A 72,089-nucleotide genomic window follows, 5' to 3' on the forward strand; every position below is an offset into this window, starting at 1 on the left:
CATACTAGTTCATAGTGCTATTACCTCAGAGATCACCTCATCTAGCCCCCTTTACAGATGAGGAAAGAGAGGCCTGATGAATTTAAATGACTTGCCCAAGATCACATAACTAGTAAGCATCTGAGGCAAGATTTGAACAATGACTTTCTAACTTCAGACCAGATCTCCATTGCCCTGCTTTCTCCTAGAGTCTTTGCCAGGCTTCTATTTCTATGGTTCTATCTATTGTCATCACAGAATTTCAAAGTTGGCCTGGTCTTCATGGGCCATCCAGGACAAACTATTAGAAGAATCTCCTGCCTGACATAACAGAAAGTGTTTAGCGAGCCTTTGTTTGAAGATCTCCATTGATACTTACTCCCTTCTACTCCCATCACCAGATAGCTTATTTCACTTTTGAGCAGTTTTCTTAGGCAGTTGTGTTTGATATCAAGCCTAAATTTCCTCCTTTGCTACTTTTATCCCTGTTACTCCTAGTTCTTTCAGAGTCCAAGCAAAACAAATCCAATGTCTTGCATTTGACAGTCCTTCAAATACTCAAGGTGTCTCCTCTGAGTCATCTGTTCTCTAGTCTAAACATCTCTAGTTCCTTCAACTGATAGTTCACACACTAAAAAAACAGTTTGATAGAAGCCAGTCAATACCAAACAGAAAGGAATCATGAGGAAATGTCCTAATAAAACATTTTCATTGGCTTCAGTTGAAAAGATTTCCGGTTACGAAGTGTCCTTCTTGGTCCGGTATGGGAATTCACAACTTTGCCTGCCCTTATCTATTTCAAAGAGCATTAAGCGCTAAATTGGAAAAGCAAACAAACAAACCAACCACATCAGAGTTTGGTTGTATGGCATTTTTAATAGTAACAGGAAATTTAAAAAACGCACAGCAAATTGCAGCACAGCAAGTGTCGATTGCCTACAAAAATATTGTTGACAATGCATCCAATACTTTTTCTAGTCAACAAAATGTTTGTCATATGTATCAGGATACCTTTAAGAGGCCTTCCTCCTGATAAGAAATAACAAACCAAAAATTCTTACTAAAGCCCAAGGGGAAGGGAAAATTGAGGCATTGAGTTTGGGAGTTCGTTCTGATCATTAAAACAATACGGTAAGTTAACTGAATCTGACATGGATTGAACTTGTTGAATCAGTGACGGTGTTGGAATTGACAATCTCAGTTTTTCTTTTCACTGAATAGTTTCCTGCTACCAGTGTGTAAGTCAGCGGCCTCTAAAAAGTCAGCCCCTCCAGGAAGAATTCTATCCTACATTATGCTTCTATTTTCATGATCCAGTTGTCAGCTCTTTCCAGTGATCTTCATACTTAATGTGTTTTTTTTTAGCAGCCAATCCAGGAACTAGCTTTTGTCACATTAACCACGTCCTCCTTCTCTACATCATATTTATAAGCTTTTGGTCCCGAAAAGAAGTAAATGTAACCTGAAAGAGACAAATTGAAAGTTTGGTAACAACAAAAAAATGGTTTAAGAATATGCAAATAAGAGAATTAGTAATGTTTCTAAAAGTGGTGCTGCTTTATTGGGCAATTGAAAATTTATCAGGGGGCACGCTGAGTAAACTTTTTTGGCTGGCTTTTAATGCTTATCTGGGCTCATCCTTTTACTCTCCCAGGTGACCCTTCTGATGCAGTATGGCTGCTCTATCCAATGTCCCCTTCCCATGCCATAGTAGAAGTAATATTACAGCCTTTATTCACTTCAATTCTATAAGCATTTATTAAATGCCTACTACATACCAGTAGCTAGGTGGCATAGTATAGAGCACTGGGCTTGGAATCAGGAAGAATCATCTTCCTGAGTTCAGATCTGGACTCAGACCCTTACTATCTGTCTGGACAAGTCACTTAACCCTGTTCAGTTGCTCATGTACAAAGTGAGCCGGAAAAGGAAATGGCAAGCCATTCCAATATCTTTGCTAAGAAAACCCCAAATGGGGTCATTTAGAATCAGATACACTGAAAAATGGCTGAATCGAACTACATGCCAGATGTTATGCTGAGTACTGGGGATATAAGTAAAAAAAAAAATCAAACAGTCCTAGAATTACAGAATCATGAAATTTAAGAGTTGGAAAGAATCCAGTGGCCAAAAAACTCCAACCTGTAGATGAAAGGAAGTACTGCTATAAAATGCCTGATGAGTGGTCAACCAGCCTCTGCTTGAAGACCTCTGACTAGGAGAAACCCACTACCTCTCCAGGCAGGTTATTCCATTTTTAGGCAGCATTAATTGTTAGGAAAATTTCCCAACATCAAGCCTCAGTTCACCTCTTTGCAACTTCCATGCAAGAATCTTGATTCAGCCTTCTGGGGCCAAACAGAACAAATTTTTAGACTTGTTAGAACTTTAGAACAAGTCTTTTCCCTTTTGATTGATCCTTTTGATCTAATATATACATGTAGATTTATATATGAAGATAACAAATACATATATATGTGTGTATATGTATGTATGTGTATGTATATATGTATATGTAGATATTATATTATGTATATTATATTATATGATAGCTTATACTGCATTCTACTCTGTGCCTTTGCTCATATGATTGCCCCTGTATATGACTCCAATAAAATCTATTCCACTTATACATTCCCTAATCATATCCTAACTATTCTTCAGGGCCCAGTTCAAATCTTACCCTCTAAATGAAGTCTTCTGCTGTTCCAACATACATTGATTTCTCCAAATGGGAGGTTATTAACCCTGCCATTTGGGAAAGGAAGGAACTGAGGGGAGTGACTTGCCCAGGGAAAGGAAATGACCTGCCTAAAGTGACTTGTATAATAAATAACAAGCCTAGGATTTGAAACCAGGTTTACAGATCCAAATCCAATGGCTCTTTGCTGCTGTACCATATTGGAGTCACAGTTTTTCATCAATGCTTCCTGGCTTCCCAGTCTTCCTTCATGTCTCAGCTGAAGTCTTCCCTTTTCCATCCCCCTTAATATTAGTGCCCTCCCTTTGTTGATTATCCCCTGTTTATTCTGTGTGCATATTCTTTGTATGTAGCTGTTTACATGCTTTCTTGCCCAGTAGACTGTGTGTTCCTCTTTGTATGTAGTTGTTTACATGTTTTCTTCCCTATTAGACTGTGTGTTCTTTGGGAGCAGAGAGTGTCTTTTGCCTTTCTTTATATCCCTAATGCTTAGCACAGTACCTGACACATAGTAGGTGGTTCATAAATGCTAGTTGACTGACTATATGCTGTTTTGTGCTGTATTTTTCTTTAATTGTTACATTTATGCTAGTTTTTTCTCTGATAGGCATTTAATTTAAACATATCTTCATTTTTGAGTAATCTCTCTCCTTCCTACCAAATAAATGATCCTTTATAATAATTTTTTTAAAGAGGGGAAATCAATGCAGTTCTGATGAATATTTCTAATTAAGGATAGGGCCTGTGAAAAATAATAATAACTCGAATTTATATAATGGGAGGTTTGTAGAGCAGTTTTCTGAAAATGACTCCTTGAGGTAAGTAGTTCAAGTAATATTATGTTAATGTTACATATGAGGAAACTGAGACTTGGAGAAATTAAGTAAATTAGTCAGGGACACATAGCTATTTAAAGTCTGAGGCAGGGTTCAAATGCAAGGCTCCTGATTCCCTACGTCCATTACTCAGCTGTCAACTCTGCCATATTTTCTTATACTTTGGTACTATTGTTCCCATCAAATTAAATATTGGTTGACTTATTGAATGAATATGGCCTTCTTGAGGTTTTCCAGAAGTAAAGACAGAGCAGGAGTGCCAAACGATCCCCTGATTCAGTGTTGAAGAGTCTAGCAACCTAGGGGTCTGGCCAGCTGTCTAAGAACCAGTCTTGTATTGTGCTAAGCAGAGCCTAGAGCCTTAACCTTTTTTGTTATTAACTATTTTGGCAGTCTGGTGAAACCTATGGACTCTTTTTCCAAGTAGTGTTTTTAAATGTGTAAAATAAAATACATATGATTGCAAAGGAACCCAATTACGTTGAAATACATATGTAATTTTTCAATCCATTTTCATTGAATGAATGTCTGAAATTCTACTCTAAAAATATCTTTTTCTGAAATGGTATCTAGCTCAGGTTTGATAAGGTACTCACCATTCACTTCAACAGCAGCATCTATTTTGCCAATTATTCCTGGAAATTCTTCTTCAATGTTCTTTGGGTAATCTTTTTCCATTTTCCTTTTTACTTCATCATAGCTAGAAGAATGAAATATTTCACAAATAAAACATATTTATGGAGCCAATAAAATCAATCCCAAAGCAAGACCACTTTGGTCATTTATAAATAGCTCCTGATACAAGACTTCTATGTATTTAATTAAAGACATCCCTTGTTTTCACATCTGTCATTTAAATATAAGGCTAAAATTTGCAAAGGTCTTTGAAACAATACTTCCTTTGATTCCCACAATGCACTGAGAATGAATAGAGTGTACATTACTTTACTTATTTTACAAATAATAAAACTCAAATTCCTAGAGGTTAAATAATCTTTCCAAAGCCATCAGTGAAGAATTAACCACAGGTATTCTCATTCCAAATTCATTATCTTTTTTTTTTAAATACCATTGTTTCCTGCAAGTCTTGTAACAGTAACAAAGAATGGGAGATGAAGATAATCCACCAGGGCTTATTCTTAATGAACTCATGATAGATAGTTTGTGGTAATCAATTTCTTTTCCAAATGCTTACCAACTACGTCCTTAATAATGTGTTGTAGAATTTTGCTGGGAATCTTCAAGAGGCTAGCAGGCTTTTATAGTTTGTGGTATTACTTGGATTGGACAACAGGACACGAAGATTCTTATGATACTCCGTGTAATTTTCATTACTTTGTTAAGGATTTAATTAATTAATTTTTATCTTTATATCATAGTTCCCAGTTCAGACTGAACTCTCCCTTGTGACAAAGAAAACCAACTAAGCAAAATCATCTGACTGTATCTGTGATCATATCTGACAATATATATACCATATTCTATACTTTTTTTAAAGACAGAATAAATCTATTTTATTATCCATTCCTTGGGATCTCATTGGCTTTTCAGTTATTCAGAGTTCAGCTTTCTTTTAGTGGTCTTTTCTTTTGCTTTGTTGTAGTCATTGTTCACATTGTTCCTACGGTATTGCTTATTTTGCTCTATATTAGTTCTGATAAATCTTCCTATATTTCTCTAAATTCTTCATATCCGCAACTTTAACTGCACAATAATATTTTATAGCATTCATCTATTCTAGGTTTTTAAGCCATTCCCTAATTAACAGGCAACTACTTTGTTTCTAGTTCTTTACTAATACAAAAAATGTTGCTATGAATATTTTTGGCATCTATTAGATTTTGTTTTTATTTTTTACTTTTTTGAGAGCATTTGCCCAGGAATAGAATCATTGGGTGGAAGAATATGGACTGCTCATAGTTTTCTAGCTATAAGCTGGCCATTGTAGTTCTAATAACCTTGATTTATTTTTCTTTTCTTTTTAACCATGGTTTTCTGATTACCCTAAAAACCACTGGGCAGGAACTTAGCTAACTTTAGAAATAGGCAAGTTCTGTGCATTTTCATGGCAGAAATGGGAGACATGTTAGCAAACATTGCCCCTATTATTCATCTATCCCCAAAGGGTTGCTTTCCTTGCTACTGCCTGAAGCTATTACATTACTTCATTGGACTGAAGTTCATGAAAATCTCCCCCAGAATATCCAGGGTTTTCATGATGGGTTGGGTTTTGTGATAAGATGTATGGGGGAGAGGTATATTTGAAACTACATGAGGAAATTAATTTCCAACAACTTGATGTTCTGAGAAAAAATGAGCTAAATAGTGAAAAGCATAAATGAAAAAATATATATCTTCACCAAATTCAGTGTAGGGAGACAGTGAGGTTTTTTCATTGGCTAAAATATAACACCAAAGCAATGAAGCTTCGTTGCTGACAGATAAGATTGGTGGAGGTAGGATTAGGGGATTAGGTGACCAGAGAAAAATGACTTTGCCTCTTGAGTTTAACTTTTGTTGAAAATTTACTTTCATCCTAATCCAGAAGAGATTTTGGGATTATCTAAACTTGTCAGATAGCTATCTGTGACAGAAGGCTGCCAATACCTAGACATAGGGGTCCAAAAGAAAACACAATCTTATCCTGGGGGCATTCTACATTTTGTTAGCTTGGTGTGGTGGATACGATTGAAGAACTGTCAGTCTGTCCTTAGGGGAAGAGGATCATCTCTTTGGAGTCACTAAATGCTAGTGGGTGGCCCCAAAGAGATGAACCCAGAAACTGGTAGTAGTGAGTCATGACCAACAGGGACTAGGTACTCAGTAACGAACAGCAACTAAGGGACCATCTGAAACCAAGAGAGCAGCTCTCCCATTAGCTAATCTGAGGTCAGGGCAGCAACACCCAATAGAGACAAAATGCCTAGTAGTTACCAGTAGACAATTTGAGACTCTTAGGGACGAGTAGAGTAACTCACCCAGCATAGATATCACACCCAACAGGGAGGGGTCCCAGTGAGAGAAGCTTGATGACACAGCCAGTACACATCAGTAGTCTGGTAGCACTGGAGACCTGACTTGCATGATCCCTTTGTGTAACCTAAGCCCATTGTTGATGAAGAAGTTTATATTTTGTGGTATAATGTGGCCCAGGATCATGGAGAGAATGTTTTGTTTCTTCTTGCTATGTTATTTCATCAAGTACCTTTGTTTTGTATTGACTATGAGGAGTAACAGAGATAGCGAGTTGATCCATAGGGGTATCAATTGGGATGCCTTTTTGAGAAACAATAGTAATATGGTACTATTGATTTGATTGCAGAGCCCACAGAAAAGTAGAAAGGTGTGTGTGTGGGGGTAGCTTTTGTTGTTGTTGTTTGCCCTTTCTCCAAGAGGACCATGACTTCGGGAAGATGATGCCGCAACTTGTAAATGATTTGGTTTTATGTGAGGGAGGGCTGTGCAAGGTTACCAGCCTCACTCTCTCCTCTGGAACCACCTGGGTCCAGTGGCAAGATATAGCTCAGGACTACTGGAGATGGCTGTGCATGCGTGGGGTAGGTTGGGGGAGGATAGGTACAGCCACAGGGCAGATAGTCAGATCAATGATATGAATTGTGGAATAGGATGTGAAATATAGTCTGATATAGTGATTTGGGACCAGTAAAATATACTGTACTAGTTAAGTTTTCATTCACTTACTGATCAGTCCACACAGCTTGATCCAGGTCAGGAATTTCAAAGCTAAGTAGATTAACTCCCTCAAGAGACCTTTTTCTGATGGTCTGGAGATTCTATATCAGTTGTGGAGAAGTTGCAAGGAAGATGGTAAAATGACTGGGATAGACAGATGGATGGGATATGAAGCATGATCTGGGCTTGTTTTCTGGGGCCACTTAAGTATAGAGGGCTAATTTAATTAAATTAGATGGTAAGCTCCTTGAAGGCAGGTAAGATATAGAGGTTTTTTTTCAATTTTCTTTCTCTAGCCTAGAAGATTGCCTTGCTAATAATATCTGTTTCATGAATGATTGTTGAATCAAATTGTAGAGAGCACTAGTAGATGACAAACAAGTACAGAAAGAAAGGGGAAGGATGCCAGAGACAAAAACTTCACCTATTCCCTGATTTCATCTGCAGAATTCATTCGGGATACAGCAACGATCCTAAGAGGAAGAACTTAAGTTTATGCATTTAGTACTATAATTCAGGTACATTATAAGTGAAATGGGATTTTATAGTTTCTCCTGGGAACCTAACTACCACATATCAATTTATTTCTAGGAGAAAAAGGTCTCATGATGGCTGGTGACTATTGCGTACACAGTCTCTGTTGGACATTACTCCATTATGTGTACTAGCTTCCAGGTCCATATCTTTAGGACCATCTGCTGGTCTTCTTAGCACGTATTGGCTAGATCAGAGTGGCTAGAACATCTCTCAGGAAGGGCAGGATAATAATTTTTCAGTTATAGAGAGCATGAAGCAAAAGCTATGCACAATATTACCAGAATAAATGTAACTTTTCTTTTAGACCCTTGTGTAATGACATTACAGCCCTATATGACCAGCCCTAGATAATATGGTCATGTGTGAATTACTTGGGACAATTTTTTTCAACAGCAATGGTCATGCATGTGTACTTGCACATGCATTTGATCTTGACCTTCAAGAAGAAAGCAGAATGAGCTGGTTTCCTATATTTTGGTTCTGTTGGTCAAGAGCTAGATTTTGTGCTATGCATTGGTGTTTCATTGCTGTCTTTTGTCATGTTTTTAATTCTGTTATTTCAAAGAATGGATATTATTCCAAGGAAATGTACTTGAAGCTCTTAAGGAGCATACTTCAGTGACTACTACAGGCATCATAGCAGTGGTTGGTGTAATGAAGGCAAGTGTTTCAAGCTTCAATCAAAGAAACAAAAAGCACTTGCCATGGGCAAGAAAGATAAAGATGGAAATACACAAGACTGGAAACAGAGAATTTTTACTGATAAACTCACTTTCATCTAAGACTATGCCCCAAAATTCATCAGAAGAGATTCAGATTAGCCTGTAAAAACTGGGAATCTTCATTTAACTGCAAATCACCTACCCTCAAAAGTTACTTGGGGATTTTTTTACTTCCAGTGGACCTGGAAGTCGTGTCCCCACTGGGGAAATGATGAACTCTGATAAATAGGTTGATATACTGAGAGGCAGAATTGTTGCTGAATTCTGGAAATTTTCAAATGGAAATGAAATAATGGAATATTACAACACATCCTTGCACTATGCTACATGTCATAAAAGGTTAAGAATGTATCTAAGAGATGGAGATAAATCTACTTTAGTGGCCTGGGAATTAACTTGGCTTAAATCTCACTGAAATTCTATGGGCCATAATAAAAAGTTAGATGTGGGAAAATGAAATCTTTGTCAAATGTATGCTTAATGTCCAATGTGTTATGTATAGTTTCATGATGAAGAATTTAAGATTATATGGCAAAAATTTGAAAACTCAATTAAACAATACATGAAAGAAGTTAATGTAAGAAGAGGAAGTCATAGTCCATATTAACAATTTTTTAAAGATGCCAAAAAAGTGTACAGTTCATTACATAAGTAAAAACATTTAATTATTTTACTTTGTCTGAAATAATTTGTCTACCACTACAGTGGAGTTGAATATTCACAAGATCCTCTCTGGCTTAGGTTGAAGATGAATTTTCCACAAAACATAAGCTCAGGAAGCAATCATTCATTGTTCTCTGGCTACCTAGCTGGCATTCCTTCCTCTTCCATGAATATATGTCAATCCAAAACCCTATCACATTGACACTGTTTTATGGCCAATGGGGAGGAAAAAACCCTACTATTTTCTTGTACTTCATTTGATGAAATTCAAACATACATTTTCCTAATTATTCATTTCATAATTATTTAGTCAGTTCAGTTTTCCTCTTTGCATCTAGGAAGTTGCTGAAACTCAGTTTCTCAAGTGGCTTCAAAGTTAATCTAAAATATCTTTGTGAAATTATTCAAAGTGGATCCAGCATAGAAGACATGGGACTAGTCACTATATGAAAGACAAGGTCAATGAGAAGGAATGAGAAAACAATGACTTGAATGGGGAATTAGAGAGGGACAGAAAAACTCTTAGGGTATTTTGTGCATTGAAATACATTAATTTAAATTTAAATTGTTACTAAGCAAGTTTAGTTGGTCATATTGATGTTCAGTAACAGGCTCTTAATAAAGCATTACATGATTATAAAAAAGGAAAATGTCCTTCCATTTCCAAATAGCTCATTCGTACACTAGGACTTGAGGAACAGAGACTACATGTATTGAAGTTGGATGGGCACCTCAAAAACCCACAATGGGATGGAACAAAAGGAACTGAAGTGACAAAGAAAGCTTCATCAGCAATTCAAAATGCATAGAAACCAGATGAACAAATAGATGTATGATCACAGTTTATGTGCATATGATACAAGGTTTTGCAAGTGAAGGGAAGGAAATATTCAGAAAAGAGAAGAAAAAGGCTTGACCTCAGAAAATAGCAGCTTGATGCCAAGAAGTGAATTGTCCAATTCTGATAAAGAAAGGAATTATTGCTTTGAAAGCAGCGGCAATTTTCTGGACCTAACATATGGTCATTCAGATATATTCATTCCTATTTTATAGGAATGAGTTTCAGATGAAATTTTGAAGAAGCAAAATCTCACTGACTGAGAAATTGTAATTCATTGGTCAGAACCGGATATAGAGATTTCATCCTGTGATTTGAGGTCTTAAAAATACAATTTTGATTCATTTTTTTTCAGTTCTTGGTTCCCGGGGTATAAGACTTTAGGCAAAAGTGGAAAGTAGGTATAGTCTGCATTGAGAATCCTCCAAGGTCCCCTGTTAGTGTCCCTTCCTCAATCCTGCCTTCCTACTCTCTCCATCATGAATTCTGGAATTGCCTTGCCTACTGTGAAGGGTGGCTGGTCTGTTTTGTAGCTTAATGTGGTATTTTACCCTGAGGCATTCGCATTCTATTGGAAGGTATCAAGATCTCAAAGAGTAAATCAATGAAGGGTTTGAGACCTTTACAATCAGCCAAGGAGATATTTCTGGTCAAGAAAAGGATTTGGATTCTTCTCAGCACCTTCAGCTTGCATTCCATAAATTTCTTAAGGCATTTCTTCAGGTATTTAAAAATTTTTAATCATAAGTCCAGCTACTTTTTTTTTTTAAAGCTATAGTCCTCTAGTTCCTTACCATCATAATTCTTGGATGTTCAATGTAGGACAAATGGTGGCTCTGGAGAGTCAAATCTAGCCTTCATTGACTACTACCTGTGTGACTTTGGGCAAATCATTTAGCCATCCTGGGCCTCATTTTTCCTGACTGTAAAAATGAGGGAACTGTATGAAATGGCCTCTGAGATCCTTCTAACTTTAGAGTCTATGATCCTATGCTTTTGTTGTTAGTTCATGGCATTTTTTTTTAGGCAATTGGGGGTAAGTGACTTGCCCAGGGTCACACAGCTAGTAAGTGTCAAGTGTTTGGTCTGAGGCAAGATTTGAACTCAGGTTCTCCTGACTTCAGGGCCAGTGCTCTATCCACTGCACCACCTAGCTGCCCCTACACCACCTAGCTGCCCCCATTCATGGCATTTTTAAAACCTGTTTTTCAAAGCATGAACAAAAGGATTTTGGTAACTTCAAAACAGCAGATTAGTAGCTAAATAAATGATGGGCGAATTGGAGAAGATGAAACTTAAGGTTCAAATCCTAAGTCCTTTGCAGTTCACAATTCCTTTCCAAAGTAGGATAGGCTGTTTGTGAACATGGTAGGTTCTTCTTCTTCAGATAGAGACTGGAGCACTACTACTCCATGATATTATAAAAAGGATTCCTTTTTTAGGAACATATGGATTAGATGGCTCTGAAAACATCACCAATGATTTTATGAGTTCATGATCTCAGCTCTAATAATTGTCACCTCAGTCTTTCAATAATTGAATTGAATGTGTGAGTTGTTCCAGGCCCCATGACTACTGAGCAGTATGACATTTCTCTCTTCTCAGGAAACTATTTGTTTGAATAATGTAAAATGTGTAACATAGCAGGGCATGGTCAACGAGGGGGAGAGATATGGAAGAAATGGGACCAACATAAGAAAAGTATTGTAAGAAGGCTATTAGAATATATTCAGAGCAGCAACATTTTTGGCCAAGTCAGATAGAGGAGGAAGTTGGAAAAGAGGGAGCAAAATATAGGAATAATATAGGGAGGCAAGATGATGTGATGTAAAGAGAACCATGGCTCTAGAGTCAGAAGAACTAGGTTAACATTTCACTAATGTTACATTTGTAACATTGCAAAGAACAATACTACATTTGGGGTAGTAGGCAGATTATCCATCCTCTTTGAGCATTGTTTTCTTCATCAGAAAAATGAAGGGGTTGGACTACATAGTCTCTGTGGCCCCTTATAGCTCTAAATCAATGATATCATGAATTTACATTTATTCAGGGTGTCCTGAAAGTCTCAGTGCAATTTTAAGCTTTAATAGCTTTTAGCTATTAGCTGTTTTCAGCTATTAGTATTTTTAGGTTTACAATCTATCTTCTTTGTAAGGAAGATTTTTTTGTCCTATTTAAAAGATGAGTAAGCAGAATGTTTGAGTGACTGCCCACTGACTAGCAGTTAGTATCAGAGCAAGGTCTCAGAAACAAGTCTTCTGACTCCCAGAGCAGACTAGACAGGAGTCTCAGGCATCAGGATGTTCATCAAAGGTGAAGGAGTGGTTAGATTTAAATAAAGAATACATGCATTTAAAAGAAAATTAAACTAAAACAAAATTAAAATCAAATTAAAATTTGAATTAAAAAATTTAATATTAACTTTAAAAAATTAAAAAAATAAAAATCAAATTTAAAAATTTAAAAAATTAAATTACATTACATTAAATTAAAATAAAAAATTAAATTAAAAAAATTTTAAACTAAATTAAAAAATTAAATAAATTAAATAAAATTAATTTAAAATTAAATTAAATTACAAATAAAAATAAATGAAAGCTTAAATTAATTAAAAATTAATTTTTAATGCAAATTAAAAAAACTTGTAGATACATAAAAGATTACTTGCATCCATTTTGTATGCTCCCTTTTAATTTTTATTCATGCCTTGTGGTATAATGGATAGTGTGAAGGACTTGGGTTAGGAAGACTTCAGTTTGAATCCTTACTCTACCATGTATTAGTTATGTGATCCTGGCAAGTCACTTAACTCATCTATGCCTTGAATTACCTCACCTGTGAAATAAGTGTTGGACTAGTTCTCCAAGGTCCCTTCTAGCCCAAATCTATGATCTTATGATCCTATGACCAAAAACTGTATAAAGAAATGATTGATCTGTGGTATATACAAATATCCTCTTGGTGGTGGTGGAGTAGGTGGAGGGGACATTCTATTCATTCTTTAATGTGGACAAATCTATAGCAATTGGATTAATGCCTACTAATGAGTGCAATTTGACTAGTTGTACTCTACTACTATAGTACCTGGGATGATTTTCAGGAATTCATGGTATCACAAATGTGTTTACAATTTAATGGATGAAATGACTTCATTTTGTCAATGGTTTCATTTTGAGTGGATTTAACTATGTTTTTAGAATGCAGTTTACTTTGTTAATTTTTGAAGTTTTGGTCTTCTCCATACCTGTAAATTAGGGCATAAATTCACCTCAGGAGTCTGGGAATGGAAGTGGAGGAATATGTCTGTATATATTTTGGGTTTGCCTCATGAAGATGTGGGAAGGTTGGAAAAGAGAAAGCCTCCCAATCAGACATCTGTAGTCAGTTCTTATTGGAAAATACAGCATCAATGGAGGCTATTTTCTGGTGAGTTCCATTGCTCTGCCCTGCCAGTATGCTCCTTCTGAAGTTAGGATTGGGAGGGACTTCCTTCTCTTTAGGATCCTGGAGTTACCACTCAATACATCTGTAATCAGAAACTCTGGATGTAGCAGGCACATCTATAATGGGAAACTGTCCAAGGGTGTCTTAATCACTGAAATAATTTGGAGAGATTAGAAGTTCACCAGAATTCCATAAGGACAAACTAAATAATTTCTAGTATTTAATTTCTTAGGTTCCATAAGGACAAACTAAATAATTTCTAATATTTAATTTCTTAGGTTCCTATATTTTTGGATTATTATTTGTTCTAGGGACTAGATTTGCATGGAAACTGAGGAAGAGGGCTAGAAGGGAAAAAAGGAGAGGGTCCCAGAGAATGAATTATGGGTCACAAAATTGAATAATTCCTGATTATTTAAACTGGAGTCATTAAATGAAAAGATGATATCTAGAGACCATAGGATGTGTCTATTTCTAGTGAGGCCATATTAAAAATAGCATTTTGAATGCAGGACAGCTCGTTACCAGGGATATTGCTATAACTTATTCCACACCTTCAAGCCTCAGGTCAATATTCTGACATCTGTCTCCATTATTCTCTTTCTCCTCAATGGATAAAACTGGAGTGACTGGAAGAGTGGATATAAAGCAGAAAACTTTGGTGAGTAGCTATGGTGCAGTGTGAACAGCTTCACACTGAGTTGAAAGATCTGAGATTGAGTACTATTACCAACATTGATTAGCTGTGTGTCCCTAAGCAACTCATTTATCCTCTCGAGACTTAGTTTCCTCATTTGTAAATGGAGTTTAAGAATATTGGCACTAACCACCTCCTTAAAGCACTATCTAAATGTGAGGTGTGGGTGGTATTAGTTGTCACAGTCACTAACCTCTATGAACCTTGGTTTCCTTGTTTTTCAGTGGAATGAATCACAGAACTATAAATTTAGAGCTGGAAGGGATTGTAGAGGTCATCCAGTCCAACCTTCTCATTTATTTTTTTCAGTTTACTAAGCTGAGGCCCAGGTAAGTTAAGTAGCTTGCCCAAGGTCACACAGATAGCAGGAACTCAGACTACATAGGTCTCTGTGAAGAAGACACTCTGGAAACCCTAAAGCTTTCTATAAATGAGAGCTATTATGTGTTTTAGTTATATAATTTTGGGAAAGTCCCTAATCTATTTGAGCCTCAGTTACCTCTAAGATGTGGATAATAATATTTTCATTATCTCCCTTAAGGGGTTGTTGTGAAAATTAAAAAATAAATATAAAGCATTATATTAAGTGGGAAATGAATTTCTCCTCCTTTTTCTTCTCTTCTTCTACATCCTCCTCCTCCTCCTTCTTCTTCTTCCTCCTCTTCTTCCTCCTCCTCCTCCTCCTCTTCTTCTTCTTCTTCTTCTTCTTCTTCTTCTTCTTCTTCTTCTTCTTCTTCTTCTTCTTCTTCTCTCCTCCTCCTCCTCCTCCTCTTCACCCTCTTCATACTGTCTTCCATTCCATAGGGATTTCTCTCCAAGGTGCCAAAAGCAACAAATGACTAACTGAATGTAAAAATTCATGTGTCTGATGTCTGTCCATCCATCCATCTATCTATCTATCTATCTATCTATCTATCTATCTATCTATCTATCTACCTATCTATGTCTCCAATAAGCTTTTTGATTCTGATAAATAATCTAGTCAAAGCTCAGCATCCAGTCTACAGCCACGGTAGTCAACAGTGACTGTAGACATGTCCAGAGGGAGTTGGGAGGTTTCCTTGGCTTCTTAGGTTGCTGCCTGTGTGTTCCAGTTGTGCGTGCCTCATTAAGATGCTACTTGTTAAATAAGGCCAACTAAAAAGTCACAATATTGCCTTTGGTGAGAAGGAGAGTATACCATTTGTTCAGTCAGTAAATTTAATGTGTCTTCCAAAAGGAGAGACAGGAATAGCACAGATAATTGAAATCCACTAAGAATCCTCAAGCTTCCTTTTAGAAGATACTTCCAGGATGTCTTCAAACTTAGCCTTTTACTTGAAGAACTGACATGTCACAGCAACATATGAGTAGGAGTAGGGTAGGATGGATAGAGGACTTGTGGACTCAGAGTCAGGGGACCTCTATTTGAATGACAATTCAGACACCTACTAGATTCATAACCATGGTCTAGTTATTTAAATTTTCAGATCCTCAGTAAAATGGGGACATTTGCACTCTCTGCTTCATAAGGCTCTTATGAGGAAAGCATTTTACCATTCTTCAGGTGTTGTATACATGTCAGTTGTTCAATAGTAACACTGAAGTGACCTCTGAGGACTTTGGGGCAGGAGAAAATGAGAGGGGAGCTGGCTCAAAGGCTTGGAGCCCAAGGAAAGGAGAGTGGGGTTAATTCACCAGAAGGAGAATCAGACCCTTTATAATAAAACATTACTTTTGGCTCCACTTGTTCTTTGTAATGAATAACAAAGAATGGACCTGTTCCTTTGTCTGCTTCTCAGCAAAGTCCACAGTGAAGGGAGAATTGCTTAATGCTTGTGACTCACTGAATGTCAACACTGTGGTTTATACCCCCTTTCCCATGGAAATACATTCTGAGCTCAAATAGCCTGGGTTTATTTTTCAGAAAGGAAGGTCTGAGAAAGAAGTGGTGTGGTTTTGAGGTTTAGAAACAAGATTAGAAGTCACAGCTTATGCCTCCCCACGGTACTGCTGATGGTACACTGGGCTTTTCTGTTCTCTGCACTCTAGCAACTCTGAAATGGCGGAAATAATCACTCTCTAAGGGGAAGGATGAGAAGTATGTATTTATAGAGGATTTGTAGGCTACACAACAAGTAATAGATGATGGAATGCTGTGTCAAGCTTGGAAAGAGCATCAGGAGAACTGGACTCTGGCCTTGGCTCTGTGACTAAGTAGATGTGCAATCTTGGAGAAGCCATTTCCATTCTCTGGACCTCAGTTCCCTCAATTGTAAAATGAGGAGGTTGAATTGGATTATTTTTAAGTTCTCTTCTAGCTTTAACATCTCATGGTTCTTCTTTGGTACTTTAAAGATTAATGATTTCATGTGTTTGCTTCCTCTATTGTCATAGATTACAAGCCCTGATAACTTAGTAAGTGGTCATTGGGAGTTGTTGTGGCCAAAAATTCCATTGCCCTGTGGCCAACCTGGCAACAAGTCTCTCTAGATTTAGTATGTTAGTCCTGTGATGACAAGTATACTATTCACCGTCATGTTTACTCTTAAAGTCTTTACAGCTCATTAACCCACTACTGAAATAGCCTTTGAATCCAAGATCACCTACATCCATGAGACATCATGGGAAAACTTTAGTTGAGGTTAATGATTTTTTGATTTATAAACACAACAGATGAGAACTCCAGGGCTGTAATTTTGGTCTCTTTTTACAATGGCTTGCTCTTATCCCTCCTCTGCCTGTCTTTCACTCCAACATATCTGAAGTCCTTATTACTGACCTATCCTTAGCCTCCTCCATCTGGCTCTTGTTTGAAGTCTATGGAAAGGGTTAGGGAAGCATTGTCATCTTTGAGGAACTTAATAAGATGTTGTGAAAACCTTCCACAGGCATTCTGTCTGGGCCCCAAGGCACAGGAGCATTGGAAATGTCTAACCTGTGTTGCATAGGCTTATAGATTTTGAGTTGGAAGGCACCCTAGGATCCATCAAACCCCTCATTTTGCAGATAAAAGAAACTGAGGCACAGAGCTATCTTAAATGTTTTGCCCTGGGTCAAGATTCTAAGGTGGCATTTGAACTCAGATCTTCATGTCTAATGATCTCTCCAACTGTTCAGCGAATGAATGGTTGCTGAGCCATTCATGTGGCCTAGGCTCAGCCCCTCCTAAAATAATTTGATAGTGGAGCAGCCACAATAACTATGCAATTAATTTGTGCTCCTTAGAAAGAAAATAATTCATTGTGCTATCTAAGATTTTGGAAATTAATAGTCTTGATTTATCAGCAATAGTTATAACTATGTAAGTATTTGAAAGGCTGTCCAGTGGAAAAAGGGCCAGACTTGGTCTGCTTGAATCCAGTGGGAAGAATGAGTAAGAATGGGCAGAAGGTGCAAAGAAGCAAATCTATGCTTGATATATGGGAAAAAATTGCTAACAATTATAGTGAACCAAAAGAAGAGGCTGGCTAGGGAGGTAGTGAGCTCCCCTTCACTGAGGTCTTCAAGCAAAGACCGGATAATCTTGGTACCATCTGGGGATGTTGTAGAAAGGATTCTTATTCAAATATGGATTGGACTGAATGACCTATGAGATTCCTTTCAACTCTAAACTTCTGTGATTTGATTTTATTTATTTTGGGAAGGGTAGATTTGGACCTCTGATTTCTTCTACATGGAAAAAATGCCTCTATTGAGGCAGATTGGTAATTGTCTCCTCTTCCTTTCCTCCATTAGATTATGAGCTTTTTGAGAGCATGTTTTTGCCTTTCTTTGTATCCTTAGTGTTCAGCGCTAGAGTAGCTAGGTGCCACAGTGGATAGAATACTGGCCCTGGAGTCAGGAGGACCTGAGTTCAAATCCAGCCTCAGATACTTACTAGCTGTGCAACCCTGGGCAAGCCACTTAACTCTCTTCGCCTTAGTTCCTCGTCTGTAAAATGAGTTGGAGAAGGAAATGGCAAACCAGTAGCTTTGTCAAGAAAACCCCCAGTGGGAAGATGAAGAGTCACACATGATTGAAATAACTAAACAACAAGTGTTTAGCACAGTGCCTGGCACATAGTAGGTGCTTAATTTAATGCTTGTTGAATTAGTTTGTGATATCTATTCAGAGAGTTGCCTGGGGCTCTGAGAGGTTAAGTAACTTGTCATTGGTCACACAGCTAGAAAAGTGTTAGAGGCAGGACCTGAACCCAGGTCTTCCTGCCTTCACCACCAGTCCTCAGTTTTCATTGCCACAGTACCTCATTTCTATCAATTAGTAAGTAGTCCATTTAATTTTAGGTAGCACATTTCCTCCATAGAGCTCTGCAGATAATTAATGTTCCCCAAAATACAAGGAGTTGGGTGTAATGTAGCTGACATTATTGCTGACATGTCTTGCTGGTAGCTTGGTAGGTGGAAGGAAATCTAGACATGGAGTCAGAGATTTGGGTTTGAATCCAGTTTAGACCTTCACCTTTGTGACCCTGCCACTTACTGTCTGGCCTGAACTACTCTTTTGTAAAATGAAGTGGTTGGATTATACTTCCTCTTTTAGCTCTTAACTTGTGATCTTATGATTTCTGTTCACATGCTATTCCCCATGATAATTTCTGAGTTTTTGCACTCATTGTTTTAGATTTAGTTAGATATTGACACATCTGGCACATCAGTCTCCTAGATACTAAACAATGGCATTGTTGAGTGAATTTTTCGCTTTTCAGCTGCCTGTTTCAGCCCCAGACACAGTCTGGGGAAGCAGTAAATGATGCATAAGTGGTCTGGGTCAGTCAGTTGACTCACTGAATAGTCTACATTCTTTTCCACAATCGGATTTCCAACCCAGTGAAACAAAATACCATTGGCTAAATTAAAAGAAAAAGGGGTGGTAAAAGTACCTGTAGTAGTCCTCCCCAACAAAGAAGAGAGTTTTCCGGGGCTCCCTTAGGTAGACAGCTGCATCTATGTGCTGCACATGCCTTGGAAACCCAAAGTCATAGATGGTCCTGGGAGGACCCTGCATTTGAAATCCTCTTGTTATCCAATAGTGAGGACCTGTGCACAGAACAAAGAGTTTTAAACAGAAATAGAACAATGTACCACATCCCAGGGCTTTCCCCTGAGGAAACAAAATTTCCTATTCCTATTAAATCCTATGAGTTCCCTTTTGGCTTCTCCCTTACAAACATCTTTTTTGGCTGGAGAGCCAGTATAGCATACATGCATGGTCCTTCTGTCATTCAAACTGCTCTAGAAATCCCCCTTCCCTTCTGAAAACACAGGTCAGTGTCCTAACTGGGGCAGACTGTCTAGGCAGTTTCCCTGGCTATGACCCCTAGGAGTACCTAGAACTCTAGCTCTGGCAAGACTCTTGACTAGCAAGTATAGGTCTGGGAATGTGGGAAGATGCTTAACTGTAGCTTTAGGTGGAGACTTTCCTCTAGTAATACTAACAGTAGCTTGGGTTCTTGCTTGGTTATTGTCCTTTGTTCTCAAAGAGGACCAAAAATAGCATTGCTATGTTAGAGTCAAGTTACAGCATGTCCGACTATAGCTGATCAGACCAATACAAGCTTGGAATGTTCTACCATGAGTAGGGCACAAACAGTCCATGCGAATATTTCAAGTGGATTCCCTAAATTTGCATATCTCACATTTCGTTCGAGTTGCTGCAATTTTGCTTTGCTCATAGAGCACAGAGCCTTTTTTTGATGTGGCCATGTCATGCCATCTTTGCCAACATCTCCCATGTCACACAATCAATTCCTACATGCCTTTAACTCATTCAAGATGTCTTGCATCTCTAGCCATTTTTCATTCTCAAAATTTTGTGAGTCATTTTGTTCAGTCATTTTTCAGTTGTGTCTAACTTTTTGTGACCCTATTTGAGGTTTTCTTGGCAAAGATACTGGAATGGTTTGCCATTTCCTTCTCTAGCTCATTTTACAGATGAGGAAACTGAGGCAAGGAGCATTATGAGACTTGCCCAGGGTCACACAACTAGTAAATGTCTGAGACCAGATTTGACCTCAGGAAGATGAATCTTCCTGACTCCAGGCTCAGCACTCTATCCACTATGTCACCTAGCTGTTCCCTGTGGGAGCCATAGAGTAGGTGAAATGCAAACACCACAGGATTATAAGATATAGTGCTGAGCCAAAGCCCAAGGGCATTAGGTAACTTGTTCAAGATCACACATGTAGTGTCAGAGCTGAGATTTGGATCTAGGTCTAGGGCCTTTTTCACTATATCACCCTTGGATCCCTCCTTTGCTACTAACAAATGTGGGTATTGTGGTATGGTGGGAAAAAGCGCTAGTTTGAGAAAGGTATTGCTGTGCCTTACATTCCCAATCTGTAAAATGGCAATAATCGTAATCACAGCACAAACTTGACAGGGTTATGACAAAAGCACTTTGTAAAACTTAAAGCACTCTATAAATAGGAGTTATTATTTCAGATTAATTTCTGTGGGGGTCCAATATTAGTTCATTTATCCAGATTTCTTTAGTGTAACTGTCTATATTGTTCTTAAAAGAACTCTTAGACATAATGTAAGAGCATATATTCAGGTCTGGAAGGTTTCTTCTAGTCATCATCTGGTCCAATCCCCTCAATTTACAGATGAGGAAACTTGGGCCTTGAACATTTAAGTGGATCGTTAAAGGTCACACAGGTGACAAAGTGGCAGAACCGAGATTTGAATCCAGGCCCTGCAACACCAAATCCAGTCCTTTATTGCCTATTCTATGTGCTATCTCTCTGGGCCAGGGAACATGTCTAAATCATTATGTGATTAGTGTACTATCACATGTAGATATGGGCATCTTTTTTGACAGTCATTATTATCTTTATCATAATAATATATAGTTAAGGAATTTAACCAATAGTGGCAAAAGCAGAGAGCAACAAGGATCCTTACTTCTCCATCCCTGAACAAACATCTCTGGCACTTTACAGTCCAAGTACATGGTTTCTTTCACTAGTGTCATTGCATTTTTCAAAGTGGTAGGGAGTTTGGTCTGGTACCTTTGAAAAAGAAAGCTACGCCCCTCTCAGTCACTTCATAAGCAGCATCCACATTTGACATGAGCTGGGGAAAGGAGCTTGTGATGGTACTGGGCCTGATGCCAGCTGCCAGGTGAACGTGCCGTCTCCAGAAAATCCTATTGGTAACCCACAACAGGGTCAAAAAGAAAGATAGCTGATAAGGGACATGACTTGTACCTGGAATAAAACATGCCTCAAACCACTGTGGAGTCTCCTTTGGCTAGGCAGCTTGGGACATCCTGAGCTCAGAATGACTTTTGGCTTTGTTGAGGTTTTTTTTTTTTTGCCTACATTTAATAAGCTAATAGAATCATGGATTTAGATTTAAAATCTAATTTTAGATTTAAATTCTAAATTTAGATCATAGAGGCTTTCTATTTTACTCATCTCATTTTACAACTCAGAAACGTTAGTGACTTCCTTCTCTTAATTATTCACAATTTATTCTGTATATAGCTTGTTTTTACATATTAGCTTACTTGTCTCCCCCATTAGACTATGAGCTCTTTCAGGACAAGGACTGTCTTTTGTCTTTTTAAAAAATTCTCAGCACTTAGCACAGTGCCCAACTTATGGTAGGCACTTAATCTTTATTGATTGACTATTTTGTAACTAGTTTCTTGATATAATTTAACTCCCTAATTTTTCTTTTCCGTTCTTTCCTTACTTAATTTAAACACCCAGAAAAGTATATTATGGCATGAAACAGTGGAATAAAAATCAATCCCTGGAAAATACTTTGGAAATCCTAAACCACTATATAAATGGTAGGTATGATGATGAAGAAAATCATAGTGATAATGATGAGGCAGATTCACAACTAGACATTATTTCACCTGGGGCAAAAACAGAGGGAGGATGGGAAATAGCATTGACAGTGATGGCACAGAAGAAAATATAACCGTTGCTGTAATTGTGTTGGTAGAGGCAATAGTCCATTCCTTTGACCCATATTCCCATGAGAATTGGAAGATAAGGTAGGTCTTAGGAAAGGTCAACATGATGTCAGGACCCTGAAAATGATAAGTAGGATTGTGTTGTGTGGTGTAGGCTTGGGTCAAGGAGCATGAGTCATGGGGCCAGTGGTATTTGTTCTGCTGAGGGAGAAGACATGGCCCTGGATGTTGGTGTCTTGGAACAGAGTACTGGTTATTCCACCCTAGTATAAGTTCTGTTATTTAAGGAATATGAATCCAATATCTCATTATTCAATTCAATTTAGTGAATATTTATTACTGGGTTACTTTGCTAATGTGATGTACTTTGCTAATATTTAAGCTCATTTGGGGTAGGGACCATCTCACTTTGTTTTTATATCTTCAGTGCTGAGTCGAGTTCATCACACAGTAGGTGCTTAATAAATCTTAGTTAACTAATTGATGCATTGGCACAAGGGGAAGAACAAATATAACTACATTGTCTCCATCCTATTTTGTGGATTTCCCTTTCCTGTTTTTGTTTCTTTGCAACATTTCATAAAAGTAAATTTGGCATTGATACTAAAATAGGTATTATAGAGGCAGAATGGCATAATAGCTAGAGTGCTGGAAGTCAGAAAGTACCATATTTAAATCCCACTTTTAATATATACTGCCTGTTGAAGATGGCGGAGTGAAAGCAGTGACTTGCTTGAGCTCTCCCTCACACCCCTCCAAATACTCATAAGAAATGGCTCTAAACAAATTCTGAAGCAGCAGAACACACAAAAAGACAGAGTGAAATGAATTTCCAGCCCAAGACAACCTGGATGATTGATCAGAAAGGTGTATCGCGCGGGGCTGGGAGCGCAGCGCAGCGTGGGCGCGCAGGCTGCAGCAAACCTGGAGCAGGCCTCAGAGGACTGAATCGCGGGCAGCTGTGGAGGTTTCTAGACTCCTCAATCCACGAATGCCAAAGACAACTTAGAAGGTCAGTGGGGAAAATCTGTTTCTGTTGGTGGTCAGAGAGGAAGGCTGGGTCTCAACTCCATTCCCCAAGAGCCTGGCCCTGGAAAAGGGGCAGCTGCTTCCCGAGCTTCTGGCCCACAGACTGAGGGGGAATACAGTGGCTGATCAGAGAGGGATTGCAGGGATGTCTTTGCCAGTGCTGAGGCAGGAATCTCTTGCTTTGCCCGTGTGTGGATCTGGGTCACAGTTCTGGGCGGCAGTGCTGGGGTGAGGAGGAGCGCTGACGCGGTGGAGCTTGTAGTGGCTGTGGAAAGGAACCCTTCCTCACAGTTACGGGACAGAAAGGAATACTTGTGGTCACAGGCCAGGAAAGGAGTAAACACCTCACCCTTTATCATACCACCTTGGAAGAACTGAAAATTTACAGGTCCCTACAAGTATCTCTGAAAACAGCTACACAAACCCCTGAAGCTTGGGACAGTACACTCTCCACATTGGAAGCAGACTCTTACCTTAACAAAGAGTTTAAAACTCAAGTAATTGGCTGGGATCATGAGCAAGCAGCAGCAAAAAGAGTCAGACTATATTATCTTACTTTGGTGAAAAGAAGATCAAAATATACAACCAGAAGAAGACAACAAAGTCAAAGCTCCTACATCCAAAGCCTCCAAGAAAAATATGAATCAGTCCCAGGCCTTGGAAGAGCTCAAAAGGGATTTTGAGAAGCAAGTAAGGGAAGTAGAGGAAAAACTGGGAAGAGAAATGAGAGTGATGCAAGAAAATCATGAAAAACAAGTCAACAGCTTGCTAAAGGAGACCCAAAAAAATACTGAAGAAAATAACACCTTAAAAAACAGCCTAACCCAAATGGCAAAAGAGGTCCAAAAAGCCAATGAGGAGAAAAATGCCCTAAAAAGAAAAATTGGCCAAATGGAAAAGGAAGTCCAAAAGATTACTGAAGAAAATACTTCCTTAAAAATTAGAATAGAGCAATTGGAAGCTAGTGACTTTATGAGAAATCAAGACACTGTAAAACAAATCCAAAAGAATGAAAAATTAGAAAACAATGTGAAATATCTCATTGGAAAAACAACTGACCTGGAAAATAGATCCAGGAGAGAGAATTTAAAAATTATTGGACTATCTGAAAGCCATGATCAAAAAAGAGCCTAGACATCATCTTTCAAGAAATTATCAAGGAAAACTGCCCTGATATATTAGAACCAGAGGGCAAAATAGAAATTGAAAGAATCCACAGATCTCCTCCTGAAAGAGATCCCCAAAGGAAAACTCCTAGGAATATTGTAGCCAAATTCCAGAGTTCCCAGGTCAAGGAGAAAATATTACAAGCTGCCAGAAGGAAACAATTCAAGTACTGTGGAAACACAATCAGGATAACACAAGATTTAGCAGCTTCTACATTAAAGGACCACAGGGCATGGAATATAATATTCCAGGAGGGCAAAGGAGATAGGATTACAACCAAGAATCACCTACCCAGCAAAACTGAGTATAATCCTTCAGGGGAAAAAATGGTCATTCAGTGAAATAGAGGACTTTCAAGCATTCCTGATGAAAAGACCAGAGCTAAACAGAAAATTTGACTTTCAAATACAGGACTCCAGTGGAACATGAAGAGGTAAACAGGAAAGAGAAATCATAAGAGACTTATTAAGATTGAACTGTTTACATTCCTGCATGGAAAGATGATATTTGTAACTCATGAGAACTTTGTCAGTATTAGGGTAGTTGAAGGAAAAAAATTGTATGTATGTATATATAGATAGATAGAGGGCACAGGGTGAGTTGAAGATTAAGGGGTCATATCTGGAGAATAAAATTAAGGGATGAGAAGGATGATACTCGGAGAAGAAAGGGAGAGGTAGAATGGGGTAAATTATCTCACAAAAAAAAAACAGAAAAGAAAAGTCTCTCACAGTGGAGGGGAAACAGGGGAAGGTGAGAGGGAATGAGGGAATCTTATTCTCATAGGATTTGGCTTAAGGAGAGAATAACATACACATTCAATTGGGTATGGAAATCTGTCTTACCCTACAGGAAAATAGGGGGAGAAGGGGAGAAGAGAGCAGGGGGTGATAGAGAGGAGGGCAGATTGGGAAAGGGGTAATCAGAAGCAAATACTTCTGAGGAAAGACAGGGTCAAAAGAAAGAATAGAATAAATGGGAGGGCAGGATAGTATTAAGGGAAATAGAGTTAGTTTTTCACATGTCTTCTAAGGAAGTGTTTTACCTAACTGCACATGTACAACCTATATTGAGTTGCTTGCCTTTTCAATGAGGGTGGGTGGGGAGGGAGGAAGGGAGAAAATTTGGAACTCAAAGTTTTAAAAACATGTTTTAAAAAAATGTTTTCACTTGCAACTGGGAAATAACAAATACAGGAAATGGGGTACAGAAGTCTATCCTGCTCTACAGGAAAATAGAAGGGGAAGGGGATAAGAGAAGGGAGGGGGGAGAGATAGAAGAGAAGGCAGACCAGGGGAAGGGGTATTCAGAATGCATGCCATCTTGGGGTAGGGAGAGGGGTGAGAAATTTGGAACTCAAAAACTTGTGAAAGTGAATATTGAAAACTAAAAATAAATAAATAAAAATAAATTAAAAAACTAAACTAAACTAAACTAAAATAAATATATATACTGCCTGTTTAATCATGGGCAAGTCAGTTAACCTCACTGAGACCCGCTTTCTTTAACTATACAATGAAGAGATTTGATTAGATGGACTCTAAGCTCCTTTTAGCTCTAAATTTATGATCCTTTCATTTAAAAATTATTATTATTTATAATGTATGTAATTAAGGAAAACTAACTTGAGGGAAGGTATTAATTATTACCTATAATAATAACAATTACAGTAATAGTAGATCAGATGCTAATTTATATAATAGTCCACAAAAATGATCTCAGTTTTATGTTGTTTAACCCTGGGCATTTAGACTGCAATTCAACATGGAATTAAAAATAGATTGAATAGCATGTTCAGACTTGGAAAGTAAAAAAATCTATGGTAAGTAGCCATCCATTTAGAATCATAGGGCACAGAGTTGGAAGGAACCTTAGAAATTATCTAGTTCAACATAACTACCTTATAGTTGAGGAAACTGAGGCCTCATGGGTGAAGTGACTCGTTCTAGTTCACACAAACCTCAATCTCCTGGCTCTACCCTAGTGCTATTCCCATTAGATCATTTTGCTAACATTAAATAGATAAAACAAGAATGGCTCCCCAAGGAGCCACTAAATAGGTGGATTCAGAATAAGAAATTCTCAATTGTGTGCGTGTGTTTGTGTGTGTGTGTTTGTGTGTGTGTATTTGTATGTGTGTATGGAATGAATGAATGAATGAATGAATGAATGTGCATAAAGAGCTGATTCAGAGTGAATGGTTGCTTAATCTTCTGATTAAATTGCAGGAATGGCAATTTCTATTTTTGCTTCCAGTTCCAGTTAGAACCAGACTCTGATTCTGCAATGCCAGCAGTAGAACATTGAACTCTCCTTTTGCTTCTGAAATACCATCAGGAGAATGTTGGAAAATGTGATAGACCAAAGAGTAGACAACTACTGGAGGGCCTGAATTATAACAATCTTCACAGTCTACTAATGGAACTAGAAGATCAAAAGAAATTTCATGGAAAGATGTATCATAGGTTTTTCTTGGGGATACAAATAAAAGATCATAGGATTATAATTAGAGATTTATGGCCAAAAGGGATCTTAGTGCCTATTAAAACAACCCTTTCATTTTTACAGATGAAAACATTTAGATACAGAGAAGTTAATTGACATAGATAGTAAATGTGATAGGATTTGAATCCAGGTCTTCTTGACTCTAAGCCCAGCATTCTACTCATTATACTATGCCACTGAAGTGGGCAAAGTTGGTTTTTTATCACGGTTGTCCAGAAGCAACAAACATCAGTTAATGATACACTTCATTATCTTGTATCATAGTGTTCATTATAATCATTTGCAAAAATACTAAAATTAAGATAAATGTAGCCTATATGACAACATCTTTTGAAGAATTTGAGAAAGAAATCAAATTTTATGAAGAACTTGGTTTGGTAGGATCCCTTCTTTGTCCATTATTCCAAACAATTTATTTAATATTGGAATTAGTTAATCTTTAAATGTTTGGCAGAATTCATTCCAAATTAAATTAATATATACTCTAATATTAAGTAACTTCAATGCAAATGTGGGTAGATGGGAGGACATTGAAAAATATGTCAGAAAAAAATGATCCAGGAGTCCAAAATGAGAAAGACCAAAGGCCTCAGGCTGCCCAGAAACCTCATTCTGATACATTGTGCATATTTTCTTCATAAGAAGAGAGTCAAGAGGTGCCAAACATAGCAAGCATCAAATAACATCACAAAAGAACAATATTTATAATTTAACAAATAGGAAATGACTAGATAGTAATAGAGTAGTGATTTCCAGATCAGTTGTCTGTGTAGTCAGGCGATTGATTTGTTAGAGTAAAGATAAAAATAAATACCAGAAAAAAATACTCAATCCATTTTTCAGTTGAGGCAAGTCCAATCTGACCTGTTTAAACAAGCTATTGACACCAAAAAATAGGAAATGAATAAAAGAACAGACATTGACACAGAACAAAAGATGGGAAGAAAAGTTGGACAAAATGGAGTATTCACAAGATGTTTGTATTGGTGGTAGCATAATATTGAGATCACTGAAAAATCTCAAGTATCTAAAAATAGAAAATTTAAAAACAGTTGGAAAAAATAAAATCTTTTTGTTACAGTAATGCTGTGGAAATATCAATAAATATTCAATAATATGTCTATTTTCCCATTTCTACATAATTTTTATGAGAATAATCTCTGCATATATGGAGGGTATTATTTATGAAGGTATGAGAGAACATATACAAGCTTTCACAAATGTTGTTCTATAGGTAGCTACATCTTTGTTGTCATACAACAGAGTGAAATATGAAGAGGGTGCAGGAATCCTCTGTGCTTATTTGTTGACTCTAAAAAAGCATCCAATGATAAATCTAATAAAAAATAAATAAGAAAGAAGTCAAGAAAGTGAATAGAATTTTAGATAAGCTAGATATGATAGATACTGGAGGGAATTGAATGGAAATAGAAAAGAATACACCTTTGTTTTCAATTGTTCATGGTACCTTTACAAAGATTAATCAGATATTAGTACATAAAAATTTTATATCTAGAAGCAGAAAAGCAGAAATATTGAAGTATCATTTTTAGATCACAATGCAATAAAAATTATATTTAATAAGGAACCACAGAAACATAGATTAAAATCTAATTGGAGATTAAACAACCTGAATGGGTTAAAGAACAAATTATAGAATCAATCAATAATTTCATTGAAGAGAATGTCAATAATGAGACAATATCTCTAAACCTATGGAATATGGCAAAAGTGGTGATCAGAGGAAAATTTATATCTCTAATTGCTTACATCAATAAAATAGAGAAAGAGCAGACTAAAGAATTGGGTATGCAATTAAAAAACTAGAAAAAATAAACTAAAATGCCCAATTAAACACTAAATTATAAATCCTAAAAATTAAAGGTGAGATTAATAAAATTGAGAATAGAAAATCCATTGAATTAATAAACTAAGAGTTGGTTTTATGAGAAAACCAATAAAAGAGAAAAACCATGGGTTAATTTGATTTAAAAAAGAGAAGGAAACCAAATCACTAGAGTTAAAAATGAAAAGGATGAATATATTACTAACGAAGATGAAATAAAAGCAATTATAAGGAGTTATTTTGTCCAATTCTAGGCCAATACATTTAACAATTCGAGTGAAATGGAAGAATATTTACAAAAAATATAAATTGCCCAGATTAGTAGAAGGGCAAATAGAGTATCTAAATTGACCTATTTTAGAAAAAGAAATTGAACAGGCCATAAATGAGCTTCCTAAGAAAAAAGCACCAGGACCAGATGGATTTACAAGTGAATTCTGTGAAACATTTAAATACCAACTGAATCTAATGTTAAATAAATTGTTTGGAATAATAGGCAAAGAAGATATCCTACCAAACTCCTTTTATGAAACAAATATGATACTAGTACCTAAACCAAGAAGAGTAATAAGAGAGAAAGAAAATTATAGACCAATTTCATTAATGGATATGGATGCAAAAATCCTAAATAAAATACTAGCTAAAGATTATAATGACACATTACAAAGGTTATACATTATGACCAAGTGGGATTTATACCAGGAATGCAATGATGGCTTAACATAAGGAAAACTACTAACATAATTGATTATATAAATCATAAAAGCAAAAAAAAACCATGATTATATCAATAGTTGCAGGAAAAGCTTTTGATAATGTATATTGCTCATTTCTACTAGAAACACTTAAAAGTAGAGGTATAAATGGATTTTCCCTTAAAATGATAAAAAGTATTTATCTAAAACCACCAGCAAGCATTATTTGTAAGGGGATAAGCTAGAAGCCTTCCTAGTAAGATCAGGTATGAAACAAGGATGCCCAATGTCACCAAAATTTTTGTAGACAGTTTCTCAGATATCATTTAAATTGTTAAATTTATTAGCATATAGCTGAGCAAAATACCTCCTTATAATTGCTTTAATTTCACCTTCATTAATGGTATATTCACATTTTCATTTTTTATACTAGTGATTTGGTTTTCTTCTCTTTCTTTTTTAAACAAATTAACCAATTGTTTATCTGTTTTATTTGTTGGAGATTAAACAACCTAATCTTAAAGAATTAGTGGGTAAAAGAACAAATCATAGAAACAATTGATAAAAGGGGAAAGTGACAGATTTTGGAGGGGATGTGGAAAAATTGGGACACTAGGTCCTTGTTGGTGGAATTGTTAACTGATCCAACTATTTTGGAGAACAATCTGAAATTATGCCCAAAGAGTTATTAAACTACTTATACCCCTTGACTCAACAGTATTACTAGTAGGTCTATTTCCAATGATAAAGGATAAAGGAAAAGAACTTATGTGTTCTAAAATATTTATAGCATCTCTCTTTGTGGTGGCAAAGAACTGGAAATTGTGAGGATGTCTGTTAATTGGGGAATGCCTGAACAAGTTGTGGCATATGATTGGGAAGATAATACTACTATGGTATAAGAAATAATAAGCTTGTTCTTAGAAAAATATGGATAGACTTGCATAAAATAAAGAGTAGAACCAAGCAGAATCAAGAGAACATTGTATACAGTAAAAGCAACGTTGTTTTAAGAATAACTTTAAGCGAATAAGTCATTTTGACTCGTAGAAATATCCAAATTAATGGAATTTTTTGGGCCCTCTTGGCTCAGAGTGAATGTAAATAGTAACTTTTCTCTTTTGGCCAGAAACCCTGAGGGTCTTCCCCTCCCACTTTGATTTTTTTTTTATTAAAGGGGCCATCCCTTGACTCATTTCTTAAAGAGGCCTATTTACTGAAAAGGCATTACCTCACTCAAAGTGAGAACCTGAAAAGACCTTAACTTAAAAGGACCAGGGTCTCCCACTGCATCCTGGGCCATCTCCAGTCATCCTGATGAATATCTGGCCACTGGACCCAGATGGCTCTGGAGGAGAAAGTACAAGGCTGGTGACTTTGCACAGCCCTCCCTCCCTCAAATCAAAGTAAATTGCAAGTCGTGTCATCATCTCCTTGACATCATGGTCCTCTTTGATAACAAAAGACAAACATACACCAAAGGACATGTGAAGGAAGACACTATCTGTATCCAGAGATGGAACCGATAAATAGATGTATTTGTAGAATGATTTTACACATATACATATATTTGTGTTTAATGGTAGTCATCTCTAGGGTGAGGGGGATGGATGGGAAAAAAAGAAATTTACATGTTAACTTTATTACATATTTAAAAGGAATAGCAAATTGTACATAATAGATTTGCAGTTTCATGTGCAATCATTTTAAAAATTATATTGTTATAGAAATGCTTGTTTTATTTCATAAGTTAGAAATAAAATAAATGAAACTAAACAAAGCATCTGATTTGGTAGAAAAAAAGGCTATCTAAAGCCTCTCTTTCAATAAGGTGTCCCCATCTCATGTCAAAATTGCACAAAATGCTTTGAAAAATGTAAGAACAGAGATAATTTTGGTGACCTTGATTATAAATATCAAAGAAGATATGGACAAATGTAAACATAAATAAATAAATAGATAGATAGATAGATAGATAGATAGATAGATAGATAGATAGATAGATAAATATACCAGAGACTCCTGGATGGTATCCATAATCACTTAAAAGAGTTTGGCCTAACCTTCCTACCCAGGAAAAAAAAATAATAAATAATTCCCACTTTCCAGATTATACTATGCACCTGGATGGATGACACACAGTTATTCATCAGTGCACACGTATTTTGCACAGATACTGAAGATGAATAAATGATTTAACCAGAACTGAATAAAAGGAGGAGATCAGGATAGATTTAACTTTGAAAAACTCTCTGGTTATTAATTACCACAAGCTTTCCTCTGAAACTAAGGCCCATTTTTTAAACATTGATATTCTTAAGGTAATGCCTCACAGCTAGGTATTTTAGAATATCATAGTCTCTGAAGAATTAAATTTGAAGTTTACCCAAAGGGCAATGGACAGTGCATAGTGGGCATAGCCATGAGACATATATTCCTGTATCATATTACCACTGAATAATTGCACAATAAAAGTGCATATTAAGCATATCATCTGAAAGCTATATTATTGGAAAAGAAAGTTTACTAAGTAGCATGAGCAAGTAATGAGCATGAGTATTCCTGGTCTCCCCAGCAGCTAGTGCCATCTGCTGTAAAGCTATATTCCCTCTACTCTGTATTTAACTTGCATGCTCTGATTATTTCTTGTCTCCCTGATGAGATCGTAAGCTCCATTAGGGCAGGGACTATTTTTGCTTTTTCTTTGTATCCTTAGGGCTTCTTAGCACAGTGCCTAGAAACAAATAGTAAGTGCTTAATAAGAGCTGGATGAATGATTAATTGATTATTATGCAATGTCAACAGATCTAGAGAAAGGCCTCTAGAATGATGAATGGACACTTGGTAGAAAATTGATGGAAGGATGTGGACAAGAAACACACAGAGTAGATTGGTATGGTGGTGGTGGGATCTGCACTGTTGGACAGTGAGCTCCTATCTTTGTAATCACAGCTTCATCAAAGTATTAAATTATGCAAATGTAAATGAACATCACAACTGTTTGGGAAAAGTACCGATTTAAATGAATTTGAAAATGGCTTTGAATTAATGGCTCAGAGTCAATAAGAAACCAAAGTTCCAGTTTCATCTTATAGCTTTGTGTAGATACAGGAAGACTACCTCCTGGCTAATGATTCAGTAATGCCTCATGTTTTAGAAAATAAGGTATTTGATTTCCCGGTTCAGTGCTCTTTCTGTTATACCACACTGCCCCACCCACCCATACTTGATATCATGGCTGCAGAGAGGTTCAATTCTCCTCACCCTAGCCTTGTCACTGCACACTTAGGAGTCAGTTTTATTCCTATTTCCCTGAGAAAAACAATATTATCCAGAATGAACCCCCTCATCTACATCCTCCATTTCAAACTATCTTTATAGTTTATGTCCTTTATAGGTGGTGCAGTGGATAGAGTTCTGGAGACTCATTTTGTTGTTATTCAGTAATTTTTTTCTGTCCTGTTCAACTCTTTGTGACCCCATTTGAGGTTTTCTTAGCAAAGATACTGGAGTGGTTTGCCATTTTCTTCTCCAGCTCATTTTACAGATGAAGTACTGAGGCAAAGAGTTAAATGGCTTGCCCAGGGTCCCATAGCTAGTAAGTAAGTGTCTGAGGCCAGATCTGAACCCAGGAAGATGAATCTTCCTGACTTCAGGTCCAGTGCTTTATCCCTTGTACCACCTAGTGTGAATTCAAATCTGGTTTCAGACACTTAGCTGTGTAACCCTGGGCAAGTTACTTAACCTGTTTGCCTCAGTTTCCTCAACTGTAAAATGGGCTGGAGAAGGAAATGGCAAACCATTCCAGTATCTTTGCTGAGAAAACCCAAATGTGGTCATGAAGAGTTGCACATAACTGAAATGACTGAACAACAAAACCCCTTGCCTTTTTGCTCAGGGCAAGAGTAGTCTCTCTGCTTTTTCGAACTCACCTCTTCACCACTCTAGTTTCTCCTGCCTCCTTCAGAATGTTACTCTTTTAATCACCTCATTTTCTTAATTCTTAAATCTCTCCTGTTGACCAGCTCCTTTCTCTCTTCCTTCAAACATGCCCAGGTCTTCTCTCTTTTGAAAAACCTTTCTTTGATTTGATGTCTGCTCCAATTACTACCCCATTCTTCTCATTCCTGTCACTGACAAAAGTATTATATGAATAGTCTATGCTGCCTGCCTTAACTCCTCACTATCAAGTATCTCTTTCAGCACCTAAAATCTGGCTTCTCTTCTCACCACTCTGTTGAAACTATACTTCCCTAAGCTTTCTAATTTAAAGCCTTTTCTCAGACCTTATTTTTCTTAACCTCTCAGTAGCACTGACACTATTAACTCCTCCTCCTACTCAAAATCTCTTTTCCTCTATCTTCTGTGGTACTAGCACTGGTACTTTTCTGTATCCTTTGCTAATTTTTCTCTCTTCCACTTCTTCATATCTTGAAATTTAGTTCCCAACTCTCCATTCCTTTTCTCATTGAATTCTTTCCGTAGAATAATCATTCAGTCTCACAATTCCAGCTATTTTTTTGACCTCTCTTCTGAACACCAGTCCCGTGCCTTTAATATCTTCAACTGTTTACACAAAATTTCTACTGAGATATTCCACAGGCATCTCAGCTCACTATGTCTAGAACTGCATCTTCAACATGACATGGGAAAGAACTTTGGCTCTGGAATCGATGGACTTGGGTCTGATCCCACCGCTGATACCCATTATCTATGTGACCTTGGACAAATTCCTTTATCTCCCTAGGGCTCAGTTTCCTCATCTGTAAAATGAAGTGGTTGGACAGGATGATGGCCTGGATGATCTCTTCTAGGTTTGGGATTCTATAATCATTACAAATTAGCTCTTCTTTCTGAGCTCCTAATTTATGTCAATGATACCATTATAGTTCCAGTCACCCAGACTTAAAACTTGGTTTGTCTCCTTCCTCTCCTTTGTTGTAGATATCTAGTCATTAGCCAAATCCTTTAGATCTCCTTATAATTGATGATGGGAATTTCCAAGCTGGCTAGTGGGAGTGAATAAGTTCTGGGAGTGAACAAATACTTGGAGCTTTTTTTCAAGCAGGAAGTCCCCAGGTTCTCATTGTTACTGGGCCATGAAAGAATGTTTTGTTCTTCGTACAGCATAGTAGGCAGACTTCATTAAGATACAGATATAGCAGCCAACAGGAGATTCAAACTGCAAAATCACTGAATTCTAGAGCTGGAAGGATCATTTGTTCTGATCCATTCAATCTATAGATGAAGAAATTCAGGTCTAGGAAGGAAAATGTTTTGCCAAAGGTCGGGAAGTTAGTGACAGAGCTGCAACTATAACCACAAATCCCTGTCTTCTAGTTCTATATTTCTCCCTTCCAAATATATCCCCAATATTAAGCCAGTTATTTGAAATCATCTGCCCTATTTGATCATGTCTCACCAAATCATAAATGAGGGAGAAGTCACAAAAGCTGCTTTTCGCTATAGAAATGTTAGACAACCTTCTCCCCCACCCAGCCACTAGAAGACTTCAAGGAATTTTTCTAAACCATTGAAACAATGATGCCAATCAATGGTTTCAGGATGTGGGAACCTCACAGAGAAGGAAAAGAATGCCAAGAGTTTTAATTCTTCCATCATCATCTCACTAGCACGTAATGGCTTCATGTTATGTCCAATGGATAGGTAAGGAGAGAGGTGAGCATGGTGTTATTTGAATGATGGAGAGGCAGCTAATAGGAAATGATATCATAAATAGACCATACTGCTTTCCCTGGATTCCATTTCCACATCAAATATTTCACATTTCCTGTCAGGAAAGCTTTCAGATATATGAAAATTGAAGAAGTCAGAGATGGAACAATTTAAGAAAAGTAAATATCACCAGGAAAATCTTGTAGCCAAGACAGTTAAAATGCTTTCCTGAAATCTCTTTATGAGATAGGATTTCTAAAGGGCTTAATAGTAAGAACACTAACAGCTCATCAATGGGTTATGTTGCAAACACACATTTGTGTCATTTGTTTGAAATTCAGAGCAAATGTTCTTATGAAACAATTTCTCTTTGGGACATTGTAAAGAGCTAGAATACATAGTGGTGAATTTCCTAAGCTAGCCCTCAGAAGGCTGTTTATGTGGTAATCGAACCATATAGTTCAGCTGTAGGACTTTATATTCTACCAGACAAAACTACATGTACACAGATAAGTAATTATATGTACATAAATACAAAGTAATTTTTTTTTGAGGAGGTTAGTGCACTAATGCTTGAAGAGATCAAGATGGCCTTTTGTAGGGAGAAAGCTGAGCCTTGACTAGAGTTAGATATTCAGGAGGCAGAAATAAGGAAAAAGATCATTGACTGGGGGTGGGGGGTGGTTAAGGGAGGAAATGCCTATGCAAAGGCACATGGACACAAGATGTGATGTCATGCATTGCTGACAAAAGGTAGATTAGTTTGGCAGGAACACTGAGTCTATGAAGGGGAGTATTGTAAAGTCTGAAAAGAGAGGTTGCAGTCAGATTGGGAAGGGCTTTAACTACCAAATAGAGGAGTTCGCATTTTATCCTAGAGGCAAGAGGGAGTCATCGAAGCTTTTTGAGCAGGGGAGTGATCACACCTGTGTTAGTAGTAGTATGTTTGACAGTTGTATGGAAGATGGTTTGGAGATGGATAGATATATAGATAGGTAGATAGATAGGAGATAGATGGATATTGAAGATAGACTAGAAGCAAGGAAACCTGCTAGAGAGGCTACCCCAGTAGTCATAACAAGCGGTGATGAGAGTGATGGTTGTGTGGGAAGAGAGAAAAGAACAGATGTGAGTGCAAATTATGCCAGCAAGCCTTCTCTCATTAACTCCCAAACTCAACTCTCACTCTCTATGCAGATTAAACCCTTCTACTCCTTTACTGAGAAGATTGAAGTCCCCAGATACAAGCTCCTTCATATCCCTTCCTTCACACTGAAAAAAATTTGCTTCACCCACACTCTCTTCTGGGTTCAGGGGAAGTTAAGGCTATACCTTCCTTTGGGTCTGTGTGAAACGATTCATTATGGACCCCTACTCAAACTCTAATCAATATTAGTTCATTATGATTCTCTAAGGGGTAATGATTGCTCGTAATTATTTTACTATACTCATCTAGTAATACATTTTTAGTCAGTCACCTAATAATAGGTATAAGAATAAACAATGTATTAATCCATATTTTGTATAAATCACATAGGAATATAGCTTCTAATAGAAGGGCCCCTATGATAGCCCTCAGACCTTAATATAATGTTCACTACTTGTTTACCAGCTATGGAGCTTACTGCATAACCACAAGAATGCTGACACAGTTATCTCTATCCTATTTTGTTCAAATTCCATGACCAAAACAAGCATGGGTGACATGGTGCAGAAAGTCCCCCCAATATATTCTTGGAGTGTATGCATGACTTTACCATCTCCTCTTGCCCAGACTCATCAATCTTATGACCACCTAGTCAGCAGAGCTATTCCCTACTTCACCCAACCCACGACACTGCTGACATACTATTTTTAGCTTATGCTTCATGTCAACCAATGGGATTCTATACTTTGTATAGCCTCTTTAGAATGTTCAGGTAATAAATGTGGTACCCAGTGTTTTAAAAATAAGGCACTGGAAGGAGGGGGTATCTCAAGCCATGAGGAAGGTCTGGGGTCCACTTCATTAGAGGGGGCCAGGTCCCTTTAATAAAGTGCTTTAGCTCAGTGCTGTGCCTCAGTTTCTGTTTTTAGTCATTTGGGGTGTTTTTTGTCCCCATAGGTCCTTAATATCAGCCCTTCCATCTCTCCCAGAACTTTGCTCCACCAATAATTCCTTCTGTCTTATCTTTTGTCTCTTCCTCTCCACTAGCTCTTTCCCTCTGCCTATAAATATGCTCATCTCCTTATCCTAAAAAACAAAACCAAAGAATCTCTTCCTTTGACTCTGATTTTGCTTCATTATTAATCATATTATCTCTTCCCCTTCATTGTAAACTTCTAGAAGATGCAGTCTCCACTTACTATCTTCACTTTCTTACCTCCTTACTTCCTACTCAACCCTTGCAATTTGGCTTTCTCTCCATCTATTTGCTGAAATTGCTCCTTTAAAAGTCACTAATTGCTTCTTAACTGGTTAATCCAATAGCCCTTTTGTAATGTTTCAGAAATATTTCCCAGTGTTTATCATCTCTTTTTCTTGAAATTCTCTTTTCTCTTCACCTCTGTGACACTGCCCTCCTTGGTTCTTCTGCTCTGACATCTCTTCAGTCTCCTTTTCTGTATCATTCTCCCATATGGGTGTCCAGAACTCTGCCCTTAGACCTCTCTCTCTCTCTCTCTCTCTCTCTCTCTCTCTCTCTCTCTCTCTCTCTCTCTCTCTCTCTCTCTCTCTCTCTCTGTCTCCCCCCCCCCATCTTATTCACTTTAGCATAGAGGAATAAATAGGAGTGGAGAGAAAATTGGCCTTGGAGCGAGGAACATTGGAATTCTGTTCCTGCCTCTGAAACATTCTCACTGTGTGACTGACCAAGTCACTTAATTTTTCAATCTCCAGGCAACTCTCTAAGACTATAAATTGCAAAGAAGGTGAGTCATCACCTGTGCAATCATATCAATGAAGTCACAGCTGCAGTTCCCTTGCCTCTGATTATCACTGGTTGCCTAGGTAGCTAGTAATCATATGACCTTTGCTCATATCTGATCTCTGACATTTAGTACTTATGTGATTTATAAGTCACTTAATGTCCCTAGTCATCAGACTAGATGACTTGTAATATTCCAGTGTCTGCCACATAGTAGTAATCCACAAATGCTTGATGATTGATTAATCCCTTCCTACTCTAAATCTTATGTTCCCATGACTGGAGTTTTCCCTAAGGAAACTCCTCTCCTCAGTTATTTCTGCTCTTCTCAATTTCTTCCCTCATGACCCTCCAGGACCAGGTTCTCTAAAATCAGACTTTCAAGACAATTATAGTTAGGGTGTGTGTGTGTGTGTGTATGTGTGTGTGTGTGTGTGTGTGTGTGTGTGTGTGAAGGGAGAAGGGCAGAGAGAGAATAGAAGAGTGGGAGAATCCAATGGTCATTGACGGGCAGTGCCAGGGGGCATGTGAATCATTTGTCAGTATGCAAGCCATTAATTCGTAGATAGCTGCATGAAGTAATGTGATGTGGATTCCTGAAATTATTCAGGAGCCTGATATGTTATGATGTTGGGTACATATGGAGCTCACCTGTCTTTGAAGAACAGTAATTCCTTTCCTAGCATTGTCACAGCATCAAAGGATGAAGTGGAGTCACAGATATCAGGGTCTGATGGCTTGTGAGGAGGGACATTTGGCACATTGGGTCTTTCAGTGACTGCTCTGCGAGGTCCTAGGTTTCAAAAACAAAGTTGGCAAAATAGACTTTTTAAAAAGTCCCCTATGTCCTTTGGCTGCAGATATTCAGGATACTTGTGTGACTTCTTCATCCTTTAAGGATTACCTTCTTTTTGGATGCTTACTCATTTTAGAGATGGAGAAACTGAAATGTAGAGAGGTTAAATGACTTCTAAAGTCATAGAGTTAGTTGGGAACAAAGCAGGTTCTAGAACTCAGAGAAGAGCACCTGATTCCCAGTCCTAGACTCTATTTCATTCTACCATAATGGGGGTTTGTCTATTCTGCTATAGGGAATCAGAGGTAGAGATGTCATTAGTTGTCCTTCCCAAGTGTCCTTCCTTATATTGTTCTTTGCACTTGGGCATCTATTTGGAAGAAACGCAAATTTATATGCAAACAGATAAGTCTCTGAACATGACTATAGAGTATCCATCTTATCTCAGGAGGTGAGTCCTGATCTAAGATCCAAGGGAAAGTAAATCTTCTCTCTTCATCTCTATCCTGTCATGGTCTAATGTGCTTTGGAGAAAATTCTCAACTCTAATAAGACAAAGGTGTTTGCATAACTGGGGAAATAAAATATGGCTGGGATAAGGTTAAGCTTCAGTGATCTTTACTTAAGCAGCCATTGTCAAAGCTTAAAACTCCTTAGTTGTTGGAAATCAAATGTTATTCCTGCATCACTCATCTATACTTAGCTATCAGATGAGTTTAGGGTTTATACCGTATAATGCCTGGATCCCTTTCACGTCGTCCTTGGGGAGGCGGAATCCATAGGGATGTTGATACCTGTAAGTCGGATACATCAGTGCTGAGGGGTCACTAGAATGGGCCAATCCCAATGCATGGCCAAATTCATGGGCAGCAACAGTGAATAAATTGAATCCTAAACAACACAGGAGGAATAAGATTAGTGTGGAAATAGATTTATAATTTCATTGTCACCATCATCACAACAATAATAGGCAATTCTATAACATTTTAAGATTTGTGAAGCACTTTAAGCATCTTATTATCTCATTTTCATTATCTCTCTGTTGGAGAATTAAAGTCAAACATATTGCATTTTTCATTGATAATTGTGCAACCAACTTGTTTACTTAGAAGTTTGACTTATTCAGAAACTATATTTTTCCTGTGTCATTAAAAAAATTCCACTTGCATCAAAAAGAGGGCAGTATAATGTCTGGCTTGTGTCCCTTTCCCTACACTTGTACAAATGGGGCCACTAAAGGAAGATGCAAGTTGACTAATGAGGAACAATGGGTGGAAGTTACAGGATAATGGCTATATATGGGAAAAACTTCCTAACAATTAGAGCTATTCAAAAATAAGATGAGCTGCTTTTGGGGGTAGTGTGTTCCCTGTCACTGAAATTCATTAGATGATCACTTGGGGAATGTTGTAGTCAGGATTCCAGATTTGGGTAGGAAATTGGTCTAAATGCCCCTGAGATCCCTATGCTGCTGGTTTGCTTAGAGTTAGTTCATTGTGACCAAGCCCCATTTTGTACTCCAGTGCCAGCAACTATGTCCCAATGTCTTCCCCTATGTAAGTTCCTGCCTTGTAACCCTGTCGTAGTCCCCAGATCTTTCAGAGAAGAGACTGGAAAACTTCTAGTAAACCATAGACTGTGTTATCCATGGCCAGATTCTTTGCATGCCAACTGTTTGCTTTGTCTGTCTCCTATCAGGCTGCCCAGGTGTTGTGTTCTATGAACCTACTGAGATAAGCTCCTATTGTTCTCCACTGGAACTCCTAGATACTGACAGTCAACCCATCTAGGCATCTGTAGCTGGAAGTTGCCATATTTTCTTGATGCTCCACTCATCAGCTCAGGGTCTCTCCTAGACCTGTCAAGACTTTCCTGAATCACTTGACTCACCCTATCAAGACTCTAATTTTCAGGTTCCAATAATCCTCCAACTGGTCCAGGCTGTCAATGTGCAATCACTAAGTCCTGGTACTGACAGAGAGAGGAGGCAGAGAGGGGCAGAGAGAGGAGCTAAGACTCAAATTAGTCAGTTTTACTAGTTATTCATTTTCTGAGTAGGGCATACAATTTCATCCTATGATTTCATCATTTCAACACCTGGTCCTCTACCAGTACGCACTGGTAACTATTCTGCAATTTATAGTCCAAGAGAGTTGTCCAGATCACTAAAAGGTTAAGAGACTTGCCCAGGGTCACACAGCTAGTGGCATATTGACTCTAAGAAAGGCTTTCTATCCACTCAGCCATTCTCTCATGCTGCTTATAATTATTACCTACTAAATGATTTAATGAAGTAGGACACTAAAGTCAATGGAAAAGTAAGATGGAGAGTGGGATCTATGAGTTTCCGTATACCTTTTAGTTCTCTCTTAGAATAAACACTTAGCCAACTTTTCATTATTCACACACAGTCTATCCACATTAAGGACTATCCAGAAGAGCTGCATGCCATCCCAAAGCCTTTTCTTCCAGACACTTTAGGGAATACCCTTCCCTTTCTAAATACTGTGTGTTCCCTTAAGGAGTCAAATAGGTATCCTCCCCTTCTCCCTTTCTCTTATTTACTCAGAATAGAAACTTCTTCAAGGCAAGAGATAGGTAAGATTTTTTTGTTTGTTTGTTTTTAATTCCCAGTGCCTAGCAGAATGCCTTGCCTTTCTTTTTGGTTTGGACCTGTGATTTCATGGGTGTAGGGAACTCCAGGTGAGGGCAGCAGTCTACAGTGTAGATAAGCTCATGGAGAGCTTCCTGGAGCACTGGGACTTTCAATGACTTGCCCAGCATTATACAACCAGCAAATGATAGGGAGTGGAACTTGAATCCACATCTTTCTTCCTGACTCTGAGGTCTTTTCTCTCTCCATTACTCCACACTGTCTTCTTTGTGCACAGTAGGCACTGAATGAATGTTTGTTGATTTGAGCCGAATTGCTTTCAACAACTGGAGAAGAGACCTTGTTGCTGCTTCTTTCTAATAGAATATGTAGATTATGCTGAAGTGAAACAGACCAAACAAGGATTCAGCACATGGCTGAGGGCAGAGCTTTCCCCTTATGGGGTTGAATGATCTTTGTGATTTTTGGCTTACTTGTTTTCCTTAGCCTGGTCCCCTAGATAAAGGGTGGCTTGCACCGTTGAGCCACAGGGTTTCATGTTGGAGGCCCAGGAGAAGGTACAATATTTTCCAGGTTATGGTGAATTGTGCATATATACCATTCGTTCCCATAGTCCACTTCTCAGCATTGTCGAAATGAGTGTCTCCTCCCAGGCCTTCTCCAGGGGCAAATGCGTGGGCCAGAGTCCCTCGAGGACCATCAAATGGGTATGAATCCCCATGATCTACCAACAAACATGAGAAAGATACCAACAAAATGTAGTATGACTTTTCCTTGATTTCAGTTAACATAATTCACCCAAACCGTGAATGTATGTCCTGATAAAATAGAATCATTGTATATAGTATAAATTATATTTCAGTACAAAAGACCCTAGATTGAGTGATAAAGAAGAGTCAGACCATGTCACAAAAGAATGTAATGAGCTAGATTCTCCCTATCTCTTTGGTAAGGGGAAAGCTTCTTGAATCTTTTAGTTCCCTAAAACATTAGGATAGACAATGCATTTTGGTGGCTCCCACTATGAGCCAAACCAAAATCCAAGGTCAAGTCTAGGAGTTTTAGACTAGGCCAATTTCTCATTCTGTGTCTTAGAATCCTAGTTTCCTTCAAAACTCACGTGCCACCTTCTATATCAGGTCTATCCTGATCCCACCAGCTGCTTGTGCTTCTTCCTCTATTGTTCCCTCTACTTCTCCCCAGTTAGAGTTAATTTAAAATGGGCACCAAGGGCAGCCTAATAGGCAAAAGACATCATGAAAGGGCTTCTTGAGGGACATATATGGAAGGGAAGTAGGACTCTTGGCCTTAAGGATGGTGGTAAGCCTTGAGGAATCACTCTGAGTATTTGAGTCACAGTTCTTTCCTGAGCACTAGTTAGCACAATATTATCTTTTTCTTCCTTGCCTGCCTTGCCTAGGCTGAAGTGCATGGCCCATGGAAATCACATCATTAGTGTACCCTGGAAATGGCTTTCCTCCATCTTAGAGATTAAAAACACTGAAGGCTTTTTAGCTGCGTCAGCAAGAGGATGAGAGGAAAAGAGGCAGTGGGAAAGAAAGAAGCAGGAATAAAAAGAGGTAGAAATTCATTGTTCAGGTATAGTAGTTTCTATGTAAAAGGAAGAATAAAATCAAACAGGTCTTAATCAGATACAAAGAATAAGCATTAAAATGAGACAATAAATGATCCTATGTCCATTTGGTGGCCCAGAATTTTCTGAGAACTGTTTCAACTGTAACTTTTGGCCCAACTAGTGCACAGGTGGCAATTATGGTACCTTTTGCTATAATCTGGGTCTCTGTGGATCTAGCCACATTATGGATAGACTGCACGGATTGATTGCATCCAAAGTCATGCAGCACCGTGTGCTGTGACAGCACTGGTGTGCTGGCTATGGAAAGAGCATGAGAAGGATACATTACCTCCAATTTCAAATGAGATCATGATATCTGCTTCTCCTGTGTCTTGTCTAACAAAAGTCAGAGGAACAGCATTACTCCAAGCCTGTAAGGCCATGTCTACTGCCTTGTCAACTTCAGCATGGCTCATTGAGGATGTGTATTTTGAGACTCTACAAATGAAAAGAGAATGTTTTCTATTTTGTGAAACTGAGAATCATATTTTTAATTTAAAAAAAAATCACTTGTCCAGACCTTTTTTGTTGATTAAATAAAATAGTCTAGAAAGCACGCAGACTAAAGTGAACTGAGACAAAAGTTGAGAAAATTTAAAGCTTAAAAACATTCTTCCCTAATTTGATGATTATAAATACTAGCTTACATTTTCTTGGAAATAAATGAAAGAAGTGTTTCTAGACTGTGTGGTAAGCATTCTCAAACAAAGAGATGAGGAACTGGAAGCCTTCAACTAAATATTCTAATGGAAAACTATGTGGGCTTAAGATCGTAGGATTTAGAGTTGGAAGGGTGCTTAGTCCAACCTCCTCATTTTACAGATGAGAAAAAATGAGAACTAGGGTCAATTGCTGTTAACATGCTTATGTGGGTGTTTATCTCTGAAAAGAGTCCAAGCTGAAAGGGATTTTGATCTAGATTTTAAAAACATGGTAGCCATCTTTAGGGCTGGGGAGGGAGGGGAAGAAAAAAAAAGGGAAAAAAAAGAAATTTACATGATAAATTTATTATCTATTTAAAAGGAATTGCAAGTTGTACGTAATAGATTTGCATTCATGTACAATCATCTTTTTTTATTATACTATGTTATCAAAATGCTTGCTTTATTCCATAAATTAAACAAACAACAAAAAAGATGACCCAGATGAGCTGATGACACTGATAGGTAGAACTGTGTAGAGCTAAGGGACTTTTTTTTTTTTAAGAACAGTAATAGATGGAGAAATGAGTAATGAGACTTCAGAAGCCAGAGTGGAAGGACTGCTAGAAGCAACCTTTTTGTTTGCCTATTTCCAAATTGCTTTCCAAAATGGTTATTTTGATGCATGGCTTTGCCAGACCTCTACTGGTTTGCTATTTTCCCACAACCTCTCCACATGAGTTATTCCCACCTTTTGTCAGCTTTGCCAATTTGCTCAGTGTGAGGTGAAACCTCAGAGTTGTTTTGATTTGCATTTATCTCACTATTAGTGATTTGGAGCATTTTTTCATATGGCTAGTAATAGTCTGAAATTCTCTTGAGTACTGTTTCCTCAAATCCTTTGATCACCTATTTATGAGGAATGGCTTTTGGTCATATATATCATATACACATATGCATATATATGTATATTTTACATACATATATCTTAATTTATATATTTTGGATACAAAATTCTTATGTGAAAATTTTGATACAAAGATTTTTTCCCCCCATTTGACTGCTTTGCTTCTTATCCTAGATATATTATTTTATTTCTGCAGAAGCTTTTCAGCTTCATGTAATTATAGTTATCTAAAGTTATCTTTTGTAATTTCCTCTATTTCTTGTTTGGTTAAGAATACACCTCCTTCATATAGCTGTGAGAAGTGTATGATATGCTTCTCCTTCATTTTTAATGGCATGATCTTTAATATTTCATTAAGGTCATGCATTTATTTTGAATTTATTGTGGAATGTGGTGTAAGGTATTGGTCTAAGCCTAATTTCTGCCAGGTTGCTTTTCAGTTTTTCTATCAAATAAGCAGTTCTTTCCTAAATAATTTATGTTTCCTGGTTTATTGAATGTTGGGTTGTTGAGTTCTATTATTTATGATTCTCTCCTGTCCAGTCTGTTTCATTGATCCACTTCTCCAATTTTTAATCAGTAGCAAATGGTTTAGATGACTGCTCCTTTATAATAGAGTTCAAGGTCTGGAAGCTCTATTCCTCCCTTCATTCCTCCCTTTTTCATTATTTCTCTTAATATTCTAGATCTTTTATTGTTTTATCAAGTCCTGTAAAGTATCTTTGTGAAAATTTGATTGATGTAACATTAAAATTATAAATTATCATGGGTAGTATTGTTATTTTTATTATATTGACATGGACAAGCTATGAACACTGAATAGTCCTCCAGCTATTTAAGGTCTTTATTTCTTTAAGCAGCACTTTGTAACTGAATCTGTACAAGTATTTTGTGTGCTTTGGTAGATTGATCCCCTACTATTTTGTGTATACTGTGGTGATTTTGAATAGGGATTTCCCCCTCTATTATTGCCTCTTTGATTTTATTATTATATAGAAATGCTATTGATTTTTGAAGCTTTCTTTTGTAGCCTAAATAAAGTAATATATCATCAACAAATATGGATAGTTTTATCTCCTTTTTTGCCTATGCTTATGCCTTATGATGACTGCTAACATTTTTAGCACTATAACAAGTAATACGGAGGAGAGTAGACATCTTTGCTCAACTCCTATATTTATCGAGAAAGCTTCTAGTTTCTCTCCATTCTATGTGATGCTTCCTTTTGGTTTTAGATACTTTTTATTATAATAAAATGGTCCTTCTGTGCCTATGCTTTGTACGGATTTTAGTATAAATGAATGGTATGCTTTATCAAAGATTTATTCGCATCTATTGAGATGATTATATAATTTTGAATGTTATTATTATTCCTTTATAGCATCTCATGCATCTATCCCTTTTCCCCTCACATAGCCACCAACCTAGTTCAGATTGTCATCACCTCTTTAAAAATATTTTTTCAATTAATACTTTAATTCTCCATCTCTCTCAATGAAAAAAGAAGAAAAAACCCCTGAACCATTTCAATAGTCTTCCAGCTGGTGTCTCTACCTTGATTCCCTTCCCTCTCCAATTTATCATCTATGCAATTTTCAGTGATATTACTAAAATATCAGTCTGACCATGTCATGCCCCTCCTCAATGAACTCTAGTAGCTTGCTATTGCCTCCACATTCAAATACAAGCTACTCTGTTTGTCATTGAATGCCTTTCACAATCTGGATACAAGATATCTTTCCAGGATTATTAAACACACTCCCTTTTATACACTCCATGGTCTAGCCACTGTATCTCCTCTTCTTTAACGCTTTAACCCTCCCAGCCCAGGCCCTCATCACCTCATGCCTGAACTTTGCAATATTGATGGTTGGTCTCACTGCTTGTCTCTTTCCACTCCAGCCATCTTCCACTCAGTTGTCAGATGAGAGGATATGTGGAGGGAATAAGCATTTATATAGCATCTACTACATATCAGGCACTATGTCTTCAAACAGGAGCGGATGGCTACTTGCCTCACATATTATAGTAAGAATTCCTTTCAGGTATGGATTGGACTAATGATCACAGAGATTCCTTCCACTGTCAAATTGTGTGATTCTGCGAGATCCAGTAGGGACAAGATGAACAAATACTCTGAATTTAGTTAAATTCAGGAAACATTTATTAAGTGGTATTATGGTACTTAGTAATTAGATTAATTATGGTACTTAGTAATTAAATTAATTAATTAAATTATGGTACTTAGTAATTAAATTAATTAATTAAATTATGATGCTTAGTAATTAAATTAATTAATAAAAGAGACAGTCCTTGACCTCAAGGAGCATACATGGGGTGTTTGTGTGTATGGTGGGGGGGAGGGGCTGGGGGAGACTCAATTAAATCTAATTAGGGACTGCCTTTGCTCCTGGGGGGGTGGGGGTGGGAGTGGGAGTGGGGGAAAATCACTTCATCTTGTGGCGAAAAGATCATACTTTTGAAAATCAAAAGGTTTTTTTTGTTGCTGTTCTTACCAGATTATCAGTGGCCTGGACCAGGGGTGAGGAACCTGTGACCCCAAGGCCACATGTGGCTCTCTAGCCACACTACGTGGCTGTTTGACTGAATCCAAACTTCACAGAACAAATCCCCTTAATAAAAGGATTTTATTGTAAAGCTCGGACTCAGTCAAAAGGTTGCACCCAAGGACCTAGAAGGCCACATGTGGACTTGAGGCTACAGGTTCCCCACCCCTGACCTAGACCTTTTGCTGTATGTTTATAGTTACAGTCAGTCTAGGGCATATAATTTATTCTAAGAAAACAACATGGAAAATGCTTCAAAGACTCCTATAAATAATCCTTATTTTACTCTCATCTGTTGTACAAGACTTAGCACTCCTTGCTCCTAAAGTCTCCCCGGCAGCCATCTAGTCCAACCTGAAAAAAGCTCTCTACAAAATAATTTTCAATGGGTGAAACCAGCCTTTGCTTGAAGACCTTTAGGGAGGAAAAAGTCATAATCTTAGAGGCAAACTATCTTAATTTTTTCTTAAGAATTTCTCATTGAGGCAGTGGATATAGTTCTGGGTCTGGAGTCAGGAAGACCTGAGTTCAAATCCAACTTCAAATTCTTATTAGCTGTGTGACCCTGGGCAAGTTACAGTAACCTCATTCTTCGCATCTGTAAAATGAGGATAATAATATACCTATCTCCCAGGCTTCTTTTGAGGATCAAATGAAATAGTATTTATAAAGTGCTTAAGCTGGTGCCTAGCTCAAAGTAGGCACTTAATAAATGCTTAATCCCTCCTTTCTGACTTTTACTTAATCCAGTCCTCTGTACACAACAAAACTGGCTAAAATTTATTCAATGAAACCCATTATCTATTTTCAGAGCCCCACCTGCTGGATGCACATAGTCATGGCACTTTACTGACTGCCTAGAAAAACACCTTGATTAGCCACCATATCAACATGCATGTTGAACAGTTATTCCAAGGGTTTCTAGAATAGTTAGGTTTTATCATATCCTCCTTTTTTAAAAAATCAAAAGTTCTAAAAAAATTAAATGTCAAGCATCATCATTTAATCACTTGATTCAAAGATTCCTTTTTGCTTTTCCACGTTTATATGTGTTGATCCTACCTGGCCATATTGCCTAGTGTATCCAAAATTGCCTAATGTCACAATCATCCTGAGAATGTATTCTCCTGAGGCCAGACTGTTTTTGATGAAAGTTGGAATGGTATAGAATAAAGAGCATAGGACTGGGAATTAGCGGGCCTGAGTTTGAATCCTGAGCTCCGCTGTTTCCTAAGTATATCATCGTGGACAAATCACTAACCTCTGAACCTCAGTTTCCTCATCTGTAAAATGTTGAAAGTGGACCAGATGACTTTGAAGGACCATTCCAGTTCATTATCTATGATGTCATGATATTTAAAGATTTCCATCTCCTCCCAAGCTCTTATGTACCCTTAAAAATATTGTGCGGCATGCTCATGCCTCAGATTATCAGGGAAACATCAAAAAACATATTGTTCTCTGATTCTTGAAAAATTCTGTCTCATTACCTGTATGTCAAAATATTTTTTTTCCACTTGGGTTCACCTGGGAACAGGCGATAATTTGCAATATCAGGAACACCACATCGAGGCTTCTTCATCATCTTCATAGTAGAATAATCCAATTTCCCAGTGACCTGGAGGCCAAAGAATGCTTGCATTTCTTTAATTTTCCTTTCCATGGTGTTGCGTCCTTTTATAACCATCTCCCCAATCTGGTGTCCTCCTTTCTTTGTGTAATATCTGTCAAGGTATGCCTATAAGGAAGAGATAGGCAAGTGTTTCTTTAATGTGAATATTTATAGCATAAACTCTACGAAATTCTAAAAGTATTTTGAGGTTAGAAGCTATTTTTAGTGAAATATCAATTGACCTTTATAGCTCTTACCATTATACTGTGAGTTCCTTGAGAACAGGGGCTTTTTTTTCCCTTTCTTTGTACCCCCAATGCTTACCTGGCCGTAGTAGGTGCTTAATAAATGCTAGTTGATCCATTACTGTTTGCAAAGCACTTTACATACATCACATTATATGTTCCCTGCCATAACCCTTTGAGATATTTTACAGATTTATTTTAGAGATGAGGCCACTGCAACTAGTGTCAGAGACAGGATTTGAACCCAAGTCTACCCTATTCCATCAAGTCTAGCACTCTACCCACTATGATACACTCCCTTTCTGCAAAATAAAGTGTGGGTGAATATTTTGATATTGCCTCTTTAATATTAATAGCTTGCATTTGTATGGGACTTTATAGCTTATAAAGTGCTTTCATGTGTATTAACTCATTTGGTCTTCTTGGTCCTGTATGATAGGTAGTGCACATATAATTGTACCCATTGAATAGATGAAGTTCAGTGAGGATCAGTGACTTACCTAACCCAGATTACTCAAGCAGTAACTATGAAATTTGCTATCAAATCCAGATATTCAACCCCCCAAGCCTAGTGTTCTTTCTACTGTACTTCTTTCTTTAAAGTTTATTTTATTCTGAACTTAAGAAGTACAAGCATTTCCATAACAGAGTAGAATAGAAAAAAAAGATGATTGTATATGAAACTGCAAATCTATTATGTGTAACTTGCAATTTCATTTAAATATATAATAAAGTTATCATGTGACTTTTTCTCTTTTTTCTTCCCTTCCTCCCCAAGATAACTACCATTAGATATAAATATGTGTGTGCTTACATGTGTGTGTGTGTCTGTGTAAAATCATTCTATACATACTTCTATTTTTCAGTCCCCAACTGATAAATGGCCAAAAGATAAGAACTTTTTAAAAAATTCATAAAAAGAAGATACCTATGTAGTCTTACTGAAAAAGAGCCTTTATAATAACAGTGGAATTCTCTGAAGACATGAAAATGGGTGTCACACAGAAGGCAATGGAAAGGCTTGTCATGAGTGTGAGTCATTGTAACACATTGACATAGCGATTATAAAGGATAAGTGGTATAAAGAATGTCACCGAAGAAATACATGAGTCAAAAATATTCATACACAGAAAAAGACTCAGAAGATAGGCTGGTTATGTGAAGTATCACCTATGGATATCTCATGTGCTCCATTGATATTGTCAAGACAGCAAGAGAATGTGAAGAAGGTCTCTAGCATGTTGAATTGGGTCTTTTGTAGTGAATTTATGGGCGATCATAAAAAGTTTTATAGGGCAGGCACAAGTAGGTGGACTGGAAGTTCATCTGAAGGAAATGCCTACATCAAGGATGCAAAGAAGAAAGACATTTTATAAAGTGGAAAATGTTAAATTTAGGCCTTTTATGGAGAAGTCATCAGTAAGACAAATGTCTAGGTGGAGATTTTTATCAAATCATGTATATTCAGTGATCGACCTGACATTTCTGAATTCTTATGAGCCTATTATTTAATATAAAAATGAAAAGTATGATATGCTTACATGTGGGATCATAGATTAGAGCTAGGAGAAATCTTAGAGGTAAACTAGTCTAGTCTCATCATTCTAGTTGAGGAAGGCCATTGGGTTAAGTGCCTTGGGTGCTCAAGATCACACATGCAGAAAATGATAGAGGCAGGATTTGAACCTATGTCTTCTGACTCCAGAGTCAGGTTCCTTTCCATGGCAGCACTCTGAAATTAACTTAGATGTTACTGGATAGTGAACTGGCTATAAATTAACTTAAAATTACTGGTCCTTTGAAAGAGTATTGCTCTATTTTGTGGAGAAAATAAATCAGGACTTGTAAAGAACTCTCTAATATCCCTATTTACAAATGTGGACTAGTGGAAAGAACATTGGATCTGTAGTTTGTGGATCCGGGTTCAAATTTTGCCTCTGCTACATTAAATTAAGTAATTTATGTTTATGATATGGGGATATGGAGTTCGACCAGATGTTATCTAGGGTTTGTCTTCTACCAAAAAAATCCATGATTAAATCAGATAGTTGTTCTCTCTCTTGCTAGCTATGGAGTTACAAGATCAGAAGAGATATGGGCCCAGCTATGTAGGCCAAGGAACATTGAATGAGCTTATTTAAAAAAAAAAACTCACCCCAAAGGCTATTATTTTACAAAGGATCTATGATTTCTGTAATTTTTTTTTAATGACAGAGAATTCCCCCAGGGTAAGTCCTTTCACTTGTGCAGATTGCAAACCATTAGTGCTAGGGACTAATGATAGTAAACAAGTGCTAGTTGGTTGCATCTAAATGACCTGCTCAGGATCACACAGCTAGTAAGAATCAGAGTCCAGCCTGGAAATTGCTTTGCTAATTCCAGGCTCATGGTTCTATTGCTTCTATTCTATACTCTTTATCTAGAGCTATTATATTGAATGTCTTCTATTATGCTTGTGACATGGTATAAAATGACAGAATGTGGGGTACTGTGTTCAGTTTTTCAGGACACAAGGATATACTTTAGAGGTTTTGCTAATATTCAAAGAATCACAAAACCTTAGAGTTGGAAGCAATCTGAATATGAACAAAAATCCTTTGTAGGACATCCCCAACAAATTAAAGAAAGAAAAGAAACAAGCATTTATTAAGTGCCTACCATATGCTAAACACTTTACAAATATTATCTCATTTGATCCTTGCAAAAACCCTGGAAGGTAGATACTATTATTAACCCCATTTTACAGGTGAGGAAACTAAGGAAGACCAGTTAGGTGATTTGCCCAAGGTCACACAGCTAATACCAGTCTAAGGCTAAATTTTAACTCAGGTGTTCCTGACTCCCAGCCCAGTGCTCTATCCACTGCACCACCCAGCTGCTTCTAGGTGGTCATCTAGGCTTTGCTTAAAGATCTTAAGCAAGGGGGAAAATGCTACTGCCCTAAGCAGCTTATTCTACTTTTGAGTAGATTTATCTGCTGTAAAGTTTTTCTGACATTGAGCTTAACTCAGTTCTCCATAAATCCCATCCACTGTTCCTGGTTCTCCCCTCTGGGGCCACACAGAACAAGTGTAATCCCTCTTCCAACTGATAACTCTCTAGTAAAAGACTTTCTTTGCTCCCTCAGTCTTGTACTTCCAAAATGGATTTTACGAACACAGTCACGAGACTACATTTATCTTCATTAAATTTCATTTCATATTTGACCTGCTGTTCTAACCTTTTTAAAAAAAAATTTAAATTTAATTTAAAAATTAAAATCTTTTTGGATCCTTTTGTAAAGCAGCTAGATGGTACAGTGGGTGAAGTATCTAGAATCAGGAATAGTTGTTGATGGTGTTGTTCAGTTGTTTAGTTGTGTCTGACTCTTTGTGGGCCATAGCATATCAGTACTGTCTGTGAGGTTTTCTTGGCAAAGATACTGGAGGGATTTGCCATTTCCTTCTCTAGTGGATTAGGCAAACAGAGAGTAAGTGACTTGTCTAGAGTCACACAACTAGTAAATGTCTGAGGCTGGATTTTTGAACTCAGGTCTTTCTGACTCTAGGCCCAGTGCTTTATCCACTGAGCCACCTGGCTGCCTAGAGTCAGGAATTCCTGAGTTCAAATCCAGCCTCAGATTCTTAATAGTTGTCTGTGTGTGACCCTGGGCAAGGCATTTAACCTCACTTTCCTCAAATGTAAAATGAGGATAATAATAGCACCCATTCAGGGCTGTTGTCAGGATCAAATTTTGTAAAGTGCTGTATAAATGCTAGCTATTATTATTGTACTGAGTTTGCCACCCATGTTGTGTTAGATATCCTTCCCAACTTTGTGTCATCCACAAAATTTGATGTGCATGTAATCTTTACTTTTAGTCAAGTCTTCAATAAAAATGTTAAACAGCATAGAATCAGCAAAAATCCTTGGGTTAGTCCACTATAGAACACCTTCCCAGTGGACATGGGACTATTAATGACTACTTTAGAGTATTTCCCAGATCTATCATTCAATTGACTGTATCAGAAAATGAAGTGAGGTTGATCTGCCATGACTTATTCAAGTTTTCCTTGATTAAGTCATCATGATACAAAGGACCACTTCCTCTGCTGGATATATTTACTAACCATTCCCTTCTAGAATTTTCTAGAATATTTCTAGAACTTTTCAAGGAGTTAAAGGCAATCTCACAAGTCTACAATTTGTAGTCTCCATTCTGTTCCCTCTTTTGAAATTTTGGACAATATATGTCTTTCTTCAGTCTTGCAGCACCACGTGGTATTTTTTTTTAATTTTTAAAAGTTTCTTTTTTAATGATGAATTTAACAATCATTAACAAACACAGACATCCCAATATATTTTTATATGAAAACATGAACTTTTGTTACAGTTTGTTTTTAAGGACATATATTAGGTTTAATAAGGTAACAACACAACAGTCTTGTTTATGCCTCCTTATGAACTTTTTGTTTTCTGTGTATTTTTAAAAAGGTCTTATTGATGCTCCTTTTAAAAATCTCACTTTCCACTAAATCCCTCCCCCATCCCTCTCAAAAAAGAAAGAAAGAAAAGCCTGTGCTTGCAATATATATATATGCAGTGGGGTAGGGTTTGGAGATGTGATTCCATTGGTTTGGGGGACACTCCCTTGACCAATGGAACTTTCTCTAGAGTAGCCTAAAAAATGGAGAGGTTGAAGTGACTTGCCCAGATTGATATAGCTTGAATGTGTTCAAGGTGGAACATGAACCTTGTTTTTTTTCTGGCTCTTGGGCCGGTTCTCTGGATGCCACTCTGCCTTTCTAACAAATACATAGTCAAGCAAAGCAAATCAACACATGGGCCATCGCTAAAAATGAGTATTTCATTCTGTACTTCTATTTCATATCTTCCCTGCCAAGAGGTGAGAAGCATGCTTCTCCCTCAGTCTTCTGAAGTCATGACTGGTCTCTGCATCTCCATGATCTTTCAAAAGACATTCACAGTTGCTCAGCAGTCACATCTGCCACTTCTCTCAGGATGACACTGGATTGTAGTTCATCTGGGCCTGGTGACTTAAACTCATCAAATGCAGTTAGGTACTCTATTATCTCTCCACTTATCTTGGTTTTTACCTTCTGATTAGCCATTTTTTTATTCTATACTTTCTAGTCAAAAGATCATTCTCTGTGGCAAATAAAACAGTACAAAAATGAAAGTTGAACGGCTCTGTTTCTCTGTGTTCGTAGAGCTAAAGCGGGGAGTAGAAGTGTGTTAGAGACAATTCAAACTGGCTAGCAAGGGCAGATGGGTAAATTTTCAGTGTGAGCATTTACATCTTAGAATTTGGAATATGCTACAAATCAGGGCTTAATTTGTAGTCATTGGTTGTCTATTCTTAATAAAGTGATGAACACAATGTTAATAATGCATATTAAACATATATTAAATGTATATACTTCTTTTCTCCTTGTAGAGTTGGTTGTTAAACTTTTTTTTTTTTTTTACCAGCACAACCTTGACTGGAAGGAATAGGACTCCTGGTTCAGCTCCCACATTTTACAGATGAAGAAATGCAGTTAAGTGACTTGACTATAGTTACAGAGGTAGTATTAGAAGGATTTCAGCATGCTATCCATTCTGAATAGCAACTCTTTCCTTTCTCATGTCTTCTTTTCCCTGATAGAGCTACATGCTCCAGCATCTTTAAGGAAAAGATACTCTCCAGGACCACAGCTGGTAGATACATATTGGGAATGGTATTGGGGTAGCTGTGTTCAGGAGAGAGAAGTTTCTGGCAGTCATAGTGTGGTACCTTCTAAAAATGCCAGCAGCATTGCCTTCTGAGGAGGTATGGCCACAGTCAGCGTTTATCCTTTGGGAAAAGTTGAAAGTGCTATATGAATGTGAAGTATTGTTATTATTTTGATATCATTCAATATAATTTCAAAAATTGACAAACATTTATTAAAAACCTCCTGCATTCAAGGTGCTCGGCTACTTGCCGGAGATATAAAGATAAAATTGGTAGCTACTTTCATTTCAGTTCAGTAGGTAAGATACATATGCATTTGCATAAGGGGGGGGTCAAGGCATAGTGAAGATGGAGAGATAGCTAAAAACTAGGTGGGGGAGGATCAGGAAAACTTTTTAGGAGGAGTTGACACTTGATCTGATCTTTGAAGGAAAAGAATAACAACAACAGCAAGTACTACTACTATACTACTAATAATAAACAAAACATTTCTATAGAATCTTAATGTTTGCAAAGTGCCTAACAAATATCTAATTTCAGTCTCACAACAACCCTGGAAGGCAGGTGCTATTATTATTCCCATTTTATAGATGAGGAAACTGAGGCAAACAGAGGTTAAGTGACTTCCTCAAGGTCATAGCTAGTAAGTATCTGAGGCTAGATTTGAACTCGTCTTCCTGATTCCAAGTCTGGCACTCTAGAGATTAGGATGGAGTGCATACCAGCCATGGGAGATAGGTTGTGTGAGTAATGCATGTGGGTGTTGAGATGGAATAACAAGTTCTGGGAGCTGCTACAAGTCCAATTTGGCTATAATGTAGAGTAGCACCTGAAGGGGAGTAGTATGAAATGGGGCTCAAAAGACAGGTGGGAATCAAATCGTAGAGGTTCCTAAATGCCAGGCTAAATAGTTTTTGATGCATGTCATAGACAAGGAGGAACCACTGATGGTTTTTGAGGAAGTGCCATAGTTAGACTTGCTTCTTAGGAAAATTTTTTTTTTGTTATGCATGTGGAGATTGAATTGGATTGAGAGAATACTGGTAACCAGGAGACCAATTAGGAAACTATTTTAAAAGTACAGAGAGGCTGTGTTAAGAACATGAACTTGTTAAAAGTACAAGAGATATAAGAGATATGGAGGTGTGATAAACAAATCTTAACAACTGATTGGATCTAGAGTAGGGGTTAGGGAGAGAGAAGAGGCAAAGATGACTTTATGAACTTGGATAGCTAGAGGATGGTGGTTCCCTGGATAGAAATAGGCAAGTCTGGAGGTAGGATAGATTAGGTTCTGTTTCAGACATGTTGATTTTGAGATGCTGATAGGACATCCAGGACCATATATTGAAAGTCACTTGATGGTGAATGATTGCAGCTCAGGAGAGTAATCAGGATTGAATATGTAGATTTGGGAGTCATTTGTGTAGAGATGATACTTGAAGCCATGGGCACTGGTGAGATTTCCAAAAGAGAGTGTGTAAAGAGAGAAGAGGACCCAGAACAGAATTATGGGTGTGTTGATGCCTAAGTGGCAGATTTTGGATAATGATCCAGGAAAGGAGACTGAAAAGGAGTGATCAGACTGAAGGAGGACACATGGAAGAGAGCAGTGTCATAGGAGTAAAGAGGAGAGCTCCTGGGAGGAAGGAAGTGTAGGTGTCAAAAGTATCAAAAGTTGTGAAGATGTCAACAAGAACGAGAACTGAAGTAAATATTTTAAGATGTAGCAGTTAAGACACCCTCAGTAATCTTACTATGACTATTGTACATTATGTAATGTTTATCTTCTACTTGACAATACTGCATGAGGTGCTGAGATACTGAAATGAGTAAGATGTGGTTGTATTCATGGAGCTTACCTGCTAGTAGGGGACATAAAGTAGGTGCACTCATAATTATAATTCAAGATAAAATGTGGAAGTGCAGCAAGAGAGGAATGGAGTGCTAGAGGAATTCAGAGAAAGGAGAGATCACTTCCACCTGGAGAATTAATGATAGCTTCTTGGAAGAGGTGATAGTTGACCAGGCCTTGAAGTGAGGGAAGAAGTTAGACAAACAGAACTATGGGGAAAGGCATTCCACAGAAAGAAAAGTCTTGAACAAAGAGTACATTCAAGTAATATCCAATGGTCCCATTTTCCTAGACTGAAGGGCAAGTAAAATACTGGGTAATAATATCAGAAAGATAGACTGGGGGATAAATTGCAGGAAGGCTTTGAATGCTAAACAAAATTGAGTATACTAGTTCCAATTGAAAGTATCCTTTAATAGAAGGGGAAATGGAAAGAAGCCTGAAGGCACTGGAGACATGGAAGGATGCACCATAAGGGGGATGAATGACACTGAAAGGAAGGGGGCCAGGCATTTAAGGGGAAAAAAAAACCTTTACTTACTTTGCAAACTTATGGAAGGCTGGCACTATCTACAAAACATTGACTCATTCATTCAGTTGTTCATTTGACAGCTATTCATTGAATATCTACTGTCTGAAATGCCCTGAGTTTCAACCCCTGAGAAAAAACACAGACTATAATTTCAAGAACAGCTGCTCCAAATAGTCTAGAAGTTATGAACAATGAATTCAGATTTCCACCTGTTTTATCTTTACAGTCTCTCTAATTTTACAGATAAAAGAATGTGCAGAGTTTCACTAACCTGTGCAATGTAATAGTCCCTCCTTGTTGACCTGGCAGGGGATGCAAATAAGGCCGAGGCAACAGCTGACAATTTCAAAGCAGTGATCAGGAGAAAAAAAAGGCCAGATGCGTGTAGTATCTTCATCTCCTTTAAGCTGGTTTGGAAAGTCTTATCAGTCAGTGTGTGAGCAGCAGATAGTACACGTTTGCACTTCGACCTCGTGAAGCTTTTATAAAGCCAAACAGGTCTGTGAACTCCGGGCCAAGATGATTCATGTCTCAGAAGGTAATTATACAGCTGTTTTGTTTATCTTTGATGAAGGGGTATCACAATGGTTCACAAGTTTCAGGAAAAGCTTCGTTCTTGGTGACTTGGAAAAGCCATAGAAAGAAAAACAACTATTCCTTATGATTGATGGAAAACCTCATACAAATGACAAGAACTCAGTTAGCTAGAACCCAATAAATTCTTCTTTGGGCCTCAGTTTTCTCTTCTGTAAAATAAAGGGGTCAAATCAAAATACCCAGAATGTCTCTTCTAGCCCTAACATCCTCTAAGTCTGACTAAACTTAAAGTCCATGGGAATTTTCCATCCCCTTCTTTTTCTAGAAAAACAACAGAATGACAGGCTCCTAGCCAGGCATGGAGTGGACCTAACAAAGAGTATTAAGAATGTGTCAGGGTCTTACAAATCTAATTAGAAAGTCTTTAAATTGAAAAAGAATGCATGAGCAAGGAGAGAGAGGGACTGTTTAATTATCTACCATGCTGGATACTATAGCTACAAGATAGGAAGAGACATAGTAGTACAGAAATCCAGGCCTTCACAGGAGACAGGATTTACAAAAAGATCCAGTAATAAAATCTGTAAAATGAGAAATCTATACATATATGCACAAAGACTCAGTGGCAAAGGAGATGAACTAAGAGCTGAATGCAAAGAGGCAAATTTGGCTTTGTAGGCACCTCTAAGTTTGAGGGGCTGAGATCTGTGACTGGACTTTGGTTTTGGCTACAAAAGAAATGCAATAGTTATATAGAAGGGATGGGGGAGAAGTTACATTATACATTAAGAAAATATACTCAAGTGAGGAAATCCAGGAAGTGTTAATGGTGAATATATGGATGAAGGTTAACAGAAGCAGAAATATGACATTGTCATTGGTGCATACAAGAGAACACCTACACAGAAAGACCTACATGGAAAGAAGAAGTGAAGAGGAGGAGTTTGGAAAAGAGATCACAAATGAGGCACAAAGCAATGGTGTAACAATGATAGGGGAGTATAATTATTTAAACATTTGATTGAATTCTTTCTCTGCCAAAAACACAACAACTAATAATAATTCTTGACTTGATTTAATGATAATTTTTTTTTACAACAATTTGTTTTACAAGGGGAAATTCTATTTTGGATCTGATTTCCAACAACAGGGAGGAAGTGGTTTCTGGATTGGCCATTCTATCTTAGAAGTAAGAAGATAGAGGAGAGGAAAGCCAGATCGAGTCTGACATATACCCTATATTTTGGATTTTACTTCTTTTTTTTTGGGGGGGGTTAGGCAATGGGGTTAAGTGACTTGTCTAGGGTCACACAGCTAGTAAGTATTATGTGTCTTAGGCCGGATTGAACTCAGGTCCTCCTGACTTCAGGGCCGGTTCTCTATCTACTGTGCCACCTAACTGCCCCTGCCCTACATTTTGGGAAAGCAAATTTCAAAATGTTCAGAGAAAGAACAAGTAGAATGCCATAGGTTAAAGTTCTATAGCAATTGGTCTACGAGGAAAGGAAAGCTCTCAAAATGAAATTTTGAAGACACAAAGAAAGATAAGTCCAGTGAAGATGGGAAAAGGGAGTTACGTAAAGACACCACTGTAGATATACAGGCAAGTTATCAACCTAATTAGATTTTAGAAAAAAACACGTGCAGAAGATGAAAGCAACAGAAGGTAATAGAGGATAAATATAAAATCTGTGGGAATAAAGTCAGTATCCCCAGTAGATAAATGGTCAAATTATATAGACAGCTTTCAAGGGAAGAGATTCAAATTATCAATGGTCAAATAGTTCTGTAATATGAAAAAATACTCCAAACACTAATAGGAGAAATACAAAATAGAATAAACTAAGATTTCACATATAGTAAATTGGCAAAGATTGAGCAAAAAGGAAACTCTCAATGATGGAGGAGATATGGGAATAATAATACTATACTATACTAATACTATAAGAACACTAATAAACTCTTGGTGGATCTCTGACTTGGTCGGACAATTCAGGAAAATAATTTGGAATAATGTGAGAAAAGTCACTAAACTGTGACTTAGTGTTTCTACTCTTAGATATATGCTAAAGAAGTTAAAATTAGAATGAAAAGTCCAATGGATGTCAAGCTATTCATAGTAGCATTTTGATGGCAAGTAAAAACTGTAAACATGAGTGCCCATAGACTGGAGAGTGGCTGAACAAGTTGTGGCATCTGAATGGAATGTTATTGTTCAGTAACAAATGCCAAATATGAAGAATTACGATTTGTAGAAAGATAGAAAAATTTATATTGACCAATGCAGAATGAAATGAAGAAAACCAGAATGATATACATAGTAACTACAATAATGTAAATGAACATCAAAAGGAAGTTGAATTTTGACTACTGTAATTAAAAAAAATCTTTCCTGAGAAGAGTTAATGAAGCATACCTCCCTCTTCTTTGTAGAAAGGTACAAAACCATAGTGATAGAATATTACATATATTCTTACATGTTGTCACTATCAATTTTTTTTGTCTTCAGTTTTTTTTTACATTACAGGGGAAGAGTTCAAGTCCAGTGGTAGGGAAGAGAGCTGTATGCTAAAATTAGTATGCTTCAAAAACAAACATCATCAATAAAACATTATTTTAAAATGATATTGGCCACCAAAAAGAGAGAGAGAATATTGTCAGTAGTTCTAAAGGTCAAAATGAAGTAAGAAAGCTAAGGATAAGAACAAAAGGATCATAGGAGAAAGAAGATCAAAGAAAGGATAGGATGGCTCTTCAGGGTGAATGGGATAATGATAATGGATAATTGAGGGGAGGAGAAGTTGCTCATTATTATTTTTGTTCTGTTTTCTCTACCAGTGAGATTATCTTTAGTCTGGAAAGATCAAAAAAAAAATGGCAGAGGGTTATACCCAAGTAGAACAAATGAATTAATGAAAAGTATTTATTAAATGTTTACTAAGTGCCAAGTACTGGGCTAAGTTTGGGCAATACAAATACAAAAATGAGAATCTCTGCCCTTAAAGAGTTTATGTTCAAGTGGGGGGAAGACTACACATATAGGAGTGTGGTAGCCAGGCAGGAAGTTATGCCTCTCTTGGAAGTCACATAGATAGTGATTGGAACAAAAGAGCAGTCAACTGACACATTCTTCCCAGAGAAAGGGTAATGTTGATAAATAAATCACCTAGCTTTCTTCTTGATTGGCTTCAGACTCTAGGCCCAGATGAACTATATTCCTGGATACTGGGAAAAAAAATGGCAATTCAAATCATTGTCAGTGATCTTTGAAAGACTGTCAAGAATAGGTAAGATCTTGCAGGACTAGAGAAGAGCAAAAATTATTCTTCTTTTTAAAGGGAGTAGAATGAAGTTTTCAGATTTTAAGCTAGTAAGCTTGGGTTTAATTCCTGGGAATTCTAAAACAGACTATTAAAGGTTATTATCAATGATTTGGATAAATAAGTGACTCTCTGTGTATTCTAGAGCTTAGCTAATGGACTTCTTTTTGCTTGTCACACATGACCCTTCAATGTCCTGTTTTCTTGCGTTTTTACTGGATAGTTCCCAATGTTCTTCCTGCTTACTTTCACTTCTTGGGATCCTTGGTTTCATTTAAGATTTGAATCAAGGGCTACCTTTTACATTAGGCATTTGTTTATCTTTCTCTTTACCTCTTCTTCCCCTTCCCTCTTCCCCTTTCCCCTGCAAACCTAGCGGCTAGTGCCTTCTCCCACAGGGCACCATATCTCTGTTATATATGTATACACCTAGCATTTAGTAGAATCTCAATAAATGTTTGTTGATTGCCTGAATGACTAATTCCTAAAGGTATGTTTGTAACATTTGCAGATGATACAATGAAGAGAGCAAAAAACCTGTAACAGTCAGAATCTCAGAATATCTTGATACTGGATACTGGAAACATGCATTTTAGTGGATGACATTTGATTGGTATGAATGTAAATTCCTATCCTTGGGATCTAGGAAATCAATTTCACAAATCCAAGATGGTGGAGGTAAACTAGATAATTACTAGATAACATTTAACCTGAGGATACTAGGCAACAGCAAACTCAATAAGAATCGCCAGAACTTTTTCAGATGAACTGTTATCTAGTAATTATTTCACCACAGGGTGAAATGACAGCCTCAAAGCTCTCTAAAGAGCTTAGGCTGCAGTTAGAAAGGCACAGAACTAAAGCCTCAGGAGTTGATAGTTCTACTGTACTCTATCCTGATTAGACCATTATGGGAGTATGGTGATCAGTTCTGTGTGTGACTTTCATTGAACGGTCTGTCCAGGGAAGTACTGAGTTCCCTTCACTGGAGGGGGTCAGAATGGGCAGCGATCTTATAGCAAATGCTGGATGATTGCATATTGGGCATATTTTAGAGTGAATCCTTGTTCAGCTACTGGTTGGATCAGAAGGCTTTTGAGGTCCCTTGCAAATCTGAGATTCTATAATTTTGTGAAAGAGGCAAATGATTAAGAAAGAGAATTAATACAGGAAAAAAAGCTGGGTGGTTCAATGGATAAAGGCTTGGGCCTGGAGCCAGGAACACCTGAGTTCAAATCCAGTCTCAGACACTTACTAGTTGTGTGACCCTGGGCAAATCACGCAAGTCACTTAACTTCTGTTTGCCTTAATTCACTGGAGAAGGAAATGGCAATCACTCTAGTTTCTTTGCCAAGAAAACCCCAAACAATATTGCTGTGCTATGGCCCATGGGATCATGAAGATCAGACATGACAACAACAGGAAGAAACCCCCAACATTTTTCCTGATTTGTCCTAGATTCAGTATAAATAAAAATGAAACAGTTACATTGGACTTTAAGATATGATTTCCCCCCTGATGCTCTTATGAACTAGAGGGTGCAAGTGTTACCATTATTTTATAGAAAGAAAACTGAGGTTTTGAGATGTTGTATGACTTACCCAGAATCACATAACTAGTAATTATTTGAGGAGGAATGCTAATCCAGACATCTGCATTTCAATCCTAGAGAGTATATCTTGGATCTATTACAACATTCAAATTGATTTCTCTGGAAGTCAGCAAGATCTTGACTATTCAAAGAATAGCAATCACTCAATCAGCAGCTATTTATTTATGGTCATAGGAGAGTTGCCCGATGTACTTAAAGAAGATTTTCAGCAAGGTGAAAAAATTATGGCTTCAAATTAACCATAAAATTCAGTTTATCAGGACTGTATGTGTAGAGCTAGAGGGAAACTTCAGAGTGACTTGGCCAAGACCACATAAGAAATAAGTAATAGTTAAGATTTGTACTCAGGTCCTTGGACTTGAACTACAACTCTCTTTTCAACCCCTGAGTTGTCTGGTTAATCCAAATTTCATTGTGTTGCATCATTACATAGGCCTTTTTCTGTCTATGAATTAGTTCCAATTTATATTATTTTCCACTGATTCCTGGTTCTGCTATGCATGTCTATTCATAGAATCACAGAATTTGAGTCTTAAAGGACCTCAGCAGCCATCTAATCCAACCCATCTTCTCATCTTTGTTATGTCTAGTGCTATTTTTACGTCTTCCATCATTTTCGTCTATTGTTTTATTTCTTCCCTCAGTTCCTCCTGAGATTTTTTTTGGCAGGTAGGGGAAGAGGTGGAGAAGCTTATGCCATCTTTCATTTCTTTTAAGATTAATACCAGTCAAATCTTCCACTAAAATCCTGATGCCCCATTGTGGTATGAGAGTGACCTTAGAGTCTCAAAGTCTGTGCCAATGGAGCACAAGTTTTGACAGTTTCTAATAAAACATAAAGGCTCTGGGTAAGGGGTCAGTGATGGATTGTATATGTTGGGTAAAACAATGCTCTCCAAACTTTTTAGATTATACAACTCAGTTTAAAAAAAGAAATTTGAGAAGTACCAATAATGAGTATATTATTTACTTATTTATAAATTATAGCAATCACTCAATCAGCAACTGTTTAAAAATACCTGCTACATACTGGGTGCTAGAGATACAACTACAAAGAATGAAACAATCCCTACTCACAAAAAGCTTGCACTTTCTCAGGAAAAATGTGAATATATATGTATCTACAGAATAATTAAGAAGTTTAATACAAAGTTAGCTAAAAGGAGGGAGAATGAAGTAGAGGTGAAGCAGGAATGCATTTGAGGCATGGACAGCCAGAGAGGAGAGATGGAGTACTATGTTTGAAGTACAGAGAAAAGACCAGTATCATAGGATTGTAAAGGGTGGAAAGGGGAGTAATGAGTAACAAAATTGTGTGTGTGTGTGTGTGTGTGTGTGTGTGTGTGCGTGTGTGTGTGTGTGGAGAGAGGGGGAGAGGGAGAGAGAGAGAGAGAGAGAGAGAGAGAGAGAGAGAGAGAGAGAGAGAGAGAGAGACAGATTGGGCCAGGTAGTGAAGGTCTTTAAAAGCCAAACAGAGGAGTTTGTATCTGATCTGCAAGACAATGGGGAGGCACTGACATGAATGGAGCAGAGGAGTAACATAGTCAGGCTTGGACTTTATAAATATCACTGCCAGCCTAAAGGAGAATGGAGGGGAGAGGAAAGGAACTAGGCAGGAAGACCAATTTAGAGGCTATTCCAGTAGTCCTGGCAAGAGGTGATGTGTGCCCGAACTAAAGCAGTGGCTATAGAGAGAAGGGGACAGATTTGATCATTGTTGTCAAGATAGAATCAATAAGATTTGGCAACTGATTGGATCTATAGGGAAAGAGAGTCAGGAGTCAGTAATAACACCAAGATTGTGAACCTGGGCGACTAGAAGAATGGTGATGTCTTCAACAGAAATAGGGAAGTTTGGAAGAAAGGTGAATCTTTGGGGAAAGATGGTGTAATAAGATCAGTATGCAGATTGCACCCCTCCACACATGCACATCTGGTGAGACTCATTCTTTACCACTCAAAATGAAAAGGGGTAGAGGGACTGTTACTCACTTGTTTACTGCCCTGGAACTCAGAGACCATCCTCCTTAGGGTGCCTGGTGAAACCATAAAGTCTTCTAGAAAACAGGGAGCAGATATGTGCTTGTGCGTGAATTTTTCCACGCTACTGCTATAGTGCCCAGATAGCTGTTAGTGTTTAAATGCTTGGAAGGCCCAACACATAGCTCAGAAGAGGAAAGCTTAGGAGTTTACACAGTAGATTGGAGAACAAGGGTAGACGTGATTGTCTTGGAGACAAGCCCCATGATTGGCTGATAGGGAGGGTGGGCCCACTTAGGCAGCCAATGGTGCAAGAAATAGACTAGCAAAGTTCAAAATGGGTCATTGCCAGAAATTTGAGTGCCAGATAATGATTTTTTTTTTTTGTCACAGAAACTCATGAAAGCTGTCTGTTATGGCACTGGTGTGTTGATATCTTCGTTAGTTCAAGGAGTTTACTCACCAATGAAATCACAAATCTTTGAAGCTGAAAAGCAAGAAAGTATGTCAAATTAGTCTTGCTGGCACCTCATAATTTCTTTCTTTCTTTCTTTTTTCTTTTAGTACCTGTCTTATGGGACATTTCCACCATGGCTTTTTCTATTGTGGTTCTTTTTTTGATATTACAGAATTTTTTGTTTATATCAGCCTTTTTCAATTTATTCATTTTCCAGATTTAAATTAGTTTTTTTCTTATTGATATTAGGTTTTGTTATAGTTGTTATTATGAACTTAGTTTCGCCACTCCAGTTCATCCTGCACACAGCTGCCAAAGTGATTTTTCTTAAACATAGATTTGACTATACCAGTACCCTACTCAAAGAACTCCAATAGTACCTCTAAGATAAAATATAAACTCTTCTGTTTAGCATAAGTCCTTCGAAGCCTGGCCCTAACCATTCTTTCTAGTCTCTCTGAACATTCTGTACTCTGATCTAGCCAAACTGGCCTTCTTTCTGTGCCTCATATATGACCCTCCATACCCCATCTCCAAGACCTTGTAATGGCCATCCCTAATGCCTGTACCACATTCCTTTCTCTCCTCTGGTTCTTAGAATCCCCCATGGATTTTAAGATGCAGCTTAATCATTACCTTCTACATAAAGCCTTTTCTGATTTTCCTCAACGGCTGGTATCCTGCCTCCCAAGCTACACCTTATTTAACTTCTTTGTATTTATTCTGTATATACTTGTGTGTATACTTGTATTCTGTATTAGAATGTAAACTCCAAATTAGGGGTTATTTCATTTTTTGTGATTGCACCTCTACTGCCTAGCAGAGTACTTACCTTGTAGGCCTTGATAAATTCTTGTTGATTGATGGATTGCATTCTTGCCTTCCAGGTCCTGATTGAATTCTCCTCCAGGCTCTGCTCTTGACTCTCCTGACTAGTAGAAGATGAATGTAGTCTTCTGGAAGATTCTGAATGAGCCAATTGCCAGAGTAGGGTGACCTGATATTATCCCTGTGACCAAAAAGAGAACAAAAGGAAACAGATCTACTTGGCCTGATGCTATCCATCAATCAACAAGATTTAATTAAATGTTGGAAGCAGCAAAGAGAGAGTTCAAACATCAAAAAGAGAGAAAGAGGATAAATTGTTGGAGATGACATGAAGGAATGGGACCTAAGGTGTAGGTAAAAGGTTGGCCCTGGCAAGAAGATGGGCCTCCTCCTTATCAGATCCTTTAGTAAAGGAGGAGACAGTGGACATAATATCCTGGGGATGTGAGATGAAGAGATTGGGTGAAAAGGGGGCTGCTCCTACCTGTCTGACCACTCTTATTATCTGTATGTTCCTGGTAAAGTCTTACCCATCTCTGTGTGCCTCAGTTTCCTCATATATCAAGAGAGGTAATTGGAATAGGATTACAGATTCAGAATTGGAAGTTGAGGCTCAGAAAAAATAAGTCATTTGCCCATAGTTACACAGCTGATAGGTGCCTGAGGCATGAGTCAAACCCAGGCCTTCCCAACTCAGAGTCTAGCAGCCTATCCACAGTGCCACACTCACCTCAAAGGTCTCTTCCAACTTTAAAATCCTATGATCTGCCTAGCAGTGGGTGGGTGGCTTAATTGACTTTTCCAGATGCCTTGTTAACATATGTAATTTCACATAATTCTGTAGAAAAGTCCATATATAGTTTTTCAGTCTGGTTGCAAAACTGCAAGGTCTTAGATAGAATTTGAAAGTTAATCTTGTGGCAAAAATTTGTCCTTAGATTTTGCACTAGAAGCAATGACAGATGGGAAGGAGTTGAGAATATTAGTCAGCTGGGCTATTGTTATGCATACACACTAGGGTGTCCTCAAATAACATTCAGATCCATCTAGGATCCTGGATGATGAAAGGAAAACATGTTTCTGCATAAATATTTAGCACTTCTGTTTATTCTTGTAAATCACCAGCCTTCAAACACACAGAAATGTAGGTTGTAAATATGTTTACAGAGTAGAGAGGGAGGGATGTCAAAAGCAGATTAGAACACATTCCTCAAAAATCCTAGACTGCCCATGTGCTTCTAGTGTGTCAATTTACCAAATTACAGACCTATCTCAGGTCATGAGTCAGCATCTTCTGGAAGCCGAGAGTTAGCCCAGCAGTTTTCTTTTGAAGCCATCTTTTCAACAGCTGATTCTACACTCATAGGTAGTTCAACCATTTTGAGAGGTTACTGCTTGGTGAATGACAAAAAGGAAGCCATATAGATGTAGGGTTTTATAAGCAACAGAGTATTTCCTATAGATCCATGTAGAGAAGCTTAAATTTAAATTAAATGTGTTTAAATATAGGTTAGGGCAGCTAGGTGGTATAGTGGATAGAATGCTGGACTTGGAGTCAGGGAGACCTAAGTTTAAATCTGGCCTCAGACACTTACTGGTTTCATGACCCTGGGCAAGTCACTTAACCCTGTTTGCTTTGGTTTCCTCAAGGGTAAAAAATGATCTGGAAAAGGAAATGGCAAACTTCTTCAGTATCTTTACCAAGAAAACTCCAAAAAAGGGTCACAAAAAGTCAGACATGACTGAAAACAACTGAACAACAACACCAAATGCAACTGGGAGCAAAAGATTTTTACAAGTATAATTTTTTTTTTAGTAGTATTTCAAAGTAAGGTTGGATCTATAACACAGCTAACCTGACAGTTTTGATTGTAACAATTATTTTAATATAGAGCCAATGCTGTAGGTAGGGAGGAGGGAAATGGGAAGAAGTTAGAGAATCTCAGAGTTGGAAGAGGCCTAAGGGAGAGTCCACATTGTATGAAGGAAAGAGCTTTTGATTTAGGCCGAAGTCCTGGCTCTGCTACTTATTAACTGTATGACCCTGGACAAATCACTTCACCTCTATTGGCCTCAGTTTCCTCACCTATAAAATTAAAGGTCTGATTAAATATACTCTCTAAGGTCTTTTCTAGTCCTAAATCAATGACTTCATGATTTATTCTAGTCTGTACCTGAATAGGAATTCCCTCACAAATCAATTCCTATTGGCCTTGGAGCCAATGGTACCATTGTACTACAGGCCAACGGAGGTATAGTCCTCCATCATCTTTCTAGAAAATTAGTCAGCTGCCATCAATTAGTATTGTTTTTGGCTACCATATTTTTCTCCTGGCAAATAGATCAGGTATTTCTTGACTAAGGCTATTTTTAGGTCCTTTGGGTCAGCTAAAAGTGTCACAGTGGCAGAAATCTGGAACTGCAGTCAGCAGGACCTGTGTTCAGATCTCACTTTGGTACATACTAGCTGTGTGAACCCAAGGAGTCACTTAATTTTTCCAAGCCTCAGTTTTTTTCCTTTTAGAAAATAGCAATAATAATAGCACCTACCTCCCAGGGTTATTGCTTTGCAAACCTTAAAACACTACATAAATGCTAGCTGTGGCTCATTGTGGTGATTGATTTACATCCATTGAAATTCTGATGAAATTGTTAAGATCCATGTCAATGTGCTTTCCTCCCACATTTCCCATTTTGGAGTGTTAATATCTTATAGACACAAATTTTCCTCTCTCTTGTTAATCATATAATTGGGCAGGAGTTTGTACAGTCATAGGGTAAAAGGAGGCTGGGAAATTTGTGAAGAAAGTTGGGTCATGGTATGAAAGTTAGATAACACACTCTTGTGCATGGTAGGAATAGTAAACCCAAGGAGAAATTGAATTATGAAGTTTGCAGAATCATAAACTCTCAGAATTGAGAGGAGCCTCGGAGATCATCCTTGCTATAATATCCCTCTCAAGGGATCATCCAGCCTTTGCTTGAAGAAGTGCATTAAGAGGTAACCCACTACTTCCTGTGGTAGCCCATTCCTCCTCCTCCTCTCCTCCTCCTTCTTCTTCTTCTTCCTCTTCTTCCTCCTTCTCCTCCTCTTCCTCCTCCTCCTCCTTCTCCTCCTCCTCCTCCTCCTCCTCCTCCTCCTCTTCTTCTTCTTCTTCTTCTTCTTCTTCTTCTTCTTCTTCTTCTTCTTCTTCTTCTTCTTCTTCTTCTTCTTCTTCTTCTTCTTCTTCTTCTTCTTCTTCTTCTTCCTCTTCTTCTCTTCACCAGGATAAACATCTCTAGTTCCCTTAACTGACTCTCATGTGGCATTATCTCTACTCTTCCTATTACCTTGGCTGCCCTACTCTGCATGTACTCTAGTTTACCAATGTCCTTTCTAAAATGTGCTCTCAAAACTAAACACAGTACTGACTGGAGAGAATATTTAGTGCTATTGACTTTCTTTTTGTGGATACTATTCCTGTATGAATGCGACCTAAGTTTGTATTGCAAATTAAAATCAACATATACTTTGATATTCACTGACTTTAATGGGCATAAAAATGGATGGTGAAAAAAAACATTAGGGATAGCTAGGTGGCACAGTGGGTAGAGCTCCAGGCCTGGAGTCAGGAAGACCTGAGTTCAAACCTGGCCTCAGACACTGACTTGCTGTGTGATGCTGGACAAGTCACTTAATTTCTGTCTGCTTCAGTTTTCTCATTTGCAAAATAGAGATAATAATAGCACCTAACTCTCAGGGTTGTTGTGAGGATCAAGTGAGATAATAATTATGAAGTGCTTAGCATAGTGCCTGGCACGTTGTGCCATATAAATGTTGGCTATTATTGTTATTCTAGAAAATCTTATTCAGGCACAATAGAGGCCAAAGACATCTAAACTTCATAGAAACCTCTTATATGTGCATCATAAATACTTTCTTTAAGGAAATAACTAGAAAATTCTATACACTAAAAACTACAAATAGCATTACAAAAAATGAAATTGTTGTATATATTATATTTGATTCACTGGAGCAAAACACTGCCTTAAAGACAGTGTTATCATCTAGGTATCTACTATGTCAGGATTATATAAGGTCCTTTGAAAGACATTACAGCAGAGATAAACTTATTATTGTAACTCTATCATTATCATTATCATTATTATTATTAAATGAGGCACAAGATCCAGCAGAGAGTCAAAGAGGGATTTCCTATGAGAAAGGGATGGGATGCTCTAACCTTGGGAATCACAAAGGGTGGTATTTTGAGTTGAAGGAATGAATACAGGATTCCAAGAGTCCAGGCTCAATGTTGCAGCCAGCACAGCAGCATCAACTTAAGGTATATGGAGCAATCAGTCATGGGGAATGACCTTCCTCACTCCAGCCCAGTAGAAGCCAGCATTGATGCTACCTTTGGATCTGAGCTTGGTGGTCCTTGCTACAAAGCGACTGAGCCATGTTGTGAACCCAGTCCTCCCTAATATACCTCCCCTTGGTCCTCAAATCATTGATATATTATTATCTATATATCTATGAAGTAAATATCCCTTTATAAAACAGCCTGGTATATAAAGTAGTCAAATGGAACTGAGATTCTAGTTACTTAGCACTAAAAGTGGAGGATACCACCAGTGGCAGCTCAAGTGGATGGCAGAAAAAAGAAACACCCAAATTTGTTCAGGGTACCTGAGAACCTGAAGAGGAAAATTTAACTGCCCTGACCCCAAGAGAGGGGGGCAGAGCTAACTTTTTACAGAGACAATTGCTACCGACTAAAACCAAATAAAACTAAAACCCTTTTTCATATTGAGCTAGAAAAAAAATCAGGGTAATGACCCAGTGAAATATAAGCTAATTGACATCTTCAATAAGCAGAAACCATATTAATTCCCACCCAATTAAGTTACAAAACTTTTGGTGTACCCTTGGAGAAACATATCCCATACTTTTTGCTCATGTGTATAAGGCTTTAATTTACTTTATAACAACTTATCTCTGTGAATCAGGATTCTCTGTACTATTCTTAATCAAATCCAAAGCAAGAAACAAACTAGGAGCTGACCATTATATGTAGGTATCTCAAAAATGAAACTGAAAACAAATTAAGAACCAAAATCATTCATTGGCAAAAAAAAGAATCAAAGGTCTTTCTGATTCAATTGACCATGTTCTGATAAATACTTAACAACTTTATGACATCAAGTTATTATGGGCCAAATAAAGTTTTCTTTATTAAAAATTAATTTACCTCCAAATTTTATTTATTATATATGCCTGGTAAATTCTAGAATTTATTTCCTTTCCCATTGAATGGAGGTACCAGAAAGTTTATTGAAAGTCAACCAGTATAGAGACAAAGAAAACTTGGGAACCCTTTCCTAGCAAAATATTTGGCACACAATACATGTATCAATGCTTAATAGGTATTTAATGACATTGAAAAAGTATGAATGACAAAGGAAACCCCTATCTCTGTCTATTCCATACTACACAATCACAGTATTTTCTGAGCACACATCCAAGCAACAAGCTTTCCCAGTCAGTGTTCCTAGAGACCAAGGACTCTTAAAAAGTGTTGACTTAAGCTTCACAGGGGGCATGAAACTTATCTCTTTAGTTTGTAATCATAAAGCATCTAGAAGTCTGCCACTATTCCAAGAAACATTTATGAAGAATGTAACAATGGTTAAACAAAATCATTAAATGATGTTTTGCTAACCTCTTTTCTCATTAATTTGTATACAGAGGTTAAAAAAAACCAGTCCCTAAGTTTGATTCGTTTGTGCTTAGCGATTATCTCAACAAGAGTAACAATCAATTTCAGAGAGGAATGGACTTGCCAATTTGGGGAGTAGGTGGTATTTTTGTATTAATATAGCCCTGGAGACACATTTCACAGAAAAGTGATGTTTGGATAAATCTGTTCACTCCCTGGGAACGGAAGTAGCCAGTTTATTCATTTACCATTCTGTTTGAATCCTCCCACATACCATATTAGAAGTAGCCTCTCCATGAATCCTCCCAAGATGATTATTTCCCCTTGCTTCCAACTACTTGGTTCACCCCAGATACACACACACACATCCATCTACATATATATGTATATATGTATATATATAATATGTATGTGTATATGTGATATATATGATATACATACATATATATTATATACACACACATATATATCACACAATACATATATACACACATATACATATATATCACACACATACATAAACCTCACACATACTATGCGTATAATATATATACACACACACACACACACACACACACATATATACACACTATGCATAGACGTGCAAAATGGATGTATAATAATATTTTTCATATGTATCATACTCACTCATATGTTAGCTGTCTGATCCTTTCTACAATCATGTGA

General features: G+C 37.5%; 1 protein-coding gene across 1 annotated transcript; it reads right to left on the minus strand.

Moving 5' to 3' along the window:
- Positions 1-854: 854 nt before the first annotated feature.
- Positions 855-57,583, minus strand: MMP20 (matrix metallopeptidase 20). The gene is made up of 10 exons (XM_020996074.2): positions 57,238-57,583; positions 48,497-48,744; positions 43,181-43,329; positions 41,854-41,979; positions 39,371-39,532; positions 38,497-38,638; positions 21,105-21,241; positions 18,975-19,131; positions 4,113-4,216; positions 855-1,441 (listed from the first exon to the last, which is right to left on the minus strand). The coding sequence occupies exons 1-10, from the start codon at positions 57,361-57,363 to the stop codon at positions 1,341-1,343; spliced, it is 1,452 nt and encodes a 483-aa protein (XP_020851733.1). The 5' UTR covers positions 57,364-57,583; the 3' UTR covers positions 855-1,340.
- Between the last annotated feature and the right edge of the window lie 14,506 nt (positions 57,584-72,089).

Source organism: Phascolarctos cinereus, unplaced genomic scaffold (assembly GCF_003287225.1).
Source record: "Phascolarctos cinereus isolate Bilbo 61053 unplaced genomic scaffold, phaCin_HiC Scaffold_726;HRSCAF=1367, whole genome shotgun sequence".
Taxonomy (NCBI): domain Eukaryota; kingdom Metazoa; phylum Chordata; class Mammalia; order Diprotodontia; family Phascolarctidae; genus Phascolarctos; species Phascolarctos cinereus.

Excerpts from the sequence above, each read along its gene's own strand:
- MMP20 (XM_020996074.2), bottom strand. The coding sequence starts at position 57,363 with ATGAAGATACTACACGCATCTGGCCTTTTTTTTCTCCTGATCACTGCT. Across the intron at positions 43,330-48,496 it reads AAAAATATTTTGACATACAG|AGTCTCAAAATACACATCCT; the intron begins GTAATGAGACAG and ends TTTCATTTGTAG. Across the intron at positions 4,217-18,974 it reads GTTGGGGAGGACTACTACAG|CTATGATGAAGTAAAAAGGA; the intron begins GTACTTTTACCA and ends TCATTCTTCTAG.